The sequence below is a fragment of the Trifolium pratense genome, linkage group LG2 (genome assembly GCF_020283565.1).
Source record: "Trifolium pratense cultivar HEN17-A07 linkage group LG2, ARS_RC_1.1, whole genome shotgun sequence".
Lineage (NCBI taxonomy): Eukaryota > Viridiplantae > Streptophyta > Magnoliopsida > Fabales > Fabaceae > Trifolium > Trifolium pratense.
Window position 1 is genome coordinate 40,336,321 of NC_060060.1, and position 71,769 is coordinate 40,408,089.

The 71,769-nt window shown below is 33.4% G+C and overlaps 8 protein-coding genes across 13 annotated transcripts; 3 read left to right on the plus strand and 5 right to left on the minus strand.

Moving 5' to 3' along the window:
- Positions 1-387: 387 nt before the first annotated feature.
- On the minus strand, positions 388-2,458 carry LOC123908375 (transcription factor MYB106-like). Its single transcript, XM_045958998.1, has 3 exons — positions 2,207-2,458; positions 1,929-2,058; positions 388-1,528 (listed from the first exon to the last, which is right to left on the minus strand). Exons 1-3 carry the CDS (start codon positions 2,337-2,339, stop codon positions 571-573), a joined length of 1,221 nt encoding a protein of 406 aa, XP_045814954.1. The 5' UTR covers positions 2,340-2,458; the 3' UTR covers positions 388-570.
- Positions 2,459-10,184: 7,726 nt separating this feature from the next.
- Positions 10,185-10,835, minus strand: LOC123904698. The gene has a single exon (XM_045954327.1). It carries the CDS (start codon positions 10,833-10,835, stop codon positions 10,185-10,187), a length of 651 nt encoding a protein of 216 aa, XP_045810283.1.
- A 2,886-nt stretch (positions 10,836-13,721) lies between these two features.
- LOC123907816 (anaphase-promoting complex subunit 2-like) lies at positions 13,722-21,438 on the plus strand. 6 transcript variants are annotated; one of them, XR_006809494.1, is made up of 17 exons: positions 13,722-14,190; positions 14,262-14,354; positions 14,454-14,685; positions 15,068-15,360; positions 15,504-15,575; positions 15,697-15,941; positions 16,320-16,736; positions 16,847-17,048; positions 17,186-17,300; positions 17,408-17,490; positions 18,001-18,120; positions 18,262-18,350; positions 18,424-18,505; positions 18,811-19,002; positions 19,274-19,342; positions 19,471-19,649; positions 20,824-21,438. XR_006809494.1 is itself a non-coding variant. In XM_045958196.1 (16 exons), the coding sequence occupies exons 1-16, from the start codon at positions 13,960-13,962 to the stop codon at positions 19,591-19,593; spliced, it is 2,634 nt and encodes an 877-aa protein (XP_045814152.1). In that variant the 5' UTR covers positions 13,751-13,959; the 3' UTR covers positions 19,594-19,791. The 6 variants fall into 6 exon arrangements, 2 of the variants coding, with proteins under 2 accessions (XP_045814152.1, XP_045814151.1); XR_006809495.1 differs by having other exon boundaries at positions 13,751-14,190; positions 16,320-16,712; XR_006809496.1 differs by having other exon boundaries at positions 13,751-14,190; positions 16,320-16,712; positions 20,828-21,438.
- Positions 21,439-23,425: 1,987 nt separating this feature from the next.
- Positions 23,426-25,430, plus strand: LOC123908608 (methyltransferase FGSG_00040). Its single transcript, XM_045959294.1, has one exon. It carries the CDS (start codon positions 23,470-23,472, stop codon positions 25,078-25,080), a length of 1,611 nt encoding a protein of 536 aa, XP_045815250.1. The 5' UTR covers positions 23,426-23,469; the 3' UTR covers positions 25,081-25,430.
- Positions 25,431-28,379: 2,949 nt separating this feature from the next.
- Positions 28,380-30,373, plus strand: LOC123910130 (NAC transcription factor 29-like). The gene is made up of 3 exons (XM_045961182.1): positions 28,380-28,662; positions 29,263-29,543; positions 29,869-30,373. The coding sequence occupies exons 1-3, from the start codon at positions 28,440-28,442 to the stop codon at positions 30,238-30,240; spliced, it is 876 nt and encodes a 291-aa protein (XP_045817138.1). The 5' UTR covers positions 28,380-28,439; the 3' UTR covers positions 30,241-30,373.
- A 711-nt stretch (positions 30,374-31,084) lies between these two features.
- Positions 31,085-32,196, minus strand: LOC123909168 (casparian strip membrane protein 2). Its single transcript, XM_045959944.1, has 3 exons — positions 31,916-32,196; positions 31,703-31,826; positions 31,085-31,512 (listed from the first exon to the last, which is right to left on the minus strand). Exons 1-3 carry the CDS (start codon positions 32,143-32,145, stop codon positions 31,297-31,299), a joined length of 570 nt encoding a protein of 189 aa, XP_045815900.1. The 5' UTR covers positions 32,146-32,196; the 3' UTR covers positions 31,085-31,296.
- A 3,422-nt stretch (positions 32,197-35,618) lies between these two features.
- Positions 35,619-37,060, minus strand: LOC123904699. The gene is made up of 2 exons (XM_045954329.1): positions 36,029-37,060; positions 35,619-35,654 (listed from the first exon to the last, which is right to left on the minus strand). Exons 1-2 carry the CDS (start codon positions 37,058-37,060, stop codon positions 35,619-35,621), a joined length of 1,068 nt encoding a protein of 355 aa, XP_045810285.1.
- Positions 37,061-48,627: 11,567 nt separating this feature from the next.
- LOC123904700 lies at positions 48,628-51,107 on the minus strand. Its single transcript, XM_045954330.1, has 2 exons — positions 50,602-51,107; positions 48,628-50,526 (listed from the first exon to the last, which is right to left on the minus strand). Exon 2 carries the CDS (start codon positions 49,870-49,872, stop codon positions 48,628-48,630), a length of 1,245 nt encoding a protein of 414 aa, XP_045810286.1. The 5' UTR covers positions 49,873-50,526; positions 50,602-51,107.
- Between the last annotated feature and the right edge of the window lie 20,662 nt (positions 51,108-71,769).

Consider the following 71,769-nt stretch of genomic DNA (forward strand, 5'->3'; position numbering starts at 1 on the left):
TTCTTCTAACACAAAACACGTCATAGATATGTAACAAACAAAATTGAGGAGGCACCACATGTTATCTCATAAAGTCAAAGTTTAATATTAATTTGTGAGAAAAAATGATTATAGCACCCCATCTCAATATTGACGGAACTCTAATAGATTCAAAATATTTAAGGGATATCAGAGTTTTAATAATTCTTTGATAAAGTCTATTCTTAGCAAGAAATTTGAATGGAATGATTGATATGTAACAATGTTATAATTAGTAGGGATGCAATTAATGTTTAAAATTTGTGATAGGATACATTATCTATATAGTATTGAAATTGATAAATACTACTAGTAATTAAATAACATTTATTTTGTTTCCTAAAACAAGAACTACAAAGAAGAGGCTAAGGTAACATAACAGTAAGACAACTAACAGGGAATGATTTTTGGTCTCAATAATGAAGCAGACATTATCAACTCATCGAAGTAGCCTAATTAAGTCATATAGCCAAACAGCTAATATTAGCTAGCTAGCTAGCTACCTAGTTACTCCCTACTACTCTATAATCTATAATAATAATGATAACTTTATCATTGGACATTAATGTTTATGTCATCAGATTCATTAACCAAACCAAGTATACTATTCCAATAATGCTTATTCTCTTCAAGATTCACGTTACACATCATGCTTCCATCCAAATTTTCATGAAGAACATTTGTTGAAATTGGAGGGGTGTTAATATTATTGTCAAATCCACCACATGATCTAAATGCTTCCACAGCCGCCATTATATCATCATCTTGCTGAAAGTTCAACATGTTGTTGTTATTGACATTGTCATGATCATCATGAGTTTCTGTTGTGTTCTGTTTGGTTAAATTGAATTGTTTCCATATCTCATCATCATTATTGGTGCTTTGATCAGTTAAAGGAAGTAAATTTTGATTGAATGCTACAACATTAATGTTGTTGGTCATAGGAACAGAAACAGGAAGAGACAGAGGAAGAGGCAGAGGAAGTAGAGTTGTTCCAGGGAAGTTTAAAGTGGATGTTGGAGATTCAAGATTTTCATCATTAGATAACATCATAGCATACATGCTATGCACTTTGTTGTTTGTTTCATCTTTTGTTGTTGTTGTTGTTGTTGGTTTGGACCATGAACTCTGCCATGCTTTAAGGATATCAAGACAAGGTGGAAGTGAAGGTTGTTGAAGTGGTGTGATTTTGTTGAGAAATAGTCTTGCTTGTGGTCTGGAGGATTCGAATTCGAGTTGTTTTTGAACTTTCAATTTGTTGGTTTCTCTAACAAGTCTTGCTTCAGCTTCTAAACGAGCACTTTCCCATTGAGCCATGTGGCTGAGGTTAGCTGAGTCTTTGGAGTACTGATTGCAAGTGGAACTTCCAGCTGATGTGTGATCTGTTTTTGGTTTGTGAGTTGTAGGGTCTATTCCCATTCTTGTTAACCTCTTTTTGAGGTGTGTGTTCCAATAGTTCTTGATCTCGTTGTCTGTTCTTCTTGGAAGTTGAGCTGCTATTGCAGACCATCTGTGTGTGTACACCAATCATAACAAACTTAAACATATGTACTCATCTATATACACATACTCTGGAGATACAAAATATCCATCGTTCTGTTATGTATACACAGAACGATAGATATTTTGACCATCTGAGAGACCTGTGTTTCTTTTCTTAACAACCATGTTATAGATACAAAGTATCCATCGATCCGTCATTTTTTCGAGTCCCTTACCGGTTAGACCAATAAGATATTAGTTAAGGGTAGTATGTTTGTGAAAAGATATGGGATTTTGATTGAACTATTTTAAACTTTTGGGTCAACTTTCCAAGTTTAGCTGATTAATAATCATTCATTCATATGAGAAAGTGTTTGTTATTTTTGCTTTATATGTGGTATGCTGGTAGAAAAAGTAAAAACAATTACCTGTTTCCAAGAAGGGCATGAAGTTGAATAATGGTTTGCTCTTCCTGCAAACTAAACTTTCCTCTTTTTATGTCAGGTCGGAGGTAGTTAGTCCATCTTAGTCTACAGCTCTTTCCACATCTTTGTAGCCCTTTTTCAATTAATATATCAAAAATGTTAACAAGAAATATATTATCGATCATATAGAAAATATATAAACCAAATACATTAGATTGTCGATGAATCTAAAAAGTGGATTTTCTGTTATATTTAGGACAGGAGGGAGTAGTAGTACTAACCAGCTTTGGCAGGTAATGCACGCCAGCTTCCATGACCAAATTCTTCAATGTAAGCAATGAGTTTTTGGTCTTCCTCAGGAGTCCATGGTCCTTTCTTCAATCCAACTTTCTCACAACAAGGTGACCTACCCATTTTTCAGACTCTATAGAATGGAAATGGAAAGTTTGTTTGGGAGATTTGTTTTGCACAAAATCTAACTAGCTAGCAGTGGTAAAATAAAAGACAGTATAGGACACAAAACAAAGTAAGCAATAAATTGTTCAATGATAGTGAAGTATAGGGGAGCGACGTTATATAGAGGATTAACATTGAATATGATTGTACAAGTAATTATTATGCTCTTTACCTTACTTTTGAAGCGAGGTTCTGTATCTTTATTTTCCACACCGGTACCTGCATAACTGATAGTTATAACGATCATATTATTCGCTATACACATTAATTAATATATTTTTTTTTAGTAATACATTAATTTAATTTTTTATTTTATAACTTTAAAACGTCTTAAATATAATTCATCCGTCCCAATTTGATTGACACAGTTGACTGTTGTGCACTATTCACACATATTGCTTTGACCTTATTTTTCTACTAATAAACAAAAATAAATATTAGCATATAAGATTTTGTTTGATTTGTCTCGATGAGTATTGTCAAAAAAAATCAAATTTTTATAATTTTTACTATAATACAATTAAAAATATTAATCGTCAAAGTTATATATCGGCATGCGTGAAATAGTCAATTATGTCAATCAAATTGGGACAGAGGGATTACCAGTACTATTATATATTAGATTTAATTGCACTTTTAGTCCTATATTTTCACCATTTTGCAGAATTGGTCATCCTATTTTAAAATTTGACAGTTTCAGTTCTTCAATCAATGTTGCTATTTTCTTACAATATTATGGATGTTGCTATTTTCTCATCATCAGGTTATATACTATACTACGTCGTTTAATGGCAACATGAAGTGGTCACGGATCACATACTTGACACTTTAATGGCGTCCCCTCCTCATCCATAGGAGGAACTTGCATTTTTTCTGCCATTATACCTCAATTTGAAGAGGAGATGAAGAGAAGAAGGAAATAAATTGGAAAACGTAAAGTTTCATAAATCAACACTCCCACCTATTTTTGGAAGAGGTTCAACACATTGGATTGAAAAGAAAATCCAATGTAAAATTAGATTACATTCATCTCACCGAAGGAGCCATCTAATTGACTAATTATGTTATATCAAATCAATTTTTCACTTCCGCTCCCATTTTTCCTTCTTCACATTTCTTTTGGGTATTATTTGTAGAGTTTAATTGATATGCACCGACAATGTAAAATAGTTTTACACGATCGTCCAATAAACAACCATCATTTTGCCATGTCATATTAAGGAAGTGGGGTGAAGTGGGGTGATGTGGCGAAAAACATGGTTGGTATTGGTTGACAGTGTAAAATTATTTTACACCGTCGGTGCATATCAATTAAATCCTTATTTGTATCAAAAGGTATAATTGTAAATCTGAAAAATTAAAGAAATTATATAGTGTCAAATTTATGCGATTTTCACAAATATTGAAGCTTTAGTTCCAATCTATGTTGCATGGGTACTCCATTTTAGACCGAGTACTGGTACCGGGTACGTACCGGGTACCGGTACGCGTATGGTACTCCCCCGGTACGCACCGACGCCGTATCTTTTTTTTTTTTTTTTTTTTGCAACGGGTACACACGTGGTACACCTGTGGTACTCGCGTGGTACACCAATCCAAAAAAACACGATTTTTTTTCTCCTTTTTCTTTTATTATTAGTTTTTTTTATAGGAAGATTTACGTTTTTTATTTGTTTATAATATAAAGTAGCAATTATTGCCTAAAAACAATAACAAAATAGCCGCCGGAATTATTCACTCATTCATTGAAAAAGAATAGACTAAATTCAAAGAGAGATGAAGATCTAGTTTTTATTCATACCAATTTTCGTCTTCTCTCAGGAAAGAGAAATATTAATACTTATAATGAAAGTGCAACAAAAACGTGGGATATTCGTAGAGATGAATGAGATTTATTTAATATATAGTTGATATTCTTGAAATTGCTAGTCTTTCTCGCGGTGAACCTAACTAGAGGTCACTCTTTTTAGTGATGATGAAGAGGGAAATAATTGACTCTTTTTGAGCTAATTGATTTTTAATTTCATATTTTGATGTTTCGAACAATTTAAATTACATTTAAAGTGTGTTGTGATATTTTTTATGTTTAATTATTTGTATTAACAATATAACTATATTATTTGATATATATAATTATATTTTTTAAAAAAATTATAGGGACGTACCCGTACCTTAGTTTTTCTAAAAATGACGTACCCCGTACCGATACCGGTATCGGATACCAGTACCGTACCCGCACCCGGGCAACATAGGTTCCAATTTTTTAAAGCGGCGGTGGTTGTATAATGTGCATTTGTGTTTTTCTTTTCCCAAATTTTCTATTTATGATTTTTCGAATACTTTGTCTAGTGAGTTTTTTTATTGGTAACTAGCAGCACACCCGTACGGGAGTCGCGGCGTTGCCGCTCCTCATTTGGTAAGATGAAATTTATTGAAAAGTAGATTAAAAGATAAAAAATAGAAATGATATAATATTTGGTAAAAAAAAATAGAAAAGGAACAACGGTAAAATCATCACCAAAAAATCTTAGGTCACCGTATTAATATATAAATTATGAAAAAAAATAGGTTACCTTATTAATATATTAGTAAAAATATAGGTCTTGTAAAAATCGCCAAAAAACTTATGTCCGTGTATTAATATATGAGTATAAATATAGTCCCGTAAAAATTATTAAAAAATAGACAATCGTATTAATATGTTATTGAAAATATAGGTCTCACATTAATAATATATGATTAAAAATATAAATCTCGTAGAAATCAGAAAAAAAATAGGTTCTCCCATTAATATATGAGTATAAATTTAGGTCCTGCATAAATTATTAAAGATCGGGAAACCACCTCAAGAAAATATTAAAATATTAAAATATTGAAATTAATTATTAAAATATCTTACCAATGTATTGATGACACAAAATATTAAAATATTAAAATGAAAGTGACCACATAAAGAAAAATATTAAAATATTGAAATTAGTTATTAACTTTCGAATATGACACAAAATATCCTTGAAAATAATGATGTGTCAAAAAATGAAAAATGGGCAAATTAGTGATTTCATATATATCTTCTTTTCATATATTGTAGATTATTTGGACAAAAAACACATGTTAAGAAAACAAAAATAGAAAGTATTAAATGTTGAAGCATTAAATTTTAACTTTTCAAGTATTAAATTATGGTGAACACTCCGGTACACATATTATGTGGATGTGTACCGGTACACCGTTAAGGTGTATACTTTTAATTGGTCCACATATAATGATAATTTAACATGTAATTTCAACACTTATTTAAATATAAGTTTTCTAAATTACTCTTTTAATTTATAAAATTTTCAAAATAACACCCACAGAGATTATTGTAATTTTAAAATCATAAAACATGTTTCAGTAATTTTTTCAAAAGCTCTATTCTCTGTGAAACAATTTATTTCTCTCTCTTGTGTCTCTTTCTCTGTTCTTCAATTTTGGTCTCACTCCGGCGCGGCGCCTCTCTCCACGGAAGAACAACCGCCGAAATAATGCTTTTAGGGTTTTCTTGTCTCTCTGTTCTTTAATATTCTATTTTGAGGATTTTTCAACCTTTGGGGAAATTGATCCTCTTCTCTGTTTTCTATATTTTGTTGTGTGAATGTGTGAGAGTGATACCATGATTATATATAGAAGGAGATTATTTTTGTAAAAGATCAATGAAAGATATTGTTGAGTTTTTAATAGAAAATTAAGAAAATTAAAGTTGAAGGATCTTGCTGAATTTTGTTCACTGTGCGGTGGAAGGGGTCAGGGATGTTGTTTCAGGGTTTAAGCTTTGTGATATGATGTATTCTCTCTGTCAATCCATGGTCGTGCGTGGGTTCAAACCCCTCATGGACCAATTCTTATTTTACTTTTTTTTTTTTTTGAATAATCTATCCTTTTTCTTTTCTTTTTTATTTGATTTAACTTGTTACTTATACCTCAAAAAAAAAAAAAAACTTGTTACTTAAGAATCCCTATGGACCAAATCATATTTTGCTTTGATTTTTTAGCTTATAAAAAAATATTTAAAATAACTCTTATAAAAAAAATTAAAATATTTTATACAAATAAATTAAATTTTATATTAATTTATAAGTTTTACCTAGCGAATTTTATATTTTCATAAATTGTTTTTTCATAAATAGTTATTCTCTACGTCAAAAAAATAAATAGTTATTCTCAACTAATTTTACCGGCCGTGATTTGTCAAAAAAAAAATTCACCACCAATATCAACTAAGAAAATAATTTACCGAACGAAGTGACTAAGAAAATCAAATTTTCTCTCAAACAATTCAACACCACCTAATTGGAATGACACACACATGATTCAAACTTTTGGCAGTATAACAGCTCAATATCAACTAGTTTGATCAAATTATTTCAAAAAACCTAATTACTAAGAACAAACTATTAAGCATCTACCAATTCTATTGATAAGAACCAAGGAAATAAATTGACCAAACCGGAATAGAAAACTTAAGAATTTAAGGGCCCGTTTGGTGCGCAGGATAGGATAGTGACAGGATAGGATATACAACAAGATAGTGATAGGATAGGATATCAGCAGGATAACAGTTATCCTCAATTATCCTATCCTGTGTTTGGTACACACAGGATAACAAACATGATAACTATTATATCATATTTTTAATACATACTTGTTCATACCAATATGATAAGATCCATAACATATTTAAATGACAAAATCACCCTTGTAAAACAATTGTTATTTTTTAAAAATTATATTGTAATACTTTGAATTTTATAAATAAAAATATAAATAAGTAATCAAATAACTTTAAATTTTAAATACAAATCATGAGAAAATAAACAAATTAAGTTTTTTATATGAATCATGATCAAATAAATAACTCAATTATACATGTTAGATAAGCTAAATAAATATATGATATATCTCATATGTAAATAATAAAACTACCATTGCAAAAGAATTATATTTAAGTTGTTATTAAATTTAAATTAATATTCCTATTTTGCAATTTTTTGAATAATTATTTTACTTTAAAATATTGTAATTTTAGGAGAATTTTGATTTTTTTAAATTATATAAATTACAAAATTACCCTTGTGAGAAAAACACACACACATATATATATTTAAAAATTAATTATTTTATTATTAATTTACTATCAAATTATTTTATTAATTTTTAGTTTTTTATTTTAAAATATATTTTATAGAATAAATCAACGATTTTTTTCTTATCCTATGCTGCTGGTAACCCAGCTCAAATTTAGGATAAGGATTTTAACTAGAGAAATAGGATAGGATAAGCTTCAGGATTAACTTATCATATCCTGCTGTGTCACCAAACACTGGATTGAGACAGGATATGATACAGTTATCCTATCCTGTCTCTTATCTTGTACACCAAACGGGCCCTAAATGTGGACAATCTTATAGTTCTACATTAACTAGTTATATTAACTATGACTCAAGAAACCTAGTTCATATGAAATGACTGTTAAGTCTCAAATAATTTTCTCAATTGTGACTAAGGGAATCAATTCATTTCAGTCAATTTGTTCAACTTGACATAATTAGAATAATAAACACTTAAGAAGTTGAATTTCAACAATCTAACAATTCAATCTCATATATTGTTGGACTAATTATTACTCAAAAAACCTAGTTATTACGAAATGATTGTTAAGTTACATCAAACTAGACTAAAAGAGACTAAGGAGATCAAATATTGTCAATCTGACTATTCAATTTGACTTTAATTTGACCAAATTGGAATGAGAAACACTTAAGAATTCAAATTTCGACAATCAAACCTCAACTAGCTAGATTTCGACAATCAAGTATGTCTAGAATAGAACAATATAAAAAAGTTCATTTACAAAACTTTTGTATTTTTCAAAATGAGATGAATTAAATATGAATTTTCTAAATCAAAATATATTAGGATAAAAGTAACAAATATTTTAACCAACAAATTAAATTTTAAGCTCCTTATGTTTGGACAAACTTTTAATAATGCTTTATACATATTTGCAAAATAATCATAAATATACATCAACTTAAATAACATAACTAAAATTGCATACATAAAAATTTAGTAGGGATGAAAACATAACATTATTTTATGAAGATAAAAAATTAAATTTAGTAATTTTGCACAAAAAACTTATTTAACCCTAAAAAATATTGTGAATCATTAAAAATTAACAGTATTACAATAAAAATATATACACATATTGAAAATTACTATCAGTTTTTTTTTTTCAAAAAAAATAAATGTATTTTAAAAATTATATGTATTAATGGTTAAAAAATAAATCAACATTAAACTTTATAAACTAATAATATTAATAAAAAATTGAAGGATACATAAGGATACACATTTAATTTATGCATTGAAATATTCGAAGGATACATATTGATACACATTTTAATCAAATGATAAAAAATTGAAGGACACACATTTTAATAACTTATAAGTAAAAAAAAAAGAAACTTATGAATTAAAATATTTAATTCTCGTTAAAAAAAGTGAAAATATAGGTTAAAGATTTGATGCATTTTTTAATTTATTGTATACCATAATTGATGATTATATAAGGATACATTTGCAAATATTAAAAAATAACATTTAAAATAGAAAACTTAATAAAGAAACAAAATCTGCATTAAATGCTCGCCATTTGTTAACCACCCCAGCAATGTATCGGTACACGTCCACATAATACGTGTACCGAAGAATTCACCTTAAATTATTGTATCATTAAAAGTTAAATTTCTATATTAAGATACCTTAACATGTGCCCTATATGCACATGTTAACAACACCCTATTCTTAAATATGTCTATGACAACACTTTGAAAAAATTACAGAGATCAAGAAAACACATTGTAAATAGTTATTTTCATTTAATACTCTTAAAAATTTAAATTTATTCCCTATATACCCTTATTTAATTACTCTTAATTCAATTAATTTACTTATTTTTAATATTCTCTTTCATAATCAATAAAAGAACATAAATGAAATCAAACATTTAGAACATTTGAAAATTAGTCAAAGTTTCTTATAAAAAGGACCAAATTTTTTCCCCAAAGAGTTCCTTATAAAAAAGACCGGAGGGAGTATTAGTAATTATTTGGACAATGCATATTTGAAGATCAAACTAACAAATGAAAGATACATTTGAAAATCAAAATAACTAATAATTTTTTTATGCAACAAAAAAATATATCAAAATAATTTTTTTGACGCGAATTAAAGATCAAAATAATTATTCTTATAGTAGCATACAAACATATTATAAATAAGAGTTTAAGGGGGGTGTATTGGATTGAGATTTTAAAAGACTTTTTTGGCAAAACAAAATCCTGAAGATTTTAAAGATTTCGTGAGATTTTATTGATTTTGTGGGATTGTAAATGACTTTTTTTAAATGACTTTTTACAATCAAGATTCTTAAACAGGATTTTGATGGATTTACAATACAGACTTTTCAGATTTCAAACTACTTTATAGATTTTTATGATTTCGAATAACTAATTGAATTTTTTAAAATTTTGAAGAATTCATTGAATTTTAAGCAAAAGAAAATTACAAAAGTGAATAAAAAGGATGATAACTTTTTTTTTGGTGCATATAATTCTAACTTTTTATTTATTACATAAATAAATTCTAAAGTTTGAATAAAGCAAATAAAAACGAAATTTTTTATAGAAATATTCATTATTGCCTAAAAAAATAGTAACAAAGTGATTATAAATCCATGATTTTCTAAGTAGCATTTCTCTACATATCTGAACTTATACTAGTCCTCCATAAATTTGCATCTTCTCGTTCCTGCTCTTGTGTTTGAACAATGGGTTCATAATTATTGTCTTCATGATTTGGTAACACTGAAGATGAGGATGAAGACTCATCCGTAGGTTCGACTGGAAATTCATCTGAACGACATTCTTTACGAAGAAAATTATGAAGTGCTGCGCATGCCAACACAAGCTCCGCTTGTGCCTTAAATGGAAATGGAGGCGCAGACTTGAAAATTGTGAACCGCGATTTAAAAACACCAAATATTCTCTCAATCACATTCCTTAAGGACGCATATCGAAGATTGAATAATTCATTTTCAGGGTCATTACCATGACCTGCAAAACCAGAGTTGTGACGCATAAGTGTTGACATCATGTTATATTGGTTCTTAAACCACTTCATCCGACTCAAATAGTGACTATAAGTTTTAGGGAACCTAGTCTTAGCATTTAGTTCAGGAAGTATTAACCGTTCTACAGTTTGTTTGCTAAGTGATCCATTAGCATCACGCATCCCCCTATTCATAGCATCCACCAAGAGATGTAACAACTCATTGGTTTCCTCCATTGTCCAAGTTACATCATCTTTGTCTTTACTTTTTCCTCTATTATTTTCTTGTGAGTCTCCCATTTGATCGCTAATATATATACATATAATAAACTAATTATTTGATAGCTGATTTTCTAATTATCGAAAGTGTAATAACAACTATACACCGATATAATATATAATTCAATAGAAAAATCAAACCTAATAAATAACATTGTAATTAAAGGACAAGTAATAATAGTGATTTTTTGAATCAAAATAATAACAATAATATATAAAATAAAAACAATGAACAGTAAAGATTGTGTTTTTTTTGAATCAAAATAATAACAATAATATATATAAAATAAAAGAACCGTAACATAAAAAAGTGTAAAAACATAATACTTCATATAGTGTTTTTTTCCAATCCCTTAGTATAATAATAAACACAATCAATCATCATATGAATTTTTTTTGGAAAAAGTATTATTTAAAATATGATTACATCCAAACGATACCAAAAAAACAACAGAAAAAATCAATCAAAATATCAATCAAAATATTAATCAAAGTTTTTTTTGTTATTTTAACATATGAACCTGTATGAAAAAATCAATCAAAGTTCTAGCATCATATGAAAAAATCATCCTATCAAATTGATCAAATAAACACAATCAATCATCATATGAAAAAAATTCTAGCATGAACAAATTTCAGACAGATCTGTATGAAAAAATTGATCAAAGTTGTAAGAAAGAACCTGATGATGGTAGTCCTGACGGCTGGAGAAAAGTCTTGGAAAATTCTGAAAAGTCTCAAGGGTTTGAGTGGGATTGTTGGAAAAGTATTTTACGTGTATTTTGAACAAAAAAGTCTCTCAAAATCCATTCCATAAAAAAGTCATCAAAATCTATAGACTTTTGAATACCAATAGACATTTTAAAAAGTATGAAAAATCTCAATTGAATACCAACAGATTTTGTTGCCTTAAAAAAAAATCATGGTTGTCTTAATTGAATACCACAAGATTTATTTAACTTTTATAAAAGTCTTGATTGAATACCACAAGACTTTTTAATCATAAAAAAGTCTTTTAAAATCCATTGAAATCTCAATTGAATACACCTCCCTAATTGTTGTACAATGTCGGTGTAAAGATTTTTTACACATACATCTAACGATACTTCGTCACATTATTTAATGAATGTGACACATTATGTGTTTTTAATTACCATACATGATGTGTCGGTATATTATTGAATGCATATATAAAATAATTTTACACTAATAATACATATAAATTAAATTTCTTTAAATAATTAATTTTATTATATTTTTATTTTCGACCCGTCATATAATAAGTTGTTAATCCCTGACAACCACAACCGTAAATCATGGGCACATCCAAATTCAAAGATCGACAACACAACCATTTGCTTCTCACTGAACCTGATTGTTGAATTTTATTACATGATGATTATCCTAAACCTCATTTTTGTGGGTACATGTTAGTATGTTACTGGAGTATGTATCTACACTATATAACTAGTGGTCTATTGCAGCAGAATTTCAACAACCCTGTTAGAAAAGATAATACCAGTACCGTAATATATATATATGTCGCTTCGACACTTTTACTTATATTAACAAAGGTAATTAATGTTGTGTGGAAAAGAGAGATTATAAGTTGATTTATAAAATTGTCCTTTATTTATGATATGAAAAAAAATAAATTAAAGAATTGAAAGAAGAGAGAGTAATAAATAGTTAAGGGTATAATAGAAAAAATAATTTTAAATATTTCATTGATAATATAAAGCGACATATATTATGGTATAAATTTTTCTCTCAAAGGGACATATATCCGTACGGAGGGAGTAAAATACTAGTGGTCTAGTGCAACAGAATTTTATTGGATCACTATTCAAGACCTATCAATGAACAAACAAAGCATGCATATCTACTATTAGCTAACTAGACGCGTTCAAATTTAATTGGGTGGGGGGTTCCATATCTGCACACCACTTACGATATTAAAATGTTTCACACATGCGCTTTATTTTTACAATAGATATCTATGGAATAGTATGATATTTGTGTATATTCTGTTGGATAAATATGATATATAAATCCGCTCTACATACGTATGGGTATCCATGAATGATAGTAATAATTTCGAAAAGAATTTTTTTTTTACTAATTACCTGAAATTTATTAAAAGAAGTAAAAAAAATATTAACATATATTCCACTTTCAATTTAACAACAAAAAGTCACCACATTCATTTTCCTTTTTTTTTATTTATTTATTGAAACTTAATATAATATTCATATATTTCTCTTTTAAAAAATAATATACATATAACAATAATACACATTCATTTGCACCATAAATTCTTAGTTTTTTGCACACATTTTTTCTTTATAATAAATTTAATATTTTATCTACAAAACAAAAAAAAAAATTAATATGTTATGTAAAAATAAAAATTATTTTTTTCAAACATATAACAATAATTAGTTTTATTAAAAAAGATAAGATTAATTGACAATGTGTATAATTGACAAATCATACCTTTAAAATATAAAAACGACAATTAAATAGAAACGATAAATCCGACGAAAAACGAAAATAAAAAAACGGAGGGAGTAATTAAAAAGAATAGTAATAGTAATTAACCGTCTTCCTTGCTATACATTGATGGCTTAAATGCAGTTTTGACCCCAAAAGTTTCATAATTGTGCGATTTTGGTCCTCCAGGTTTCAATTGTGCGATTTTAACCCTCTAAGTTTCACAATTGTGCGATTTTGACCCCCCGAGTTTCAACCGTGCGATTTTGACCCCCCAAGTTTACCCTTTTTGCATTTGCTAGCCCCCGTTGATTTTTTAACTAAAAATTGTTTATGTGGCATTTTAAAATTTAAAAAGTATAAGGAAATAAAATACTTTTAAGGAAATACTAGTTAAAAGATCAGTGAATTCACATTATTTAATTTATTTAATTGAAAAAAAAGATCCACTAGATGTTTCTTTCTTCCCCATTTTGGGTCTTGAACCAAACCTTGAAAAAAACAGCAAGTTTCCCTTGTTTGTTTTCCCTCTTCTCCCATTTTATTTTGCACCAAAACCCCCAACATCGTAAGAATGGGGAAGAAAGAATTGTTGAATTGTTGAAGACTTCAATTTCAACTTCAACTTCACTAATTCACGATTATTGCAACAATGGAGGATTCTCACTCTTCACTGTTCAACCTAAGAATTTTAGACACACTCACCGATGACCAACTGCACGAAATCCTCGACAGCTACGACGCCTTCTGCAACACCACACAATCTCTTCTCGGCGGTGCCGGCGACCTCTCATACGGTGCTCAATTTGTTTCTCACGTTCACACTCTCTGCAAACATGGCCTTCAATCACTCGTTCTCGACCACTTTCTTAAAGTCTTGGAGGTAGATACCCAATAAACATTTCACTACTTACATTACAAACTTTGAATTTTTATCGATCCCTTTTGTCGCAGGAAACTTTTGAACGAAATGGGGCATCCAGGTTTTGGCGGCATTTTGATCCTTACGCTGATTTTGTTGGTTTGAACAAAAATGATGATATCAATGTGAGTGTTTATGAGTCTAACTTGTCATTGTTTTTGTTGTGTCTTGTACTTGTTTGTTGCAATGCTTCATTTTTATTTTATTTTTATGAAATGAAACAGATTGATGAGGATGAGATTGAGAGTGTTTTGTATAATGCTTTGGAAGAAATCTCTATAGAAAAACAGTATCAGGAGAAGTGTTTGTTAATTTTGGTCCATGCTTTACAATCTTTCAAGGATCAAATGTCAGAGGAAAGACATAATTTTGAAGCAGAAAGGAATTATCTTACCTCTAAGTATCAATGGATTGTCTCTTCTGTGCTTATGACTACACTTCCTCGGGTTTTCCCTGGTTTGTAACAAGTTTATTGTTCTTTTATGTTAATGTTATTGTTATTTAGGGCTTGGCATTTCATTCATACTATACTATAAATAAATATATTGCTTTAAATGTTGTTGATTATAGAATCTTGTCAACAATGCTCTTGGTTTTCAGCATATTTCCTAGTGTAATATACGTGTGATATAGGTCAGTTCTTAGTGTAATGGTTTCCTTGATCTTCAAAACACTCTAGTTTCTTGAAAGTTTTGCTTATTAGGAATAAAGTTACTGTGTCCTGTCATTACCAATTGTCTTCTTTCATATTTTTTGTTTGTCTTGTATTTTAAAAGAACTTCATTAGTTATATTGCATTTCTAATCGGCCTTGTATTTCTTTTGTTTGCTATCATTAGTTATATTACATTGGTATTTCAAAAGAAGGCTGGAGGAGTTAAGTACAATGGTAGATGTAGAGTTCACCGATGATGTATCTCCAAATAAGGATGGCATGGATTTAGATGAAAAAGGAAAAGTATGCAACAAAGATGGTGAGATGGATGTTGATGAGTGCTATAGTGACCGCCGGTTTTCAGAAAACAGTAGACTGGTGAAGAACATTGGAAAAGTTGTTCTTGATCTCAGAAGTCTTGGATTTACTTCTATGGCTGATGATGCTTATGCTTCTGCTATATTTTTACTACTAAAGGTGAGCATGTTTATGCAATTCAAAATCTGGATCCTCCGGTTTTCCTCAGTTTTTTCCCAATTTTGGTTTCTCCTCTATGTAGCACGTATTTTGCATCTCTGTTTGAGTATAATCTTTGCGTGGGTCATTTGTCTGAATTACAGGCAAAAGTTTATAATGTAGCTGGTGATGATTTTAGGAGTTCTGTCTTACAATCTATTCAAAGCTGGATACAGGTTTGTAGTGCATAGATGTTGTGTGTGTGTATACATCGTGTGTGCGCCTATGCTAGCCTATTTAGATAAACAAACGTTTTCACGGTTCTAACATACGATACTTATAAATGGAATCATTCAGGCTGTTCCTCTCCAGTTTCTCCATGCCCTTCTTGTCTATCTTGGTGACTCTGTTAGTTATGAAAGCACTTCATCAGGTTTCAAATCACCTTTAGCGCCACAACCATCATCATTTTGTCCTGGAATTGATACTCCCTCTGAAGGTCTTGTCAGATGGAAGTTGCGGCTGGAATATTTTGCTTATGAAACACTACAAGATTTAAGAATAGCCAAATTATTTGAGATAATTGTTGATTATCCTGAGAGGTAGTTTTGTTAATTGTAATTCCCTACTTTTCTTCTGGGTTTTCTGTTAGAAAATTAATTAACTACCTTCTTGAATGGCATGGTCAACCACATTGGTGGAAACATGTTTAATGGGTATAGCTTCCTGCAGTAATAGGAGGAGAATGGTGATTGTTCTAGGCTTTGACACGTTCTTCTGAAAATCATTGTTTTGGTTGTATGACTGGACAATGAAAATTGAATTGCATCTAGCTACATGCTTTAACCTTGGTTTGATTAAACTTTGAACTCCAACAATAAGCACTAACATACCTAATTCTTTTCTAAATCATATCTCATTTGTTTATGCATTGCTTTCTGAGCATTTATTTTCCTTTTTCTCTTTGATGATACTTGAAGCTCTCCTGCAATTGAAGACTTAAAACTTTGTCTTGAATACACCGGACAACATTCAAAGCTGGTGGAGTCATTTATTTCTGCATTGCGTTATCGCCTCCTTACTGCAGGCGCATCAACCAATGATATATTACACCAATATGTTTCGACTATTAAAGCCCTAAGGACAATAGATCCTGCAGGCGTTTTCCTTGAGGCAGTTGGTGAACCAATAAGAGATTATTTAAAAGGAAGAAGAGATACAATAAAATGCATAGTGACCATGCTGACAGATGGGACGGGTGGAAATTCAAGTGCATCTGGAAATCCTGGAGATAGCCTTCTTGAAGAGTTGAACAGAGATGAAGAAATTCAAGAAAATATTGGTATTGATGATGATTTTAACACTGATGATAGGCAAGCATGGCTCAATGCCACACGGTATATTTATATTATGGATTTTGATTGGCAGTTTTCACTGTTCTTTCTGATGTGGTCCGCCATCCAGGACATGAAATTGATGTTTCTTCTCAATTGGCATTTTAAAACAGGTGGCAACCTGACCCTGTTGAAGCAGATCCTTTGAAGGGTAGTAGAAATCAAACGAAGGTTGACATACTTGGCATGATTGTTGGGATAATCGGTTCAAAAGATCAGTTAGTTCATGAATATCGAACTATGCTTGCCGAGAAACTTCTAAATAAATCTGATTATGATATTGACTCAGAGATACGTACTCTAGAACTCCTGAAGGTACTTATTAATATAAAAGTCGCGTCGCCTTTTTATTTGACGGGATATATGTTAACATTTTATCATTTTTGTACGTGTAGTCATTCTTGATTTTGATGTTCCTATGTAAGCATCTGCTTAATGCTTTGTGTCTGCAGATACACTTCGGAGAGAGCAGCCTACAAAAATGTGAGATTATGCTCAATGATCTAATTGGCTCAAAGAGAGTCAACACTAACATTAAAGCTACCATAAGTCAGCCATCCCAGACAAGTAATTTTCAAGTTCAAATATCCCTTATTTGTGATTGTTGCCAAATGTTGTTTTAACCATTATTTGTTTCAATTCCTTTTCACCAAAATTTGGCTATGCACTCTTAGGTGTTGAGGTCGAAGACAATGCAATATCCATGGATAAAATAGCCGCCACTATCATATCTTCTAATTTCTGGCCTCCAATACAGGTCTACAGATAAAATTATTTTATTGTTCATTTTTGAATTTCGGCTATTGTGAAAAAATTGATTCAAGTATGATATGATTCAAATTATAGTTCTCAGTTCTCACTACTCAGCATGTATATTATACTTTCAGAAAAGTTTCAGAAAAGGAAAGTAAAAACACATCAAACTGGGCATAAAATTTTGATTGTTTCTTTTTCAAGAAACTTAAACGGATCCAAAATTTCTTGATATTCTGTTTTGTTGTTATTCCATGTAAACTAACAGAGAGTTTCTTCAAACTAACAAGAATTTGCTTTAGCATTTTATAATGTCAGTTGTCTTTTCGTGAAGATTAATTAGCTCTGCTTTTATCATCTCTTGTTTTTTATTGAATCATTCTCAACTTGAAGCATATCATTAAGTACAATGATAATACAGTCTAGTTTTTCAGTAAAATGAATTGTTCAATTGCATTGTTGTCTTGTAAAGCTGTCTAGTCTGTCCTGCAATTGACTTTGAAGAGAATTACAGGATGAGCCCCTCAACCTGCCTGAACCTGTTAACCAGCTTCTCTCTGATTATTCAAAGAGATTTGGTGAAATCAAAACACCTCGTAAGCTTCAGTGGAAAAAAAGTCTTGGGACTGTCAAGGTTAGTTGCTTTTCAGATCTCATTGTCTTGAGATATTTTGCAAAATAATTTTGAATTTGATTAGTAGTGTTGTCCCGTACCCACCTTTTACAGTTTTATCGCTATATTTTTCTCCTAATATTATCATATCCAATGGTATAGCTGGAGTTGCAGTTTGAAGATAGGGTAGTACAGTTCACAGTTGCCCCTGTTCTTGCATCTATCATTATGAAGTTTCAAGACCAAACAAGGTGTCCTAACATTCTGTCAACAATTTTTGTCTGATGTGTTGACTATACAGTAATATTATATTTCTGTTTTCAGTTGGAGCTCTAAAAACCTTGCGGCTGCTATTGGGATACCCGTGGATGTATTAAACAGGAGAATCCATTTTTGGATAAGCAAGGTAGGTCTGATGCTTTTAGGTATTAGTATAAACACTTATACAGCATGGTTGGTTATATTTAGTTTGTAAGATTGGGCAAATTGGGATACTTCTGTTGATTTTTCCAAAACAAGAATTCGAGTTATTTTACAATTTACTATTATTGATGGTAATTTTAATCTTTATGTGTATTCATTCTTATCTTTCAATGGCATGACTTGCTGTTCAATACTTCAATTGGTCCGGATTCAATGTTTAAAATCGCATGTCCTAAATTTAGCAGTGAAAATGTAATTTCACTTGCGGCCATCTTTTTTTGTACACAGGGGATCATTACAGAGTCGCCAGGGGGAGATTCCTCTGACCATGTATACACCATTATGGAAAACATGGCCGAGACAAGTAAAAATGGGGGAGGCAGTGGCAATACTCAGGAACTTCTTGGAGGCGATGAGGAGGAAGACAGATCTGTGGCCTCGGTAGAAAATCAACTTCGAAAGGAGATGACTGTGTATGAGGTACATGAAATAAAGTTCTTTATTAAGTTTGAATTTTGATTGATATTTGTGACTTTTGAATTTTGATTGATATTTGTGACTTGTTTTCATATTTTTGGAAGCAGTCCCTTTTTACTATCTGCATGTCACTCTTTGTTTCTGATATGTAATAAATATTTTCCCTTATGATGATGGATTGGGTTGGACAAGTTTCTCGGTTATGTTTATTAAAGTATTCAAACACGAGGGAATACAAATAAAGAAATCTAACATGTGTATTGTTTTATGGAAGAAATTTATCTTGGGGATGCTCACAAACTTTGGTAGCATGGCATTAGATCGCATGCACAATATGCTCAAGGTAAGAATGGTTTTTTATCCATAAACCCTTGAACAAAAATATTGTTTTACACCTTTATAAATATTTGAAGACAGATAACATGAGCAACAAGATTAATTCCATGATACGCATTCTTTCTATAAACGCAGATGTTTTGTATTGCTGATCCGCCGTATGACAAATCACTCCAACAACTACAGAGCTTTTTATCTGGTCTAGTGTCCGAGGAGAAGTTAGAACTTCGGGATGGTGTGTATTTTCTAAAGAAGTAGCGAGCTTATGGAACTGAAATCATACTTTTTTGGCCACAAGTTTTAAGCAAAAAAAGGTGAAATATGTTTTTCAGAACCTGAATTTCTTAAAATTGTCATTTTTGTTTTTTGGCGTAGTCCTTAACTCATTACACAAACTTCTATAGAGTAATTAAGCATTTTAATCCTTGGAATTGAAAGGGTCGGTCAATTTAGTCATCAAATTTAGCAATTTAGTCTCTTAAATTAAATAACATCAATTAATTTAGTCCCTCTATCAAAATATTTTTAGTAAATATCCAACAAAACCACTGAAATTCCTAAATATTGACTTGAGTGGTCTCTTGCTGCATCAAGACAAGCATAAAACCTTTTAAATTGTTGTGTTAAATTTGAAAATAGGACTAAATTCTCTGACATTGTTCAATTTCTAGAATATCAGAGCATGATGAATTGAGATGTAATTCTCATTTTATTATTATGTAAAAAGAGAGCTGCTATTGATTTATATACAAAGTATTAAAATATTGAAGTACTGTAATAGTAGATGTGAAACTAATAAGGGTTAAATATGGGAATTCTGGATCGATATGAATGGAGGATGCCTCTGGAACTTCTTTTTCTTGGTCAGGAGAGGTACGAAGTCACTCGACTTAAAGGAGAGGGAACAACCACAACGGAGCTTTCCCTTCTCTATGGCTAATTTCTCACTGGCCGATCGCCTTTCACCTTGTTCTTTCTATAAAGAAATAAATTTCCCGGTTTTAGTCACTACAAAATTACGTTCTTTTATTAATAAATAGGTAGTCCCTACAAAACTACGTTCTTTCAAGTTTAGTCCCTATTAAATTTTAATAGTAATTTTAACTTCCATAATATTGAAGTTTGTAAGAATAGTCCTTATTTTGAAAACTTTGTAAAAAAATGGATATTTTTAGTCTCTAAAATTATTCCCTATAAATTGCCAAGAGGGACTAAAAGTGTACATTTTTCTAAGGGACTAAAATTAAAAGCTCGTGATTTTGGAGGACCGTCTATTTATAAACCCAACCAATAAGTAGGAAAATACTAATCGACTTCCTAACTATAAATGACATAAATAAACTTCATAAATTTGAGAAACTAAAACTCCTATTTACTCAAATTCTATCATTGAATCAAGGATTACTATCCATGTTATCAATGATTGTTGTTATCATCCCTATAGACTTCAAAGAACAGGTCCTGACAATTTGCTGATAAACTTTGAAGGTAGACAACAACTTGAGCTGCCTATATTTGTTGCCATATACATCATGTGTTGTTGATATGAGGAAACTGACACATGGCATGTGAAAGTAAAAATGTGAAGCTTTTATTGAACTGGTTGAGATTTTGAGATGCTTCCTCCACATGTTCCAATCTAAAGTTGACACAAACTATAGAGCAGTCCAACGTTCTTCTTTTGCTTTGTTGGATATACTTGGTGAATCTGAAGACATTATTGGGTTTCTGTTGTCATGTGTTTTCTAGTTTGCCAACTGTTATCAAAGCTGGCTCTTTTATGATGTTTTTAATACATTTTGAATGTGCCACCTTTCTGAATATGTAGGACTTGTTTAGCCTGATAGGAAAAGTTATCCTATACTACCTCTTATGTGACATGTTCAGATACATTAATTATGCAATGAATTTAGGAAGCTGAAATTCATGTTAGAAGGGAGTATTTATACAGTTCCTCTTCCTCTATTCCACCTTAGACCATTAGAGAGATGATCATGAGACTGGATTTATGTAAAATTTCATTGTTGAACATTTGAACTACCCCACATTGTTGTTGGTTGTTACTCTCTGTAACTATTAACTAGTTCCAATCACTTATTTTTTTTCATTACTAATGTTTGCTACAAAATATTTGGCATATAAGACTTTCATAAGAATGAAGAAAATCATTAAGTAGCTTAAATAATTATATTAAAATCATTAAGTAAGTTACTATAAAGTATAAACAACCAACAACCTGAGAGAGTTGATAGGCGGGACTTGTGCAGATTTGGTGAAGTTTTTCATGTTAGCCAAAACCATTTTATTATAAGTTGGTAGGATATTGCATTATATGTAGGGAGTCGAGGTTCGAACTTTAGCCATCCCACTATGCTACTTGACAAAAAAAAAAGAAATAATAATTTTTTATTTCTATTCATTTAATTAAAGGTATTTTTCTGAATTAAAGGTATTCTTATAAAATAGGACAATAAAATTTTGGAAAAATGTGTTTTATATATTGGGAGGGACGTAGTTAATCTCCATCATGGAATCACACTAATAAGTAAAATGTTATTTAGTAAGGTTTTTTACAAGAAAGATAAGAATCATATATGACAATATTTTGTTGGAACAAAATTGGTTATAAATCTCATGGGATTACTGTTTCAATTCCAATAAAGAATTTCAACAAAGCACCACTTCGAGATGTGTTTGAGTTCCTGGTTGTGTTGTGTTGTTTGTAACAGCCCAGGCCCCACCACCTTAGGTGGTCCCAGCACTGCCACCTCACGATCTTCTCCACCCCCCTCATTAGTGAAGTTTTTGTCTTTCGTGGGAATCGAACCACGTACCCTGGGCTGTTACATTGCTGCAAGGACCGATTTGGTGTATTGGGTTTGGTTAGTGCATGGTTGTTCTAGCTTTGCGATTATGTAGGTGAGAGGTTGCGTTTATGTCTTGGGTTTATGTTTAGGTCTTCAGTTTGTGTTGATTTGGTGCTCCTTTTTAGAGAAAATGAGGTCTTGTTTAAGGAGTGGATTTGGGTTTCAAGAGTGTTTTTAGATTTGAAATTTGGGGTTTGTGGTTTTAGATCTGAGATTTTGTTTAAATTTGATGATGATTCCATGATGGTGATCAACTAATAAACTTTTTTTTTTAAAATAATAATAATAATAATAAAAATAAAAATAAATCATAAATAAATAACATAATGACATCCTCCATTAGAGAGGGATGATTTAGGGTCAATTTTGATCCGGAATTACCCCTCTTGATTGTTTTTTTATTCTAATAAGTGATTTTTACATCTTAGGTTTTATTTGGATTTTTTTGTGTTTTCTTGTTATTTGTTTTGAAGTCACGTCTTTGTGCGATGTTTATTTTGTTCAAATTTACAGTTTTGCTTCGATCAAATTCAGTGCATATTCAATGACTTTAACGTCTTCAATGTTGCAAATTCGGAGGCATGACTATTTCGGACATTTGAATCTTCTCATATCAATTGTAGGCCGTGTAATTATGTTGTTCTATGCTATTAACTCGGATGCTGTGAGCTTGTTCGCAAATTCATTCTTTTTAGTTTTTGTTGAACTTGAATATGTAATGATTTCGATTGATGTACTTTACAAATTTGAATGAATATCGTTATCTTTTAGTAAAAAAAAAAATAAATAATAACATGTACATTTTTTTTTCCTATTCATTATTGCAACATCAACAAATGCATGCCATGTCATTAAAATTGGAGAGGATCGTAAAAAAAAATGTTAATTTTTAAAATAGGAAGACAAAAAAATTAAGTTTTAAAATAGGAAGATTAAAAATTCAAAAATATTAAAATAAAATACCAAAAGTGCATTTAAGCTTAATTTTTATTTGCTACATAGTGTAGATATTTTGTTTTTTAAGGAAGAGCGGTAGATATTTGACATTAATGATTCGACCGGAACCAGTATCAGTGTTTGCTGACGTGTATCAAGTCAAACTAAAGAGGAGTGTAACAAAAAATAAAAACAGAAAACTTTATGATTTAATTAACTTAAATTACAAAAATAAAATTGAATGAATGACCGTTACAATTAGGAAAGTTTTGAATTCTAAACCCAAACTTGAAAACAGTTTCAATTTGCAACCCATAGCTACAAACTAGAAATGGCAACAACAACAGAAGAAGAACAAGAAGAGTACATGCAACAACTCAGATCCAAAGCAACAGAACTTTTCATCAGAGAAGAATGGAACGATTCAATTCAAGCATATTCCCAATTCATCACTCTCTGCACCCACAATCTCTCTCTTCCTCACTCTGACCCACAAAAACTTCACAAATCTCTCTGCATAGCCCTCTGCAACCGCGCCGAAGCTAAATCCAGATTACGTGATTTCAACTCCGCATTGCAAGATTGTGATCATGCTTTGCAACTTGATGCTACCCATTTCAAAACCCTAGTTTGCAAAGGTAAGATTTTGCTTTTTCTTAATAGATACTCAATGGCTCTTCATTGCTTTAAAACAGCTCTTCTTGATCCTCAAGCTAGTGGGAACTCTGAATTTCTTGTTGGGTATTTTGAAAAATGTAAAAAGTTTGAATTTTTATCAAGGACTGGGAATTTGGATCTTTCTGATTGGGTTTTGAATGGGTTTCCTGGTAAGGCTCCTGAACTTGCTGAGTATATTGGTTCTGTTGAGATTAGAAAATCGGAAATTAGTGGGCGTGGGGTTTTCGCAACAAAGAATATTGATGCAGGGTCTTTGATTTTGGTTACTAAGGCAATTGCAATTGAGAGGAGTATATTGGCAGGTAAAGATTTGAGTGAGGATACACAATTAGTTATGTGGAAGAATTTTATTGATAAAGTTGTTGATTTTGTTAGAAAATGTCATAAGACTAGGGATTTGATTGGTAAATTGTCAATTGGGGAAAATGAGGATGAACTTGAGGTGCCTGATGTAGAACTCTTTAGGCCTGAGAGCATTGGTGAAATGCATTCAAGTGAGGATATTGATATTGATATGGTGAAGTTATTGGCTATATTGGATGTTAATTCTCTAACTGAGGATGCAGTTTCGGCCAATGTTTTGAGGAAGAACAATGATTGTTATGGTGTTGGGTTATGGTTGCTTCCTTCATTCATCAATCACTCCTGTTGTCCTAATGGGAGGCGATTGCATGTTGGGGATTATTTGATAGTTCATGCTTCAAGAGATTTGAAAGCCGGTGAAGAGATAACTTTGGCCTATCTTGATCCACTTACTTCCTTGAACAAGAGAAAAGATATGTCAGTGACATGGGGGATTCATTGTAAGTGCAAGAGGTGCAAGTTTGAAGGGGAAATCTTGTTCTCCAAGCAAGAGATGAAGGAGATTGAGATTGGTATTGAAAGAGGGATGGATGTTGGTGGTTTGGTGTATAAACTTGAGGAACAAATGAAGAGATGGAAGGTTAGAGGGAAAGAAAAGGGATACTTGAGGGCTTCATTTTGGTCTTTATACTCGGAGGCTTACGGTTCGGAGAGGTGTATGAAAAGATGGGGAAGGAGGATTCCAGCATTGGATGCAGTGGTTGATAGTATCACAGATGTAGTGGGAGGTGATCACAGGGTGCTTAAGATTTTGATGGAGGAATTGAAGAAAAAAGGCGGTGGTAGTGGTGGTGGAAATTTGGAGATGGAGAAAGTTTTCAAGTTAGCAAGAGAAGTGTATGGAAAGGTAGTGAAAAAGCAAGCAATGAAGACACTGCTTGAGCTTTGCATTGCTGATTGATTATCAGTTCTTTTTCCATTTCCTTTTCATTTGATGTCTTCTGTACTTATTTGTAAGCATGAGTCTGTTTCATGCCACGATCAACTCAAGTTGTCATGGCAATGACAACCGACAATGCTGTGAAATTCAATTTTATCGATAATTTCAGTTAACATAAATTGTATTCAGCTTCTATTTATGCTCAATATTCATTTTTCATATGTTATTCCAAATTAAGTCTGCTGAAAATTTCATAATTCATAGTGCTCTGTAACTATTAACTAAACAGGGTTTGTGTGTGAAATTGTTTATGTTAGTAGCCTTACCAACTGCTGCTAACCAGCATGTATATTCTAATAATATCATGATAGTAGAAACTATATCTGTAGAACCTCAATAGACAATTTCACTATAGCCTCACAACCAGTATCACTAATTCACTCTCACTGCTGTCCATTTACAATTTTAACTTTAAGCTATTCTAGCCGAGTTCAGTATTTTTTTTTTTATCCAGTTCGGGTGTCAGTTCTGGCATCAAGTGGTTCCACCCCCTCCCGATCGCAGCTGCGGGGGATCGAAGTGTGGTCCTCCTTACTAAGTTCAGCGCCAACTAACGATTGGTAGCCGAGTACAGTATTGGAAACAAGTTTATGTTTTAATTAGTAGTGGTGTCAAAATCACAGTGACTCATTATAGTTTTAATTGATAAAAATTATATTTTAGAGCCTTAACAAATTTGTTGTGATTTTTGTACATGGAATTCAAACAAACACTAACCAGAATCAAATGCAATGTAGGGTATACCAAGTTGAATTTTGAAGTGGATCAATTCAAGTTCAACTTCAAACTTAACTTTATCTTGTCGAAAATTGGAGGCTTAACAAAAGAAGTGACAGGCTATCCTTTTGAGGTTGGACACACGTCAGGCATAACCGTGGCTGCAGTGATGATAACTATCATGAAACGGATTGATTGATTCTCCCGCACTTTCACTTATCTTGACTTATCTACTATCTTCTGAAGGTTCTTTTATGTTTTAGTAATAAAAATCTACTATCTAAAGCTGAAGTACAATAATACTTTTTTTTGAGCAATGAAGTATAATAATAATAATAATAATAATATAAAAATAAAAAAAAAACTTTGGAATTCAAAATGACGTGGATATGCTGCAGTTGAGTTTTAACTGCAGGGATATGCTGTAGAGCCTTTTAGCCATATTTTTATAATTTATTTAAATTATTTAAATAATAGTGAGACAATTTACTCCACTGTGTGGCCCTGCAGTTGATGAGTTCAACTGCAGGTGATCTTGATCCATATACTAACTGAAGGTGGTCAATTGACTCATTCAATCCATGGCTGATGCCTGATGGCATGGAACTCAAGAAGAGCAGACACATCCAAGTTTATCCACTCAGTATAAAAAATTCCCTCCAACTTATTGTGAGGGTGATATAAAATATAGAAAACAAAATAGGGAGGAATGTAATAAATAATACAATCAACTTATTGTGCCTTTTTATTTTGGTAATTCACGTAATATGGTTTTAAAAAAGCTCAGCAGGCTATACTATACCACTTTTTATCAAAAAAAAAAAAAAACTCAGCAAACTCACTTGGGGTTGGTCGAGTGGTGTTGGCTTGGGCCCTTGGAGTATGCTCATCTCAATGTCTCAGGTTCGATTCCCAATTTTGGTGGGCTAAGTAACCATTCTCGTATTTTTTGCAGATATCCATTGAATATAAATCAAATTGTCATTTGCGCGAAGACCGCTTCATTGGTGCTGCCAAACAAGGCTTAAGAACTTGAGGTGAACGTGTAGAAGACACCTGTTATAACTCCTCCATCATTATTTTGAAACTGTAAAAGAAATTACATCACTGCTGAAATCATCTATCATCACAGATACGACATATTTATTAGTAGTAGCATCCAAGTTGTGTGGTCGATTAGGAGCATCACAGAATGAATACAACTTTTAATGCCGTTTTTCATTTCAAGTATTGTAAACAAAAATGATTTCGTAATGCAAGAATGGACAATTATTTATTTGAAAAACAAACATTTGATAGACATTATTTTATTCGAACCTAGGCTCTGCACATATAGTGTTATGTCTGTATCAACTGAGTTAAACTCACGAGGATGATAGACATTCATTTTTTTATATACACGTGATATTTTTTATTTTTTTTTGACGAAATACACGTGATATGGTTAATCACCTGTAAAAATATAATTAATTAAGTTGAGTAGATAATTAATTCAATTCATATTGAAGATTCGGTTTTTTTTTTCTTTTCACCACGAGTTTAATCTAGTTCGAGGGTCAGTTTTAGTATCGAGTGGTTTCAGCCTCTCTCATCCCAGTTGCGGAAGATCGAACCGTGATTAGAAACAACTTTGACCAATAATTGAATTTATCATTTATGGAATTGAGCTAACCACGTTTTCTGACATATTAATCAGATATTGCGCGAGTGTACAAAATATGAGCGTCCGCATATCATTACCATTATTAAAATATTTTATTTTTTATTTAATAGTCTAGTGACTAGAAATTCCACAAGTAAATAAGTGAAGTGTTCGGTTCAAACCTCAGCTCCTCCATAATATATGCGATGTCTCTACCAACTGAGTTAAGCTCACAGGGTCACCATTACTAAAATAAGAAAGAGCAAAAAAAAAAAAAAGTAAGTTTTTCTTTTTTTTTTTTTTTTTTTTTTTTGGTCAGGTAGCCTAGTGGCTTGAAATTCCACCTTTAAAGATGGATAAGTGGAGTGTCCAGGGTTCGAACCCTGGCTCCTGCATATAAAATGCTGATGTCCCAACCAATTGAGCTAAGCTCATGGGGACAAAGTAAGTTTTTCTATTCTTCTTTTTTTGGTCAAAACATTCTAATTCTAATATGTAATTTACACAAAAGAAAAACAAAATAAAAGGATCCAACCTTTAAAAATTGGCTGCTGACTAAAACTATTATATATGTGAAACTAAATATTTTCCAATAAGCCAATAATATTCCTATCAAATTTCCATCAAATTAAATGCTAATTAACCAATGTGGATATAGACATCTAAGTATTTGATTCAAAGAATCATATGGACAAAAAGTCTGTGTAACAGATATATATGTAAAATAATAGTGGTCCCATATTGGAGCATAGTAATGTAATGACGCATGTAATATGATATGATACTACTAGGAAAATAGGAATACAGAAATATTATCCTATCAATATCATCCAATCAAGGCCATGCAACTCTACATAAACGACAAAAACTTTTCAACCATAAAAGAGGCATCAATCTCCTTTCAAACATTTCAAACACCTTGGTTTCTCTCGAACCCTCTTCAATTTCCTATCCTTTTTTCATGTGTCACATTATCAGAAGAAGAAACCATAACCAAACTCTCTTCTGTAATCAATTAATGGAGACTAATACAAGCTCTGAACTCCCTCCTGGCTTTAGATTTCACCCAACAGATGAAGAACTAATTGTGCATTACCTTTGTAATCAAGCCACTTCAAAGCCTTGCCCTGCATCTATCATTCCAGAAGTTGATATCTATAAATTTGATCCATGGGAATTGCCTGGTATATATACATATTTTGTAGCATCATTTCATAAAGGTTTATTATTATGCTTAAATTTTTATATGTATATCGAACTTCATAATGTGATTATGTCTCTCTACATCTATGAAATTGTTAAGAAGTCTCACATCGGTTGTGAGATGATCTGAATGTGTGTTTATATGTGAGGGAAACCCTCACCTTACAAGCTGGTTTTGTAGGGTTGAGTTAAACCCAATACCCAATTCTAAGATGATATCAGAGCCTCATCCACGATCCATTGGGCCACATATTATCAGGTTTCCGCTATCGGGCCACCCACCATTTATATCTACGTACCAAACCCAATAGTTCTGGGCGTGAGGGAGTGTGTTAAAAAATCTCATATTAGTTGCGAGATGGCCTGGATGTCTTTATAAGTGAGGGAAATCCTCACCTTACAAGCCGTCCAACTTTCAATTCTAAGAGAAACACATGACACACACAAAAAATGAATGTAATTGAATGTAACTATATGTGTCGGTATCGTATACTGGTCATGTCTTTAATTTGAAGTGTCGTGCTACACATATCTAGATGCTTCATTCATTGTTAGATATACTAACCAATTATAGAATGCAGATAAATCTGAGTTTGGAGAGAATGAATGGTATTTCTTTAGCCCAAGAGAAAGAAAGTACCCAAATGGGGTGAGGCCTAACAGAGCAACTTTATCTGGATATTGGAAAGCTACTGGCACAGACAAGGCAATCAATAGTGGATCAAAGCAAATTGGGGTGAAGAAATCTTTAGTCTTTTACAAGGGTAGGCCACCAAAGGGTATCAAAACTAATTGGATTATGCACGAGTACAGATTGATTGGATCTCAAAAACAAACTAGCAAGCATATTGGATCCATGAGAGTAAATCTCTTTAAGCCTTGGCTTATTTGTTATATATACATTTGTTGGTTAATTTATGAATTTCTGAAAATAATTTTATACTCACATCTAATAAGAGACCAACATTTTTTTATGTTATGTTATATCACCAATTTCAAAATATCCTTACAAAAAAGTGGTGTGATGTTGCAAAACCGTGGATTTTTATCGGATGTCAGTGCAAAACTATTTAAAGTGGCAAGCAGTGGCTGTGTGTAACATTTAAACCCTGAATTTTGAAGTTTATCATATGTTTAATGTCTTACTTTATGATTAACCTTTCCCTTTTACTTGTATTTGTCATCAGCTAGATGACTGGGTTTTGTGCAGAATCTATAAGAAGAAACAAATGGGAAAAACATTGCAGCAAAAGGAGGAGTATTCAACACTTCAGTTTAATGATTCTACAATTACAAATAATGATGGTGAACAAGAAATGATGAACATGAACCTTCCAAGGACTTGTTCTCTTACCTATCTATTGGATATGAATCACTTTGGTCCAATCTTATGTGATGGCTCAACCTTTGATTTTCAAATACACAATTCCAATACTGGAATAGACTCTTTTTTAAAACCTCAGCCAGTTGAAATCAATAACTATTATGAAGCAGATTCACAGAGTACCATCACCAATCAGCCAATATTTGTGAAACAAATGCATAATTATTTAGGATAACAATTTAGATTCTCTAGATATGTCAATAATGTTCATTCATTAGATCATCGCACCAACAACTCGTGCTAGACCCGGGTGGTACTATGTCAAATATTTGTTTTGTTATACAATAAAATGAATTTTCATTTTCAAATGCCTTGTTGTAATTGTTAATATAAATTGTACAAAAGAACAATGAAATTTCACTCTTAAGGTGGATAAGTGGGATGACCGGAGTTCGAACGTCGGCCCCTGCATATATAATGCAATGTGCTGGCAACTGAGCTAAGCTCACGGAACGTACAAAAGAACGATTTTATTGGCTCTTAATAAAAGTTCAAACCAGATGCATAGAGATTATGCTAATGAAGCATTTGAAGATAGATTGGACCACTTGTTGTACACATTACAATGATAATGTATTTTGACCAAGAATATATTTGGCAAATTCTCAGTCAAAAACTTTATCCAAAGAGGTTTTCAAAGTTGATATGTTTCTTAATTTGTACCTTACCTTATCAAAATGATAACGGCAGTGTTGATTCAAAGTTAATTTAGAATTCTTAAGAATGTTAGGCCTAGGACACGAAGCAGATCAGATTAAGCACTTTGCTTAGACTAATCAATTCATAACAACATAATGATTGTGATGTGAGAAATAAAATATCTATTAATACTATTATATACTATATATCAGATTAACATCAGGAGCCTCGTGTCCCATAATTAATAATATAAACTGTGATTAGTACTAAAATGGGGTTATCTTATTCCACATTACATGTAAAACACAAACTCTAAATATCTTATCATTTAGTTCCAAGTGGATTACTTTAAATTTTTTTTTTCTTCCAACATTTTAATGTAAAAGTAAAATGTAATATACAAATTATTTCCTTTACACATTCATGAGTAAACTGGTATTCTCTGCGCGCAACAAGCACGCTCGGATTTTGTATAGTCTTTGGAATGCTTACATTGAAATCTTAAAGCTACCAACAAAGCCTGCAGAAAAGGCTAGACAAACACATTTCAGATTCAGGACTACACAAACCACACCACAATGTCTGCACTATTTCAGTGCTTGCTTATTGATATTTCTGACATGAGAATAAGTATAATGAACACAACAACTGCAATGAAAGAGCCAATGAGTGAACCCGAAATGCGTCCGCAGAAGTAGTTGTATTGTTGGCAGAAAGGAAACCAATTGGCACTTGAGTTTCCATAGTGAGCTATATTAACAATTGCTGCTGCTGCCGAGGCTCCAGATGTAAGAAGACCAAACATAACCTTCACAATTTCAATTTTAATCTTCATTAGAAAGCTTTTTGGCAGTAACATTACATGCCAAATTTTTGTATGCAATTTCCCTTAATTCCACCTCTCAGAATAGCTTTGGTCTAGTTTAAACTTGGTTACAAATAGAGTTTAACGACTATGTACTAACAACGGGTCAAGAAAGAAGAAACAGTGTGCTTACCGTGTCAAGAAAGACCAAGAGAATCCTACTTTTGACTGAAATAGTCCTTACAATGTGGAAGAATGACAGGGCAAGTGAAAGAACTAAGTAGCCACATACGATAGAATTGGCGGTCACAAAAAACCTGAAATCATTCAGATATGAATCACATCGATCCTTTTGTTCACAAATATCATATGTTAATAATTAAAGGAGTAAGGAATGATGACTTACACAAATGTGGGAAGGTCATGATATACAACTTTGAATCTAACAAAACGTGTGGCAAAAGGCATAGTTTGCTTTGCTGTTCCCATACTCACTGCACTTCCAAGTGTGCTTGTAGCTGCAAATATTCTCAAAATGAAGTCCATTATTGCGAGCCCTCTCTTCATCCGTTTACTTGGAGATGATGATGATGATCCTTTTGAAATTTCTCCACTCTCAACTTCACTAACCTTCATTTTTGTTCCAACTTAGATGATTCTCTTTACTTAGTTGTGATGTGAGTGAACAAGTATTACAATGGTACTCATTTATATACCAATAAAAAAACAATTAACAGTACTGATTTATCACACTAACTATATTCAAGAGAGGAAATTGTAGTGGATTAGGTTTTGCTTAGCTTAAAGTGGCTTGACATAAGCATGAGAAATTAATTATCACTTTATAATTGGGAGTGCATAGTGCTGATTACATACTATAGTATGAAACTTTTTCATTTTAAATATCTAATACTCATCTTAATTAGTTACTCTTTTTGGTCATGCATTCTATAATAACATAAACTATGAAATATGAAATTTAGGATGATAAATATTTTTTAATAAGCAAAAGTTATTTGTGAGAGAACTATATTTTCTTACAAAATACAAATTGACGCAAAGGGAAAGTAAAAATAGGTTATTAAAAGAGATGCTGTGACACCATGTAGTACGTTTAATGTTAGCAAATTGAGCCTTAGTGGTTTAGGTATATACTTTATTATATATATATTGCTAATGTTATTATCTTGTGGCATGCAGACAAAACCCTGAATTGTTGGGTCACGAACAAGGGACAATCAGGGGAATCATTCACATTGGACACTACACATTAACCTAAAATCTTAAGGTGTTAGGTTTATGTGTCATTTCAGTTATAAATTAGTGTTCAACCTCCACTTTTCTAAACAATGTGAGACTTAACTCACACTTGCCACAACATGAATTATGTTATTCATAGTTTGATCCAGCAAGAAAATCGAACCGTTAATGGTTCGTTATGAACCAAACTGTTACAGAGGTTTCGTGCACGGGTTCTGAACCAGCAAAAATTACCTTGACAACAAATTGAAATGTATTTTTTAGAACTGAATAGATTTCTTTTGAGCCGGATTGTACCAAATTGCTGTTATTAACCGATAATTAGGATTTTTTTTTTTTTGACATAAAAAGCTTATAGCATTTCATTAATAATCAAATCCTGGATACATGTAGGGATATCAGTATGAATACGAAAACTAGCTAGAGATGGGGTCACTCTTGCCAAATTGTGAGCAACCTCATTGGTTTGTCTCCTAATAAACTCAACACGAGAGTTTGTAAGATAATTAGAATTATTGGACGAAAATAAAAACGAACCAAATCGGATATTAAGACTATTTCTGAAAAACCACAAACCGAATCATCGACCCCTCGCACAATCCAGTGGTACAGTACGTGACTGGAACATTTTGTGGAAAATGAAGGTTCCTCGTAAAGTTAGAGGATCCCAACTCTCAAGCTACATGTGTAAATATGCAAAATAAAGGTGAAAATTGCAGCCCTTCCCATTCAATTCTTATTTTCCATTAGAGAAATCAGCTCACTTTCATTAAGTTATTATTATGAAATTATGGTACTTCTTACAAAATTTAAGGTGTTAGACTGTTAGCTATCAATTAATACATCAAAATATTTTTACGCATGAGTTTTTCTTTCCTTAAATTGTCACATATGATCAAACCATCCCAACCATTAATTATATTTGAATCCAAATACAGCCCCAAAATATATTTGAATCCAAATAATATATCCATTTATGACTTTACCCAATTCACATCAAATAACCAAATAATAATAATAATAACTATTAGAATAAAAGGTGGTGATCCAATCCAATACATTATATTTAAGTATAAGAAACTGAATTTAAGTGTACAAATTTTACACTATATATCCACATAGATCTCAAATTTTGATACATATTAATCTACATATTTTGAACATATTCATTTAGCATTATTTATTCCCTATCAAGGCATAATAGTTGTGATTCCTTTGGTAATTGTTTTTCCATGAATTAAGCTTTTATTAAGAAGACTCACACGATCATGTGCTCGAAGGTTAGGATAAAATTCCGTCCTAATTAAGCCTAAAAAAAAAAACATATACCTCATCCGCCAAACAGAGGGAAAACAACACCTCCACCAAACATCAAAAATTACACCAGCATGAACCGTATACACAAGCAACACCAAAGTACTTTGCTCCTTTATTTTTTTTTTCTTTTTTCTTTTCATTTAAGTCTTTTATTTTTTATAACATTCACATATAAACCATGCATTTTTCTCATTTTTATTAAAAAATGCTGAATTTTATTTTTAAAATACTTTTTTTATAAAAATTAAATAAAACTCGCAATTTTGATGAATATGTTCATCATCTTCATCAAAATGATGAACATATACAAAATGGATAAAGATGACGAACATATTGATTAAAATTATGAGTTTTATTTAATTTTAATAAAAAATGGGAAAAAGTGTTTATATGTAAATGTTTATAAATGATAAAGAACCTAAATGGAACAATAAAAAGATAAAGTCCAAATTAAAGGGTTACAAATAAATAAGACAAATGATCTATAGTGCTTCTGCCAATTGATTATTTTTCTTCCTTTGTTCGAAATATTGCTTCTTTGATACATATTCCCTTCAATTGATAAATTGGATCATCTCAACTATTCTCTCTTTCCTTTCCTTTCTCTCTCTATCTCTTGATTATATTTTTATTTTTTTGACAAATTTTTTATTTTCAACTCTTAAAATTGTGTATTGGGCCTAACTCATCCTTACAAAACCGGCTTGTAAGGTGAGGATTGCCTCTAGTATATAAACTGAATAAGTGTTTATATACTAGAGGCAATCATCACCTTACAAACCGGTTTTGTAAGAATGATTTAGGCACAATACCCACTTCTAAGATGGTATCAGAGCCTCACGATCCGTTGGGCCACCTGTTATCAGGTTTCCGGAATCGGGCCACCCACCGTTTATATCCACGCACCAAGCCTAATAGTGTTGGGTGTGAGGGTGTGTTAAGAAGTCCCACATCGATTACGTGATGGCCTAAATAAGTGTTTATATACTAGAGACAATCCCCACCTTACAAACCAATTTTATAAGAATGAGTTAGACCCAATATTCATTTCTAATATCAACTTTTCTTACAAACATGCCAAACTAGGTGTGTCACTATAAATAAGATAATTTGTGTACCATCATGCATGAAGTGGCCTTAAAGAACATAATGCAAATATACTTATTTCTCTCTTTCTCTCGTTTATCTCTTTTTTTTTTACATCAATATTTACTATTTTTTTTCTTAGATGAAGTGATAAATCTACCGAAATTAAACTCACATAATTATCAAATCTCGAATTCGAACCCGGGCCACGATATTCGGCCTAACAATTTCAGCATATTTTTGCCAGTTTAGCTAGGACATATGGACATCGCATACACCGAGAATACACTAAATATTACACTGAGAAATAACTTAACATAGCATATTGAGAAAAGTCGGTTTTTGCAAGAGAAAAGTCAAATTTTCAAAGGATAGATCATAAACATTTTTGGATATTGATTTTTATAAAATATTTTAAACATGTATATATCCAGTCATTTCAATGTTTAAGCCATTTTTTTGTAACGGTAAGTAAGAGTGTTCTAATATTTAAAGTATAAAAATATAATATGGTAGAGAAAAAGAAAAAAAAAAGAGGCACTCAATATAAGTTCTAAGAAAAAAACATGATATACCTAGAATTAGGAAATTTGGCCTAGCGGCCTTCATTGTATCAAAATAAAAAAGCAAATAAATGATCCATAAGAAAAAAAGCTCTCACTGAAGCTAAACCCATACAATCAATTTTTTCTTTTCCAAAATATGGCATTCAACCAACAAGTTCAGTATCATCATAACCCACTTGGGTTGGTGCATTGGTATTGACTTGGGACCTGGTAGTGTGCTCCTCTTAAGGTCTGAGGTTCGATTCTCTCTGGCGGCAATTTGGGTGGACTAATTTAGCTTCTTCAAAAACATCATCATCATCATCATCATTAAACCTCCTAGTTTGAGCTTCCAAGTATTGTAGATTTCCCATTGCTAAACAATCTGCAATTGGACGGTACACAAGTGTGTATATGCACAACCCAGAACAACATACATGTGCAAGAAAAGCCAAGAAAACAAAGGCTTCAAACATAAAATGGCCAGGTTTAAATAAAATAGATAAACCAAGAAAAAGAACCCTTAATGGAAGGAAACACAAAACAGAGAATAGTAGAGCGGAAACCCTTTTTTTTAAACCTTTGTTGATGACTAATTTCAATATTCGGATACCAATCAAAAGAATGTAGGAAGTCAAGATAACGGTAAAAAAGCCGAGGATAACAATACTACGCAAAGGGTAAGTACAAACGACGATATCATCATTTTCCACGGGCGCCACTAAAGAGGGATCATCAATTATTATTATACTTGTAAAATAATGAGGTACCTTCTTCCAGAAATGAGATTCCGCTAAAATAACAAAAACTTGAAGAAGAAACATTGGAAGACAATAAAGAATAATATAACCAAAAGTTCTTGCATTCCATTTTTTGCTCATAATTCCAGTATCCAACTTCTGCATGGGTGCACGTAGGAGAAACACAAGTGTGAGGATGAGGCAAGGTTCTGCAAATCCGATGTTCGACACAATGTAACATTTGCAAACAGTTTCCTTCCATTTTAAGTTATGAAGGGTGCGTCTTAACAAAGTTAATCGAACAATCTCACCTAAACTCCACCAAATCACAAATAGGATGAATGTAATTCTAATAATCCATGGGCCACTAAAATATTTGAGATTAATACAAAAGCGGGAGTAGAATGAGTAAGCAATGCAAATCAACCCAAACAGAATCAAGATGGATGCTAAACAAATTGCCACCGCATCCAATGTTTCAGCTGCAAATCTAGATAAGGGAATTACCTCAAGTAAAAATTGGATGCATTCTCCCTCACAGAATGCATGCCAAAAATCCTCTAGGGCTTGTGCCTTTTTTTCCATAGCTAATGTATCACTCATTCAGTTCCCAATACTAGTGAAATGTGAATAATTGATCTAGGATTGATTGCCCAATTCAAGTATAATGCAAAGAATATATAGATCCAATAAGTGAAAAGGAAGAAGTGGTGAGGAGATGAGAGGGACAAAAAAAAACCCTAATTGGGAGAATGAGATAGATAGGGAAAGGTGAAGTAGTGGGACTTATGCCTATGTAGTGAGGGTGTACATATATATATATATATATATATATATATATATATATATATATATATATATATATATATATATATATATATATATATATATATATATTCTTGACAAAAAAAAAGTGATATAAATAAATTTAAAAAAAAAGTGATGCATCTTTTTGACCAAAAAAGCGATACGTTTTTATTTAGGTGAGACATACTCTCCCCTTTCATAATTTGAGGGTATGTGCCCATCAATCAATAAGAACAAGCCACATGAGTGGATTTATATGTAGTACCCACAAGAAACTTGTAACAAACTTGTGAATTTGCACATGTGGACTTGCAATAGTTTGTTCTCATTGGTTGATGGGTAAATATACCCTCAATTTATGAAATGGTAGATTAGAAAAACCTTTTATTTATTATCTTGGATCAGGATCGCTCCCACACATGTAGCGTTCGTGATCGGCCGTGAGAATTGATTCATTGTCAAGTCACTTTGGGGGATGTGGACACACTTGCACACGAGCTTAATAAAATACGTGTAAGTTGTTTTTTTCTTTACCTGAATAAAATAAATGTAATTTAACATTAAACATACAAGAAGTGTCAACTTAGTTAGAATCTCTTATGTTTTCTTTGATTTCGTTATGCTTTTAGTTAAAAAAATAATGTAATTTAATGTTTCGTAGTCATAGTTAATAATATCTTTAAATTTTTTTTGTCAAGTTTTTTTGGTCAACAAAAATCACTGACCATTACTTTAAGAAAAAAGGATAGTCATACCATATTCAATTTCAGATTACTTTAACGGCTTTTTTTGGTCAATTTTTTTTTGGTCCACAAGAATCACTGATCATTACTTAATTTTATTTTTTATATAAAAAGCATTACTTTAAAATTTTTTTATATAGAAAAAACATTACTTTAATTGTTTCAACGTGTACGTATATATTGTGTAAACAAAGTTAATACAAAAAGAATTTAATTTACATGCACTATTTGTCTAAAGTTATTTTACACATGCGTTCAATAATATATCAATATATTATGTATGGTGTTTAAAAATATATGATGTGACACATTCATTAAATGATGCGGCAACATATCATTGGATGTATTTGTAAAAAAAACTTTACATCGACGGTGCATACAAATTAAACTCATATAAAAATGTATAAAAATAAAGTTACACAATTGAAATTATTTTCGGAAAAGAAAATATAAGTATAGTATTAATAATAAGTCATAGTTTGACTTGAAAAAAGGTCATAATTTGACTAAATATAATATTAACAAATCTACTTTAATCTGAATAACCAATAGACTCGGGTCCGGTTAAGGTGCATAAGCCCAAGCTTATGCACCGTGCATAATTGCTATGCGCGCTCCCCATATTGCTATGCGCGCCCCCCAACTGCTACACGCCCCCCCCCCCATTTTCTAGCCCCCAATTTCTAGCGCGCCCCCCATATTGCTACGCGCGCCCCCCAACTGCTACGCCCTCCCCCCAATTGCTACGCGCCCCCCCCCATTTTCTAGCCCCCCAATTTCTAGCGCACCCCCCAGGTTTTTTTTTTTTTTAGATTTCTAGCGCACCCCTTAGATTTTTTTTATCACGCTTTTTATTTTGATTGATTGAATTTTATTTTATTTTATTGATTAGGGATAAATTTCAGAGTATTATGTATGGTTAATTATTTTAGTAGTTAGTTTTAAACTAAAATCATGTCAAACCATCATCGTTGTAACCGCTGCAAGCTCTTCAATCTTCTTCGCTCTCGCTATCTTCGTTTTCCAATCGGAATCTTACAAATTGATTCTCTTGAATCGAACGAAAACGAGACCGAATTGCAATTTCTGAGATGAATCGGAATCGGAATCGGAGTTTTGCAATTTCTGAGATGAATTGGAATCGGAGTTCGTGAGAGAAGGTGTGAGTTCGTGAGAGAAGGTGAAGAAGATGAACAGTGATCGCGGATGAACAGTGATCACGTTTTCACTGTTTCGCGTAAGAGAAGATGAATAGTGAATTTTCGTTACAATTATTCTGGAAACCATTGTGCTGGTTAAATGGTTTCAGAGAGTTAAAAAGTGAAACCATTTGTATTATAAATTGGTTTTATGTGTTTATTGAAATCAATATTGTGTTTTTATGGTTTTAAAAATCCTGGAAACCATTATGCTGATTAAATGGTTTCAGAGAGTTAAAAAGTGAAACCATTTGTATTATAAAATGGTTTTATGTGTTTATTGAAATCAATATTGTGTTTTTATGGTTTTAAAAATCCTGGAAACCATTATGCTGATTTAATGGTTTCAGAGAGTTAAAAAGTGAAACTATTTGTATTATTGTTGGACATAAATTTGGTATTTATCAATTAAATATAATTGGTGGGTCCAATATTTATTTTGGGGGTTATATTATCAAAACAAAACTTTCAAAGTTGATGTCGAGAACTCCCTATGTCGAAGCAGAAAAGCGTTTCGAGAGCTGTAGAAGATGCGTATAGTTTTGGTTTTACCAGGAGGCTATCGAAGGCGCAAAATCGAATCGGGAGATAGTTGGGCCAAGCCCAAAAAAGAAACAACGAATGGCCCAAAAGATCTTGGCGCGCGCTGAAGGAATGAAAGATGAAAGTGGAGAACGTGGTCGACGTGGCAAATGAAGGAGCGTCCAGATGATCGAGAAACAGTTACCACTTAGTAGTAGTATTTATAGTAGTTTTTCATTCGGAACAAGGGTCACAAAATTTATACAAACATTCTCTCTAAAAATTCTAAGTACTCAGCGATCGAACGAACGGAATTCGAAGGAGAAATGTATGTTTTGTGAACCATCTTTATTTGTAATTGTTTTTCATTCAATGCAATGCAATTTGTTTTCCAGTAATTTTTTTCTAAGTCTGAATCCAGATACTTGCTTGAGAAACTGCTACTTCGAGGCGATTCGAATTAGTTTCTCTTGTATGCTTTAAAATATTTTAATTCCTAAGTGTTTGTTTCCTTAGTCAAACGAACATTCAAACAGTTTTCTTGAAACGAATAAACACAAAATTGTCCTGAGATTTACTAGTTGATCTCGCGAGTTTAAATACTTAAACTAGCGGTTGTTTACCAAATACCAACGTAAACAAATTGGCACGCCCAGTGGGACGGGTTTTGTGTTTGTTAAAGTTGTGTTTATTGTTATATTGTGAAAAAAAAAAAAACTTGTTACTTGCATATAACTCATGATAAGTTAGGTTATGGTTAAAACTACTCAGAGATCTAATCCTAGTAAAACTCCAAGTTCTAGTGCGATGAGTAGTGAAGCAAGTTCGAGTGGTGGAGTCGATCCGCCTCCACAAAGTTTGGTAACATCTGAGTTGGTGAATGTTCCAATATTCTCCAGTCCAACCATTTCGACTGTGCATGATGTTATTCCAACTTTGCCAGTACCAACTATGGCAATTCCGTCCGTAACTGCTGGTTTTGGACGTTCGAAACCACCATCAGGTCAGGGCTTTATGTATGGGCCTCCCCCCACACTTGGCTTAGGAATGCCAAGTTTCGAACCTGATAGGTATACTTCGTCAAGGGTAACTCCCACACCCTTAACGACTGCATCTGTGCTGTCTTTGAGACAGCAAATGGATGAGAGCAACCACGAAATGGTTAATCTCTTAACACAACAAATAGGTACTGTGTTTAATCCATTAATTCAGAATACCAATGAGAGTTATCAAATGTTGGCATTTCAAATGAGTCGAATTGCAGATTTTTTTGGGACACCTCCACCACCTCCTAGAGTAAATCCCATTACTCCACAAGTAATATTACCTGCAATGTCTTCGACCCCAGTGCAGCAGAGGCCAACCTATGTGGCTGCTGAAACAGTTCCTAACCCAACACCTACGCCAGTTGTACAAGAGGAAACCTATTATCCTCACGAGGTTAATCAAATGCCTCAAGTAGTAAATCAAAACCCTCCTGTTATGAACCCAAATCCACAAATGGTACATCAGAACCCCCCAGTGGTAATGGTTAGGAGGAACCAGGATCCTGACGAGGTAGTGCGAGAGGTGCAAAACAATAATTTGCTTGGCCAACACAATTTGGCTAACATGGTCGAAACGATTTTGGCCCAAAACGGCCTAAACACGGGTTGTCGAAGGCCAAACTTTGTCTCTGCTTTCACTGAATATGTGCTGCAAACCGAGTTACCAAGAGGTTGGAAAGTCCCAAAATACACTAAGTTTGCTGGGGACACTAATGAGTCAACCGTAGAACATATTGCCAGGTATCTAGCTGAGTCGGGGAATTTGGCGAATAATGAAAACTTGCGAATGAAGTATTTTCCTAATTCGCTTACCAAGAATGCATTTACTTGGTTTACAACTTTGCCTCCCAATTCGATCAATAGTTGGGCCCAATTGGAAAGGATTTTCCATGAGCAATTTTATATGGGCCAAACTAAGATAAGTCTGAAAGAGTTAGCCAGTGTAAAAAGAAAAAACCAAGAGTCAATTGATGACTATCTAAATAGGTTTCGTTTGCTGAAATCCAGGTGCTTTACTCAAGTGCCTGAACACGAGCTAGTGGAAATGGCTGCTGGTGGGTTAGATTATTCAATTCGAAAGAAATTGGATACCCAATACCTTCGAGACATGTCACAGTTGGCTGACAGAGTGAGACAAATCGAAAGGTTAAAAGCTGAAAAAGTTAGAAATTCTAAGTTTCAGAAAAAGAAAGAAATAGGTTTTGTTGACTCCTATGATAATGAAATTGATTATGAAACGAGTGATGAATACTTAGATTTCGACGATAGTGATATTAATGTGGCTGAATTAAAGCCTGGGCCTCCTTACACTTGCAAATTGTTGAGGCCGTCGAATGGAAAAAATCCTATCGAACCAAAAAATGATAAGTTTGTTACGAAGACTTATACTTTCGACATCACTAAATGTGATGAAATTTTTGACTTATTGGTGACTGACGGCCAAATTATTGTGCCAAAAGATATGAAAATACCACCAATAGAACAAAGAAAGAAAAGAGGTTATTGTAAGTTTCATAATTATTTGGGACATAAAACTTATCAATGTGTTGTTTTCAGGGATTTGGTGCAAAAAGCGCTGAATGAAGGAAGGCTGAAGTATGCTGATAAGGCTAAGCCTCCAATGAAGGTAGATTCAGATCCTTTGCCACCTGCAGACGCTACCTATGTCGAAGTCTATGACTGCAACATGGTCGAAGTGATAGATGCTACTGCTCCAATCAAGGCTGTGCCTGAAGAGGAGTATGAAAAGAGGGTACGTGAGGTGTATCCCAATGCTGAGGAAGAATTGGTGGACTTCCTAAATAGGTGCAAGCTGAAGAATGCTGAAGTGATGCTTTGCCCTAGATGCAGTGCTGTGTGCGACAAAGAGGCTACTGCAGGCCTCCAAAGTGTTGTACCTTATGCTGAAAACAAGAGGAAATGGCCAAAATCTAGGCCAAATCAAAAAGCTTGGCCTTACAGAGGAGCCAATTGGGGAAAGCCTATTACCAAAGGCCTTTCGATCCAGCAAAGGCTAGGCCCCCAGAACACTTTCAAACCATCTGGGAGAGCACCTGTTAACCAATGGGTGAGTGGACAGTATGTCACTTTCAATCGAAGGATGATGGAAAATGGAAGCTCTAGCAATGTTAACGTGAACATTGTAGCTGAACCCAAGGGTTCAAAAGTGGTAGCTGGGAAAGAAACAGTGAATGCTGCCACTGAAGTCAACAAATACTCTTATAGGAATAACTATAAGGGAAAAAATCCTATGACCCGCACTCAGTGGCGAAGGTTCCAGAGGAAACAAAAGTTGCCAGCAAAAGAGGCTGGGGGCAAGGCTGTTGCAACCCAAAAGGTTGAAAAGGTCGAAATGGCCAAGAGGCCAGTAAAGGAGAGGCTTTCCATAATATTGGAAGAGCCAATAGCTGAAAATGCCCAAGGAGGGGCAGAAGATGAAGATGACATGGAGGATGATGATCTCCTGGATGAGGGGTCTGATTTTGATGTCATGGTCAATGTGGTGTCGATTCTGCCATTGGAATATGATATACCTACTGAAGTCAATGAGCTGGAAGAGGACTTCGAAGCCCTCAATTTGGCTGATCATAAGCCAATGTGTTATTATGTTATGCAAAATGGTTGTGTCGAAGAGCAAAAAGCTGTCTTCGAAAAGCCAGATCTGGGAATGCAGAACCACTTGAAGGCTTTGTTTATTAGGGCAAAAGTCAATGGTGTGGGAATCAATAAAGTCTTAGTAGATGGAGGAGCCGTGGTGAATATCATGCCTCACTTCATGTTGAAGAAATTAGGTCTCTATGACACAGACCTTCATTCCCACAATGTGGTGTTGGCCAACTATGAAGGAAAAACTGGTCATTCCCTGGGGGCAGTGCAGTTGGAAGTTTGTGTTGGTAGTACAGTTCGAAAGACCTTATTTATGGTCATAGCTGCCAAACCTAATTACAATCTGTTATTAGGTAGAGAATGGATACATGGTGTTGGAGCTGTTCCCTCAACCATGCACCAAAGATTAATCATCTGGAGAGAAGATGGTTTAGTCGAGAACGTAGAAGCAGATCAGAGTGCATATGTTTCAGAGACAGGCACTGTGACTTTACAGAATTTCGACAAAAACCTGGCCTCGATTGCTCCTTGTGGTGAGCAAGATGCTGCCTTCGATCCAAATGAAGTGGTATCAAAAAATGTATACCACTCAGTTAAGTTGCATCCAACCCATGGCTTTTGTTGGGAAAGGGAAGACATAGAGAAACCCTTGTGTGAGGATGCATACCCACCAGTGTCTGGATGGGTCAACCATGATGAGTTTGATGATTGAGTCCCCAGCATGGGATCGAATTACGGCTTACGCAGCCGAGAATAGAATCAAAATGGCTCTTGAAGCCATTAATGTTCAAGAAAATATGGCTGTCGAAGCCAACGATGACTTAAGGGATGAACTGGCCTTGGAGGCTAGTGAAGTAAATGATGGGAAAGAGCAAAGGTTAGATTGCATCTATGATGATGAGCCTTTGGGTTTTGAGAAAGATCCACATAGTTCGATTCAGAGAATGCAAGCCCAAGACCCTTTGCAGGAGGTTGATATTGGAGATGGCTCTGTTAAAAGGCCAACTTACATTAGTGCCAATATAGACCCAACCTTGAGAGAAAAAATGGTCGAGTTGCTTAAGACATACAGAGACTGCTTTGCATGGGACTATAACGAGATGCCTGGGTTAAGCAGAAATCTTGTCGAGCATAGGCTACCCCTTCGACCAGATAAGAAACCTGTAAAGCAGCTTCCAAGGAGGTTTGCACCGGAAATCATGACAAAGATCAAAGCAGAAATCGAAAGGTTGCTCAAATGCAAGTTCATTCGAACAACCAGGTATGTGGAATGGTTAGCTAACATTGTTCCTGTTATTAAGAAAAACGGATCACTTAGGGTTTGCATAGACTTTAGAGATTTGAATAATGCTACACCTAAGGATGAATATTCCATGCCTGTAGCCGAAATGTTAGTTGACTCAGCAGCAGGGCATGAATATTTGAGTATGTTAGATGGCTATTCAGGTTATAATCAAATCTTTATTGATGAAGATGATGTGCCAAAAACCGCATTTCGTTGCCCTGGCGCTTTAGGCACCTATGAGTGGATAGTGATGCCTTTTGGATTAAAAAATGCTGGAGCAACATACCAAAGAGCCATGAACTTAATTTTTCATGATTTTATCGAAATATTTATGCAGGTTTACATTGATGATATTGTTGTGAAATCCTCTTCCCAGGATGAACATATCGAACATCTTAAAAAATCGTTCGAAAGAATGAGAAAATGTGGATTAAAAATGAATCCACTGAAATGTGCTTTTTGTGTACATGCAGGAGATTTCCTTGGCTTTGTCGTGCATAAGAAGGGCATAGAAATTAATCAAAATAAGACAAAAGCTATCATGGAGACAGAACCTCCAGGAACAAAGAAACAGCTTCAATCTTTGCTAGGAAAGGTCAATTTCTTGAGAAGGTTTATATCAAACCTAAGTGGCAGAGCTCACCCTTTTTCTCCACTGCTGAGGCTCAAGAAAGGTGATGTATTTGAATGGGGAACGGAACAACAAAAGGCATTTGATGATATCAAGGCATACTTGTCAAAGCCTCCAACTTTAATGCCTCCTATTCGAAACAAAGCAATGAAGTTGTACATTGCAGCGTCAGATTCGACTATTGGAAGCATGCTCGCACAAGAGGATGAAAATGGCGTAGAAAAGGCTATTTACTATCTAAGTAGAATCTTGAATGATGCTGAGACTAGATATAGTCCAATTGAAAAGCTTTGTCTATGTTTGTATTTCTCTTGTACCAAACTTAAGCAATATATCAAACCAGTTCATGTTTATGTTTATTCTCATTTTGACATCATTAAACATATGTTATTAAAACCAATTTTGCATAGTCGAATTGGGAAATGGGCGTTAGCTTTAACTGAATATTCATTGACGTACCAACCCCTGAGGGCTGTAAAAGGTCAAGTAGTGGCTGACTTTCTTGTTGACCACTCGGTGGTTGAGACCCCAATAACATACGTAGAACATGAACCTTGGGTATTATACTTTGATGGCTCGAAGCACAAACATGGTACAGGAATTGGAATCTTAATCATTTCTCCTTCAAAGATTCCAACAAAGTTTAAGTACAAGATTAATGGAACTTGCTCCAATAATGAAGCCGAATACGAGGCTTTAATTGTAGGTCTAAAGATTATTTTGGACTTGGGGGCAAAACATGTTAAAATCAGAGGAGATTCTGAGTTAGTAATAAGACAATGGACAAAGGAATATAAATGCATTCAAGAACACTTGATGAAATATTTTGTCATTGCCTTCTCGCTACTAAAACGATTTGATTCATGTGACATTCAACACGTGCCTCGGATCGAAAACCAAGAAGCAAATGACTTAGCCCAAATTGCTTCTGGTTATAAGGTAACGGGGAAAAAATTAGATGAGATAGTTGAAATTAAAGAAAAACTAATCTCAGGTGAGGTAATACCCCATCAGCTGGGGGCAAATGAGCTAAATGTCGAAAGGGAGTCCGAAAGGGCTGATGCACACTTTGATGAAGCAATGACTGAAGTCTTCGTGATCGACAATTTGGCTGACACGGACTGGAGACAACCCATTGTTAAATACATAGAAAATCCAACAGGTACAGCCGATAGGAAAGTTAAGTATAGAGCCTTGAACTACACAATCATGGGAAATGAACTATTTAAGAAGACTCCTGAAGGGGTTTTGTTGAAATGCCTAAATGAAAACGAAGCGTATGTAGCAATTTCAAATGCCCATAGTGGAGCCTGTGGTGCCCATCAAGCAGGCCATAAAATGAAATGGCTTTTGTTTCGACAAGGTTTGTATTGGCCTTCCATGCTTAAGGACTGCATAGAATATGCGAAAGGCTGTCAAGAGTGTCAAAAACACGCAGGGATACAACGCGTTCCTGCCAGTGAGTTGCATTCGATTATCAAACCTTGGCCTTTCAGAGGGTGGGCTTTAGATTTAATTGGTGAGATAAAGCCCGCGTCATCCAAGAACCAACGTTATATACTAGTTGGGATTGATTATTTTACCAAATGGATAGAGGCTGTTGCCCTAACAAACGTGGATCAGGAAACAGTGATCAATTTTATCCAAGATCATATTATTTATAGGTTTGGGCTTCCTGAGACGATCACTACAGACCAAGGAACGGTGTTTGTTGGTCGAAAGATGCAAGATTTTGCTGAACAATTGGGTTTTAAGCTAATGACTTCGACGCCTTACTATGCTCAAGCAAATGGCCAAGTTGAAGCAGCCAACAAGGTTATAATTAGTTTAATTAAAAAGCACGTTGCCCAAAAGCCAAAGAATTGGCATAAGACCTTGGATCAAGTCCTATGGGCGTGTAGGAATTCTCCTAAAGAGTCAACAGGTTCGACACCTTTTCGACTAACATATGGTCACGATGCCGTGTTACCTGTTGAAATAATGATGCAGTCGATTCGAGTACAAAGGCAATGGGAACTACCCCCTGACCACTATGAGAACATAATGTTAGATGAGTTAACAGACGTGGACGAGGAAAGGTTGCAGGCGTTAGATGCTTTGATTCGACAAAAAGAGCGAATTGCTAGAGCATATAACAAAAGGGTTAAATCCAAACTCTTTGACGTAGGAGACTTAGTTTGGAAAGTCATCCTCCCCATGGACAGACGAGATCGAGTCTTTGGAAAATGGTCACCCAATTGGGAAGGACCATTTAAGATTTCTCAAGTTTTGTCAAATGGAGCTTATGAGATTGAAGAGTTAACCCCTGAGAAACGTTCAGTCAATATGAATGGCAAATATTTAAAGAAGTACAAGCCAATGTTGCAAGAAATAACCATAAAAAATGAATAACGCAAGAGTAAAATTTGCGAAATGGTAAAAGGAAATGCCAATAATCAAGTTTTATTCCGTATAAAATCAACAATACAACCAATCATTCAAGAATGTTCAAGAAAATACAAGAAATGGTTGAATTGTTGAAAGATAACCACTTAAGGTTTACCCTGAACCCGAGTTCCCTCATCCTTCGAATCAGAATTGGAAGGTTCTGAGATCTGAGAGTCTTCATCCTCAGAAGAAGGAGTTGGAGTTCCTGGGTATTCTTCATCAGGCTCTAGGGTACTGAGGAACTCAAGGTAATCCTCATCTTCATCATCTGAACTAGAGCTTGAAGAATCAGAAGAGAGAATGATGGTTTCTACTACCTTAGCTGGTGCCGGCCTAGGGCGAAGGATTCTAGTGCGTGGAGGTTTGGAAGCTGGAATCTTGGTTCGTCCCCTTCCAAGAGGACGTGGTGTACTTGAGCCCGGGGTAGAGGAAGGAAGATTTTTCTTGCTATCCATTCTTTGTGGAGAGGTGTTGATGCGTTAATTGGTGCAAAGTGCTGAACAAAAGAGTTGCAAGGCGTGGGTATTTATAGAAGGGTTAATACGCGTTAATAGCTAGGCAGTTACAACTAACCACGGTCAGTTTGCATGGGAAATGCCATTGCATTAATGCTTGAAGCTATGTAGTCAATTATGTTGATTGCTTTGGGAACATGTTCGCTTCATTCCTTACAAAGTGCCGTTAATAAGGCTTGGGAGAGTGGCCCAAAAGAAGGAAAGCAAACAACAACAAAGGAATAAAAGACTCAGCCAATATATAAACATGCAGCATTAAAAAGTCAAAACGGGCATATATTCAAAAAGCATGTGCGAAATTGTTCGACAGTTGCTAGTGTTAGAAGATTCACAATTACAACATCCAAAAGAGAACAAAAAACTTAAGACAAAAAGAAAATTTATAAAGTCAAGGTTGTTGTTGAGATGGTGAAGGAGGCTTTCGATTGGCTGCTTGGAATTGGTAATACTGAGTTCGAATAGACACCAGTTTACGCTGTAGCATGTTTTTATCACTAGCAAGGTGCTCAACTCGTTTCTGGACAGCTAGGCCATCACTGTAATGTTGGATGCCTTCACGTGCTAGTTCATCAAGCTTGACCTTTTGTGCTTCGATAGCTACTGCAGCTAGCTTTTCCATCTTAGCCTCTTCCTGTCGAACCTTTTCCTTCAGCGCTTCGATTTCAGATTGCCATTGAGCAATATTATTCTCACAAGCCACAAGCTGCTCAAGAGCTTCATCAGAGGCAGCTTTGATAGTTGTGACTTCTGCATTGCAATTATTAGCTTGCTCGAAATGGTGCTGCTGGGTTGCAAGCAGAGATGTCAAAAGGCTGCTAGTCCTGGTTAGGAGCTGAGACTGACTAACGAATTGTTCTAAAAAGGTTTCAGCCTGAGTCACTAAAAGGAACATGGCTTCGTCAGTCCTTGGGTTCTGCAGCTTGCGAAACAGGGCTTTGATATTGTAGTATATAGAAGAATCATGTTCAAGCAGGCCCAGCATATCCCCATTAAGGATCTCTCGCCTAAATCTGATTTCGTGCTCAAACTGTTCTTGCGCAAGTGCATCTTCCTTGTCTTCCGTGTTCCCAACAGCAGAGCTAGAGGCGCCATGACTTGATAAAAGCTTGTTGAGTGCATCTGCCGGGGTTAAATCTCTTAGCTCTTTGGCAAGTTCAGCCGGTAAGACAACAGTAGGAGGAGGTTTCGACACAGAGGTTCCCTCTTCACCAAGTGAATCACCAATGCAGGAGTTCCCATCATCAGAGTCGAAAAGGTCAGCACTGGGTGAACTGGACTCATGGTTTGACCCACTTGGTTGTGGTTGATTGGTAGTGGAATGTTCGCCATCAACAGTTGGCCTTTGTTCATTGGAAAGGTTGGCAGCAGGGTCAACTTGAAAATTGGTTGGAGGATCATTTTCAGCTAATACTTGGGCAGGGTCCGTCAAAGGACTTTGTTGCGGTAGGCCTTGATCAAGTTGGTCTTCTTCATTGCTAGGCTTAAGGGTATCATCTTCGAAAGCGTGGTGAGGCGAGCCAAGAGCTTTGGGTGGTGATGAGGTTTCAGTAAAGACGGCCGTTTCGACAGGCTGAGGAGATGAAGGTTTTTCTGCCACACTTGCAGGATGCGTACCACTTGGTCCTTCGACCATCCCTTCAGCCGCTTTGCTAGGAGCAGGCTCATCTTGAGGAATAACCTGGGCAGAACTTTTTGACTGAAATAAATGAAACCATGAAAGAATGAGTAACACAGTCAAGGGCTGAAGAAGTAATAAGAAGTAAGAATGGCCTACTTGGGCTTGAGGGGTAGCAGAAGCTTCAGGCTGTGAAGTTGTTTCTTTTGCAGTAGCAGAAGCCTCGACAACAGTGGCTGCAGCAGGAGACTTTCTGTGCTTCTTTTTCTTCTTTTTCTTCCTCTCCGATTGCTCTAAAGGAGGGCCCTCAGGTGATGCCAGAGTATCAGGTTGTGCCTCAATCTCAGAGGACTTGTGTTCAGGAGTACCTTCTTGGTTGGGTTGGTGTTCTTTTTTCTTCTTCTTCTTTTTCTTCTTCTCATCAGTAATGGGTTCAGCGTTATGAGGGAGATCTTGAATAATGGCAGCGTCAGTCTGCTCAGGGATGGTCGAAAGAACAGGAATATCCTACAGGCCACAGTTTAGTAAGTTCACATTCAAGACAAAAGAAAAAGAAATCTTAAGCTAAATGGATACCTTATCTGGAGCACTCGAACAAGTGGCTGGAATAGGTCTTTGTTTCTTCGAAACAGAAGGAGTTTCAGTTGAATGAGACCTTTTGCGCGAAGCAATCTGGAAAGGGCATATCAAAGTTAATATGGACACCCTACAAAAGTATGAGAAGCCACAAAAAAGGCAAAGGCCTACCTTTAGTTCAACCTTAGGTGGTGGAGGAAGAGGTTTGCTAGAATTGCTAGAACCTGCCTTCGACTTACTCCCTGCATTGGAGAAGTGCGCATAAGAGAAAAGCACGCAAGGTGAAAAAATTATGCAAGTAAAAGTAGAACCAAAAGAATACCTCTGGCGTTCAATTTCGACTTAATCTTGTTCAGAATAGATGAGTCGAACCCATTAGTGATAGCAGTGAGTAAGGCAGTCTTGTCAACCAGGCGTCCTTCATAGTGTCGAGACCACCAGGTAAAAAATTCCCTAGTGCAGGCATGTGAGGGAGCGAAGTCGAATGGGGTAAGCTCATAAGAAGGTTGATTGAAGTGGTTCAAGAATGAATGGAACTGTGGTTCTGTCATGCCATGCTTGCCTAAACAAACCTCCCTCTCTTCCAAGTATATGCTCTTAGGGAGTATTTGAGTTAAGCCAAATTGGCGAGACACCAGGTTTGGGAAGTAGCCAACTAACCCAAAATCTCCAGAGGTCAAGCCAATTCGACAAGACAAGACTGTAGGCATCAAGTAAGCATTCCAAATGTTGTTGGTTATCATCTCAAATTCTGGTGGAGAAGGAAATCTGTGAGTAAACCAAGGAGGACCAAGTGGCCTATCCACAAAAGGAGCAAAGCTAGGCTTGAACTTCTTCAGGCTGAGAAAAGCATTAAAATACTGTTGGAAAGCTACATCATAACCAAGGCCTCTTTCCCTAGGAACCATCCTCGCCAACCTTGTGCCTTCGATTTGGCGCATTCTCGATTCCTCATAGTATGGCTCAGGCAAGAAAAGGTCGAGCTCAGCATGAAAGGTAGCAGTTAGCCATAATTGCAGCAACCAAAAAGGGCCAGCACCCAAAAAGGTAGATCCATCGCCTGTTCTCTTAAGGTGTTCGCAGGCATCCCTCATGGATTCATAAAGACATCCAAGCACAAGTCGAGCAAAATTGAATTGCTGACATTCATGTAGTTGAATAGCCATAGGGATGAATTTCTTGGCTACTTGGAGAGATTGAGTGCAGAAGACATACTGCGATAGCCACAAGGTTAGGAAAGCAACGTGTTCTTCGTCACTCACTTCGTCACTAGTCTTTCGATTTTCCACAATGTATTTGGAGTAAGACTTGTTTCGAAAATCAAATTTGATGGTGTCGGAAGCCTTGCAAGGATCATAAGTGTCGCCAAGAGGCGATAAGCCAGTAATGGCCGCAACATCCAACAGTGTAGGAGTCATCATGCCACATTCGAAGTGGAAGGTGTTGGTAGAAGACTCAAAGAAGTGTAAAGCAGCAATAATCATCTCTTGCTGGTATTTAAGGCCTGTCCGAGAGAGCTGAATAAGGTCATAAATACCACAGGCTTGCCAAATATCAGCCTTATCACGTTGTACCCTGTCTAACCAGCCAAGGTATTGGTCATTCAAAGAAGGAGCCGATCGAAACACTCTGTTAGGCGCCTTGATATAGCTAAAATTATAGGGTTCACTAATGAAAACCCTAGGAGCACAAGGTTTATAAACAGGAAAGATAGACAGAACCTTGGAATTACGGCTTTTATCACTTGGTTTAGGTCCCCCAAACGCATGCACCAAGTTATCAACAGAATAAGGAAAGATTAATTGACTTTCCCAAAACTTTTGCAAGTCCAGACGCAACGATGGTTCTGGAACCACATCCTCATCGTAAGAAGAAAGAGTGGAGGCGGTCCACTTACCGGCGTAAGGAAGGAATTTTCTGACACCTGAATCTGACGCCATTGATGAAGGTGTAAAGATGGTGTAAAAGAATGGATTAGGGTTAAATTTGGGAATCACAGGTTGTTTGAGATAGTTGAGGAGAATTCAAGTGAAAAGGAAAGTAATAACTTGGTGATAAACAAAAAGGTGAGAACAAGAAGTCTTTTGAAAGCAAGAATTCAAGAAAGAATCGCAGAAGATGAAGAAGAAGATGAACAGTTGACAGAGCGAAAATTGGAGAAAAACGCAATAAAGGAAGAATCTGGCTATTTATAGAGGCACACGGATTGAGGAAAATAGCAAAGTTTTTTCAACTTCCTAGGTTGACAAGTGTCCAAACCCCTTGACAGGGGGAAAGAAAAAACAAGTTGTGGAGCCAATCCAAAGTTTTGAATGGCAGCCTAAACGATAGGAGAGATAAATGGAAAAGAAAGTTATCCATTAATACTTTCAAAAATGCCACTTCCTCTTTCGATAGACACCGTCGAAAATGGCATTTTTGGGGGGCAATTTGTTGGACATAAATTTGGTATTTATCAATTAAATATAATTGGTGGGTCCAATATTTATTTTGGGGGTTATATTATCAAAACAAAACTTTCAAAGTTGATGTCGAGAACTCCCTATGTCGAAGCAGAAAAGCGTTTCGAGAGCTGTAGAAGATGCGTATAGTTTTGGTTTTACCAGGAGGCTATCGAAGGCGCAAAATCGAATCGGGAGATAGTTGGGCCAAGCCCAAAAAAGAAACAACGAATGGCCCAAAAGATCTTGGCGCGCGCTGAAGGAATGAAAGATGAAAGTGGAGAACGTGGTCGACGTGGCAAATGAAGGAGCGTCCAGATGATCGAGAAACAGTTACCACTTAGTAGTAGTATTTATAGTAGTTTTTCATTCGGAACAAGGGTCACAAAATTTATACAAACATTCTCTCTAAAAATTCTAAGTACTCAGCGATCGAACGAACGGAATTCGAAGGAGAAATGTATGTTTTGTGAACCATCTTTATTTGTAATTGTTTTTCATTCAATGCAATGCAATTTGTTTTCCAGTAATTTTTTTCTAAGTCTGAATCCAGATACTTGCTTGAGAAACTGCTACTTCGAGGCGATTCGAATTAGTTTCTCTTGTATGCTTTAAAATATTTTAATTCCTAAGTGTTTGTTTCCTTAGTCAAACGAACATTCAAACAGTTTTCTTGAAACGAATAAACACAAAATTGTCCTGAGATTTACTAGTTGATCTCGCGAGTTTAAATACTTAAACTAGCGGTTGTTTACCAAATACCAACGTAAACAATTATAAAATGGTTTTATGTGTTTATTGAAATCAATATTGTGTTTTTATGGTTTTAAAAATCCTGGAAACCATTATGCTGGTTAAATGGTTTCAGAGAGTTAAAAAGTGAAACCATTTGTATTATAAAATGGTTTTATGTTTTTATTGAAATCAATATTGTGTTTTTAATATTGAATTTATTGTATTATTGAAATAATATTCCTTCATTATTATTACTATTACTTAACCAAATTAACATCTCAAGATTCTCTAACCAATAATCACTCAACAATTATAAAAAAAAAAAAAAAATTAATCACTCTACTTTGTCTCCATTCAGCAAAAACACAAATATTTTATCACTAAAAAAAACCTCATCACAAAAAGAAAAACCAAGCTACCCAATTCGATTCTAATTCATACGTTCTTCATTGCCGTTCAAATTCGATTCTGAGGGGTGCGCTAGAAATCTAAAAAAAAAAAAAAAACCTGGGGGGGTGCGCTAGAAATTGGGGGCTAGAAAATGGGGGGGCGCGTAGCAGTTGGGGGGCGCGCGTAGCAATATGGGCTTTCAGGCCTAGTAGGCTAAAAATAAAAAACAAAACGTGTGCATCAGCAGAAAGGGGGTGGGGATAGCGAGCCTTTGGGGGGGCTGGGGGGCGCGCGCGAGAAACTTCTGGGGGGCGCGCGAGTAATTCTGGGCTTATGCACCATGCATAAACATCCCCTTATGCATATTAACTTTTGCCAATAGACTCTAACGGTTAGATTTGAGGTGTTAACAATCCGGTATTTTAACAATAAATAACTTTAAAAAAAAAAATCTTTAAAATGTGAATCATACTCGGCATGAGAAAAATATAATTAATAAAATAATAACAAAAAACTTCACCAATCAAAAGATTTAAAAAATATATATAATTATTTATTTTCCAAAGAGAAAGTGGATAACTCATCAAAAGATAAACAATTAAGCACATCATCAAATACAATCAAGGAAACACACCGATGCAACAACTTGAAGACAACAACACACACAATTCAAACATTCGATATAATGCATGAGATGTAATCATATACTTTAAATGCATGTAATTATAACAATAATGCTATATACCTCTAATCTAACGATTCCCTGTGGATTCGATGAAAGAATTTACATGTAATAACCTTAGATCAATAGATACAAGTTATAGCATATTGTTATAAAAGAGAGTTCTATGGAACGGTGTACCTGGAATGGCAGCGGATCAATCCTTCATTAATTGAATCTGAGAGAGTAAGAGAGTTGAGACGGTGCTTCTACCTCTTACTGATGAGTCCTTATGCGTGTTATGTTTTCAGTGTATCTAGCTTAATGGGATGGCTAGAATATATACTCACCAGTGGAGGCAGGGACCTTCTCAATAGGCAGAATAAAGAACGACCCAACCCATCACGGCCCGTTCAACATAAAGCCCAATGATATATTTAAATAATTAAATATAATATGACAAGTAATTGTATTTGATATTATACACTTTTAATTATATTTTAAATATATAATTAAAGTAAATCCAAAATATCCAACAATCTCCCACTTGGATTACTTTAATTAGTCTTTAAAATATAACATAAGAATAGTGGTAGAAATTTATCAAATATAATAAAACATGTCATCTAAAGTATAAGAAACACAAGATATAAACAGTGCAGAAATTGAATCCGATAGGGCAAACAAAATCATACACCATACACCTTGAATTTCACATATGATAATCTAAAGTATAAGAAACATAAGATGTAAATAGTGCAGAATTTGAATCCGATAGGGCAAACAAAATCATACACCGTACACCTTAAAATTTCACATATGATAATATGGATTAACATTATAAAATTAAGAATTTGTAATCCAATAAAGGTCCATGCATCTAAAATGCTACAACAAACTCCCACTAACCCAAAATATAGAAGACTTAATCAAATATATATAAGTCTGTCGTTAGTGGTTCTGCCAATGAGTTTTTGATTTTATAAAAGTCATAGAATATCCACATAGGTCAAGTAATTACTAACTTATAGGGATAGCCTATTAAGAGAATAATTACTTTTAGTTGAAATCATTAAATGTTCTACAACGTTTGACATTCAATTAATCCAAATTTTAGCAAAAAAAATTGTGACTATGAAAATCCATAAAGAAATAGGAGACCGGAGAATCTCCAATTGGATTAACACAACCACTTAGTTTAAAGAAAATAAGACATGGATTAATGTGGCCACAAGAATGTCAATAATGAACAAATTATGATTATGCAATTCATAAGTACTTTAAGAACACAATATCATACTCGATAGGAGTATTGATATTATACGTAGTACTTACTATTTATGACCTTATAGAATGTGTAGTGTTGGTAAAGGAGAAGCACAATATATTTGCATGCTAAGAGATAATTGTGCATTTTCCAACAAATTGACTTAAGCATCTAATTATGATGCTTACCGAGATTAAAGAGTTGATATATATCTCAGTATAGTAGAATGAGACTGAAATTTAAAGTCTCTTAAGTTATGCCATATTTTATTTAGCGCGCAAAAGTATATGGCAAGAGTGAGATTATAACTTTAAGTTTTGTGTTTATATCATTGTGTACATATTTTCATTGATCTCACATATATGAACAAGAGTGAAATTTCTTATTTGAGCTCATAGTATATATAATATTATGTACACACTCCCACTGATCCCACATATATAAACAAGAATGAGTGGAATTTTCTTTAGTGTTTTCATTAGTGATCACTAATATACAAATATTATGATATGTAATATTTAACAGTGGGATACTTATTTGCTAGTGCAAAATTTTCTATATATATGTGGTTATATAATTTTATTTTATTTCAATACTAGAGTGTCACAAACTCAACCACATTTTTGCACATGAATATAGCAGAATTACTAACACAAGTGGTAACTCAATAATAATATAAAATCCAATATATACGAAACTTTTCAATGGCAGATTTTTATAAGTGTTGGATTTCATGGTTAACCACATATTCTGCATTTAGAATTAAGGAGATTGCTAATTTTTACTTAACAATTTATAATATAAATCTCCTTATAACAAATAAAATTCTCAAAAGAATTTTTATATATAAAGTAGCTATCATATAAAGAGTATGATGAACATATATAAAAGGTTTATCATCATATGAGTGAGATTAAGTCTCTAGTATTATAAAATAGGATATGAGACTGTATATATAAAAAGTTTTAATAAATCACTCATAAAACTCAAATGCTACAATTATAGACACACACATTTGAGAAATAGTTTGGTTACACGCAGCGGAAATACACGAGACTTACATTTTATTATTATTGAGGGTATATGAGAAAATAGTCATTAACTTCCATAAGTGTTGAAAAATAACAATAGTTTGAAATATGTCAAATATAGTGAAAATAGAAAAAATTGAATATCTCAAATGTACACTTTAAAACCATTTAAAATAAATAGAATTTTTGTTGGTAGAGTTGTTAAGTATTTGAGATTTTGACATATTGCTTTTACAAAATGAGTTTACAAAAATATAGAATGATATGAAAGTATATAATAATTTATGAGAAAGGACTATAATTAATATCCTCAATATAAGTCTCTACGGTAGTTTTATGTCTAGAATTATGAAACAAATATATATGTTTCTTAGCTATAGTTAATTTGCATGTAGAATTTTCCTCACTTGACAAAGAATGGTATTTAAAATGGTTAGATATTTTTCTTACACCAAAGAAGGGATGATCATGTTAAGCAATGTCATACCGATAGGGTATGTCCATTACGTCACACAATACATAGTGAGGATTCTCCCACTTGATAGAGAATGATAGTTGAATTAAAAGTTTGAAAATATTTTAAATAAATATTCAACTATTTCTCTATCACATGAAGATCGTGTTGAGTGACGTCACACCGATAGGGTTATGTCCGCCACTTAACAAAATCTAGGGATAGATGACAATCCAATTTTTTTTTTTTTTTTTAAATAAAGTTTAAATAATTCATTGATTAAAATTAGGATAATATTGGATTGCAAAATTAAGATAGTAGCTACATGCGCTATAATATATTAAGTGAAATTTCTTACTTGTTGTAATATCATTCAAGGGTATTAAGGGTAGTAAGTAACAACTATAGCAATTTCAATGTACGGTTCTTATGTCACAACATTTTAATAGTGACAGAGTATTTGAAATATAAGTATATAAAATTAAAGTACATTGAGTAATAACGAATATTATATTAACAACAACACACCGATAGGGTATAATTGTTGTCAGTATACTTTGCATAATTGTATCCACGATAGGTGAGATTACAATTATACAAATCATTAATGTTTATGCTTAAAAAGAATATGATAAAATAATATCATGCATAAACAATCTATTTAATTTACTCAATTTTAGTCATATTCAAAATAATAGAAAGACATGCTTAAAAGTATTTTAAATTAGCACATCATAAATATGACTTTAGAATTTATATACGAAAGAGTATGATAGCAAGAGTTATTATTTAAAATAAAAGTGTGTAAAATAGCTTTGTATTTTATCCAGAATAGAACTCTTAGAATAAAGTTTTAAATACTCCCACTATAACTTAAATATAAATTGAAAATGGAGTATTATAGTAAGAAAACAATATATATACAATCATTATAGAGTTCTATTTAGAATTTTCTGGAAAAGAATTCCACTTTTATATTTATATAATTGCACAACAAGAGAAGAAGAAATAAATTTCTTCATATATGCAATAACAAGTAATGGGTCACAAGAGGTTAAAGAATTTGATAAAACTGTGACTAACCTCATAAAGTGTGACATTCATCCTTGTCTTTAGAGTCATTGGCTTTTGATGATTTGACGAGAATACCATTTGATAACATCATCTCAGAATATCCATGCATAAAAAATAAGCCATTAAAACATATATGAGACTCTAATTATAAATCAATGTGATTTATATAAATATTTCGTTACAAGGATGATAATAGTTTTAAAATAGCCTCAATTTCAATAAACTTGTTTTGATGATATTTAAGTGATAAACAACAATGAGGCGTATAAATCTTAATTCATACTTAGAATTTTAGCATAAAAATGCAAGATTGCATCATTGAATAAAATAAAATATATAGTTTAATATTAACTTGATCCAAATATTTAATTGCGACAAGACACTTAATTAACATAATTAGAAAGTTTATAATATTTGTCAGAAAGTTAAGAACAAGTGTATAAATTTATATTTGTCGCAAAAGAATTGTTCAACTATAAATATTTGGATCGTTATGCTAAAATAATATGAATTGAAGAATTTAACTAATAGAGTAAATACACAATTGTCCATAATAGAATTCTCAAAATAATTTTATTTTAAATACTCCCAAAATAGTTTTCAATTTTAAATGGAGTTAATTGATGAGAAATAAAAGATTAGAGAGTTCTAAATTTTAAAATATTCTGGACAATAGTTACATTTTATATATATAATTGCACATTTAATATTTTCATAAAAGGAGTATATAATATATAAACAACTTTCTCCTTATATGCAATTATATAATTCAAGTCACATAATTAAATTACACTGACCTCAGAGAGTGTGACTTTTATCCTTGTAAGTAGAGTCATGACTTTAGCCAGATTCCATGAAGTCTTTTGCGACGTCATCTCAAGCGGTTCATAAAAGTAGTCAAAGAGAAAACCGTTATATCAAGTCATAAAACTCTATTTTAATAAATCAATATAAGGATGTTATAAATTAATTTGCCTTAAGAATTTACAAGTGGAAAATAATAAAGCAACATATAATTTAATAATAATGATAATTTTAAATTCAATAATATACATTTGGTGTCAATAATCTCCAAAATTTGAGCCTAAATAATTTACGATCATAACACTTCTATAGAAAATAAAATACATTAGTGTTACTACTATTTATAAAATTTTAGAAGACGGCTCAAATTAATCTTTGAGAATGTGTTATTCAATAGTATGCAATTCTCACATTTAAATAACACCAATATTATTATCATTATTTATTTATTTTGGAGATCATAAATCAAAATTACAATTTTGTTTCAAAATAACAGAGTATCAATTTGGATGATATGGAATAAATTAAAATAATTTAATGACACATTAATTTGATGCAGAATGAATAACTTCTTTAAGTGTCATAAAAGAGTAAAGAAATTACCATATTAGTTTTGGACCAAAATATTTTGAGAATACATATGAAAATTACAATTTATTCTCAAAATAGTCAATATAAAATATTTTTAAATGTCCAAAATTCATACCAAAATATTAAAGTATTTATTAAATAATTATTTTGGCAGAAAAATAAAATGATTGGAATTTTAAAAGAGTACACGCGCCGCACGCGCTACAGCCCGCGAGTGGGCGTCCATTGGGGCTGGCTGAACAGCTTTTTCTTTACCCGAAAAACAGGAAAACGGGTCACGAAAACCCGCGGTTTAACCCGGTTCGTTATCTCTCGATACTCAATGCGAGCCAACGATTTCTATCTCATGATAATCGTTGTTCAATTTTAGAAGGATTTCAGGTGTTAATTTTTGAGGTTCGCAAAGTAAAAGGCAGATTGAAAAATTAGGGTTCTTGCGAAATAGGCAACGATAAACAACGATTGAATATGAGTTCTGTTTGTTATGATACGATTTGGAGAAAACTCATATCAGTTTAGAATTTAATTGAGTGAGTCTCAGGATCGACACAATAATTGCATCAACGTGTTATTTGCAATCATGTTTTAATGTCTTTGCTTTTATACAATTAAAAAATTAAAATAACATGGAAGAAGAACATGGCAATCGTGAGAGTTCTATTATCGCAACATGGCAGAAGAACATGAGAGATATAACAGGTACAGTACGGTAATAGCATTACAATATGATCATAACAAAATCATTCACAAATTGTTTCGCAAATTTATATCAAGAATTGGAATAATGGTTTTATTATGAACAATAGCTATGATATGTACAGTACGGTAATAATGGATTCATTAGGATGTTGATTAAGTCAAATTAGGGTTCATGTGATTCAACAATAGCCATAATATGTATCTAATTGGCTCTGATACCAATTGAAAGAATTTACATGTAATAACCTTAGATCAATAGATACAAGTTATAGCATATTGTTATAAAAGAGAGTTCTATGGAACGGTGTACCTGGAATGGCAGCGGATCAATCCTTCATTAATTGAATCTGAGAGAGTAAGAGAGTTGAGACGGTGCTTCTACCTCTTACTGATGAGTCCTTATGCGTGTTATGTTTTCAGTGTATCTAGCTTAATGGGATGGCTAGAATATATACTCACCAGTGGAGGCAGGGACCTTCTCAATAGGCAGAATAAAGAACGACCCAACCCATCACGGCCCGTTCAACATAAAGCCCAATGATATATTTAAATAATTAAATATAATATGACAAGTAATTGTATTTGATATTATACACTTTTAATTATATTTTAAATATATAATTAAAGTAAATCCAAAATATCCAACATTCGATACTCTTCTTATTATGATGATATACTCGTGCATTTGTCAGCATGTCAATGTAGCCCATAAACCCACTGATACTGGGATTCTATTTGGTGGGAAGTACCCATTTAACCAAGTCTTCGATGGACTGTCAAACTATAAATGCAACATTATTCTTTCCTTTGTTTGGCCTTTGATTGAGCCATTTCCCTTTTTTGTTAGCAAAATGCAGGTAATTTTCGAGGCCCTCAATAGTATTTTGTGGAAAACTGCACTATAATTGGGGTACAACATCACCTCTTTGTTGTTCGGTTTGCATCTATTGAGAAAGTCAATAAGTTCCTCTTCAATACACCACTTTTCATCTTTTCAGCATATAGCTTTTCGGATATTGCTTCAACCTGAACCTTAGAAACCTCCATTGCTTTGACTATCATACAGTCTAATGGTCCAGCATACCGAAGGTGAGAAAAACACAAGAAGGGAGGTTGAATTGTGTTTTCTTTTTCTTCTTCTTGAAAGTGTAGGTGTTTGATGACAAATGACAATAGAGTATCCAGCGGATATATCAAACACAAGGTAGAGAGAGAAGAAAACACACAACAATTTTATATTGGTTCCACCCACTAACGAAAGTAGTCCAGTCTCTTTGTCACACAAACGAGTTCACTATAATCGCAAACGATTACACTTGCCTTAGTATTAGGAGACGGGCTTCCTTGTGGTGGAAGGACTTGTGTGATATTAGAAATGGGGTTGACTTGAGTATTGGGAAATGGTTTGATAATAACATTATAGTAGAAATGTGGAAAATGGGGAAGGGACTTTCAAAACCAAATTTTCCTCTCACGCAAATATATGTCTATGCCATCTCCACCCATTAATATTACCACCAACATCCCAACCTCTCATATACATATATCAGCCACCGTAATACTTTTATCGGTAGCCAACTCAAAAAGTCTATTAAAACGAATAGACAAAGTGTCACCCTCCAATCACCTATCTTTCCATAGCATAGTAGTGTTGTGCTATTTTGAAAAATTTGTTTTTGCAGGTTGATGGTTTGGATAAATGGGTGTGGCGTCCTAATCCTTCCGGTTGGTACTCAATCAGAAGGGCATATCATTTGTTAATAGATCTGGTTTCATTCATGATGACTGCAAACAAGGACGTTATTTGGAATAAAGTTGTTCCATTAAAGATATAATTTTTTCCATGGAGACTTCTTAATAACATATTACCTTCAAAAGACAATCTAATCTATCGTGGGGCGCATCTTGAGGATTCGGCGCTGTGTCTAGGAGGGTGTGGAGTCCGGAAACTATTGATCACTTAGCGTGTGTTTGGTTCTGCGGTGGAGAGAATTGATTTTGCAGAATTGATTCTGTAAAATTGATTCTGGCCAAAATTGATTTTAAGCTGAAGTGGTTTATGTTTGGATATATTCATGAAAAAGTGAGTTGAACAAAAAATTTGAGTGTAAAAATCAATTCTAGAATCAGAAGCTACGATTTCTAGCTTCAAGTAGAATCAATTCTGGAGGCAGAATCAATTCTACTTTTGAGAAACCAAACAAGTCAGAATCAATTCTACACGTTCAGAATCAATTCTGGATGCTCCAGAATTGAAATCAAACATACACTTAGTAGTTGGTTGTGATATGTCTTCGTCTCCTTGGATTAAAATTTTAAACTGATTTGGTATTTTAATTTTGGTCTTTTGCCGAATGTTGTGGCTTATCATGTATCACAATTTTGCAATATTTATCCCGTTGATAAAGAAAGAAAGTAACATGTAGTTTGCTCATAAAGCATTATCTCTCGTAGCAAGGTGACAATTGTTTCTTGGTGGTGGTTGAAGACTCGTAAGCATGACTTTAATTATGGTTTCAACTTGTGGTGGTCTAACCCTTTAGCTTATTTAGGGGTTAGAAGTTGACTTGGTTAAACCTTAAAACTTTTTTATTCTCTTTATCTTCATGTAAACTCTTTTTGTTAAACACACCTTGTAATTAACCGCATTTTTAATATATATTTTCTTTTGGCTTCTTAAAAAAATAGTCGTGTCATTTAAATAAAAAAATAGATGAATTGCTTTAAAATGATGTGGGGTAATGAGACCTAAAAACTAACCTCTAACTTGGTTCACCATTCAAGTTTCTCCAACACTTCGCGGAGAAACTAAAATAAACAAACTGCTTTTCTATTTTAAAATAGAAAATAAACTACTGTAAGTACCCAAAAAAGAAAAGAAAATAAAGTAATGAATTATTAATCTTAGTCAAAATTTTGCTGAATGATGTAAATAATTCATAAATGCATCTTACAATCTACTATGAATTCGTAGCAGCATTGTACGGACAAAAGAAAAATTAGTAGAGGGAGAGACAAATTGATCTATGAAGAGATAGATAGATAGTAAAGCATTGTCTTATCCATAAGAAAATCGGATAGGAAATCAACATGTCCTTTCTCTGTGCTCATAAATATACTATGAAGTTAATTAACTTCCCTTAAAAAAAAATCTGAATTGGTTCTTTAAAGATATATATGTTTGTTATATTGATCTTTTCCGTTAAATTTCAACTTTAAATATAACAAAAAGGTCCAATGGTTAAAATTTTAAAAATTAATAAGATTTTTGGTGGACCACTTAACTTAATGACATTCATAATTCAGTCAACTAAAACTAACGTTTTTTTTTTTAAATTGACGGAAAGGACCAATGTGAGAAACGAATGTCTTTAAGGGACCAATCCAGACCTTTTTTTCTTTAATGGACTATTTTGAAACTTAAAATATCTTTAAGGGGCCAATAGACTAATTAAGCCAATATATAACTATCAGTCAAATTCTAATATGACCACTTTTTTAAGTGGTTCATGGTAAAACAATGATGAATAATGTTATAACGAATACGAATTTCATAAAATTCGTTGTTGGATAATTGAAAGTTTATATCATATAGATCATCCATAAAAAAAAATTAGAAAAATTGAAAATTATTTAATATGTTATTGAAACTCATTAAGATTAACGGTTTATGAGTTTTTCTTAAATACCGTTAAGCTTAATACGTCTCAATAACATATCAAATGATTTTCAATTTTTCTAAAAAAATTATGGATGATCTATACGACATAAACTTTCGAACCAATGATAAATTTTATAAAATTCGTATTTATTATAATAATATTGATCAGTTGTGAAGATGATTCACGATAACATTTCCATAATTCTTATAAAACCCAGTAAATAATACTGTACAAAAACAATGGTTCAAAGTCCCCCAACCCCAAGCATAGTTGTTCTTGTCCTTCGTCTCATTACTTGGTAGTTGCAGAGTACAGTACTATTGAGTCCGATAATAGTCCAAATTATATTGAGAATCAAACCCTTTTTACTGTGCCTTAAAACAACCATTTGTTATGACTTGTTAGCATCAAGAAAATCATAGGAGAAAGGGTGTAAGCAAAACCAATCTACACTTACATAGTAGTAGCTAGCATTTAATTTTGAATGTGGTCATCTTTCTGTCACACTAATTATTCAGTTTGTTGTATTAGTAACTGTTATATATTCTTATTATCTATTTTTGGTATCATAATCACTTTTTAATATCCATTCTTTGTTTGGATAAATTTTCTGTTATTCACGCAAGTCAGTAACACACCATGTTATATTCCACAGACCCATTTTATGCAATATTCACTCTCACACACATGCACGCACTGAAACAAAATCTGAGCTGTAGAATTTCAAATTCTTGCTGTCAATTTGAATTGGACTTTTTTGTATTTTTAGATTGTCCTTTATATGTTTTGTTTCGTGTTCGCATATACATATATGACAATCTGCGTTTTATGTATCATATATAGAATCAAAATGCACGCGTGCAAACATCATTAGATTCATGAGATATATTGTTGTCAATTTATTACAGTAAATTAAATATAATCAATCAGTAGTAAACATTTCATTTCATGTTTTTTCTGTAAATTTAAATGAAATGTTTACTACTTTTTGCCGTCTGATCACCTTTGTCAAGAAGACTTTCGATACAAGGTGTCGGTCCAACTCTTCGTCGAACCATGGGTAGCAGGGAATCATCCACAAGTGAGTTGGACACCAGACTATGACCCAAAACGTTAGGTTTATGGGTACTCTCAAATGTTCAACTTCCACTTTTCTAAACAACATGTGCGCAGCATCGTAAGAAGTTAGATTGTTAATAAGTTCACAAAACAAGTGTAGTACTGGTATTTCTAAGTGCTGCTTTTTGTGGTTAATGCATTTGGTCCACGGCAACAAAAATCACTGAAGTGTGGATTTTCCTTTTCCTTGTGTTGTGGGGATGAGAAGATGCATGCATTTATACCCTTGCACGTATCCATCCTTCAACATTAAGACTAACTAGGCTTGTTAGCTTTGGACTAAACCTGAACTTTTTTGACTAAATATTTAACATTTTTTTTTGCTTTTACTTGTGAGGTTGGTTAGAGCAACTTTAATTATGTTTAATTATACTATCGCTGATTACAAAGCGGGTGCAATATGTATTATTGACCCATATGAAAATTACTGGAGGCAAAACAGACACATATGAATTATTGACCCAAATGAAAATGAAGAAATTTCAAAAACCACATGGTGTGGGACACATTTATGCTTGTTATTCTTATAGTTCTAAACAGGCCTAACTGACTTAACATATATCAAACAAGTCAATAAGAAATTCAAAGCCAAAGGCTGATCAGTGTTTTATTTCTTGGACCTACTCATCTCTTTTCTCTATCACTATAAATGTGTTTGTATACACAATTTAATAATTAATTTATGAAAAAACAACCTAATTGATTTTCAAGTACTTCCAAGGAAACAAGCCCAACAGAATCTTATGGTTCTGTCGTACTATTAATATTGTAGGACATTCATACCACTAATTTTTTTTAACTTTTTTCTATTCATGGCCATTTGGATTTGTGTACCAACTCACAATGTGTTGCGTCATTGCAAAGCATGTTTATCAATTGTGTTCACTATATTAGACTCAATTGCACATGACATGAGGTTGGAGTTTTCTTTGTTCATAGAGTGATATAATAGGAAACATTATTTTCAATAACTTTGATGTGTCCACAGTTATGTATTAATTGTATACCACACACACACAAGCTATATGTTCCCAATTCTCACCTATATATTGGCTTTTCAACGACAACAGTTTTTGGTTCATTTGTAACTATGGATCAAATGATGACAAGCTCTTGTAGTTTCTAATTAGGTACCGTTTGGTCCAGTTTTTTTTTAGGTTCAGAAGCTATTTTAATCATAAAGCTAGAAATAATAACTTTAAAACTAAAATTAAATGATAAATCTTACTTTTTTTTATAATTTATTTTAAAAGATATGTTTGATAATATATTATAATTTTTTTAAAAAAAAATATAGAAACTATTTTTTTTCTTGTTAATAGAGCTTTTAAAAGTTATTGTTTGAACGGTACCTTAGTAATCTCAGACATGACTGTGGTAACCCATGAAGTCCGGATAAGGCTAACTAACTAAATTCAAAGACTTTATTGTTAAGAAAATTAAATTCTGAAATGGTATCTATCTATTTGCACAACAAGTCAACAACATTATGTTTCTAAGGAGTTGTATGTTTTGAGCTTTAATTTGTGTAAGTTATCACACAATTTTTGTCTTTTATAAAACGAGTCTCGTTAAAATTGAATAGTTTTACAATTATTATAAACTATATAATTTTTTTGACAAAATTATTTATAAATTATATTTGATCTCAACTCTAAAATGATTTAGGCCTTTAAAATGAACCGGAATATGTTGATATCTCTAAAATATGCATAGTTTTAGTAGCCATTTCTCTTATAATAATTTTGCTTGTATGCAAAGTTTATAGTGTTTTCTTATAATACATTTTTGTTTGTTTTCTACTTTGTAAGCCCAAAGCATGGACAAATGCAATTTTGCACTCTTAGGCCCATTTTGATAACTTCATGATAGGCCCATTTTGATAACTCCATGACTAAGCAATGGAATAATACAAGAAAACACTTGATTATTGAGGGTCAAAACCCTCCAAGCAGAGTTAAAAATCGTCAATAATGTATGTATTATTGGCGGCCCAAGACCCACAGGAAAATGCACGCCGATAAGCGCTATCACTGCAACAAAAGTGGCTCGTAGCTGCAAAAATTTAGCGTCCGCCACGACACGGACGCTAGTAGCGTCCAATTTGTGTTCGCCCAGCAAACACTAACACTATGTTTGGTTCCACGGTTTGGAATACCCTTAAAAAGTGAAGGAATGAAAGTTTTGGTGGACCCCACCCAAAAAAAATTCCACACACATTTGTACGGAAAGTGGGGACATAAACATTCACACAAATTTTCAGGAAAAAGACAATATTACTCTTCTCTTTCATCAAATTCAATTTACAATTTATCTTCTCTATTACCCTTTCAAATCAAAATCCTTCAAAAAAATTGCTTGCTCGGTTTTCCTTCACCTCCACAATCAAACTTGTTCATGTCAATTTATATACTCTTTGAGAAGATTTGGCCCTAATATATAACAATTAGGGTTTCCATAAGACTTGTGGGATTGGAAATATGACATGTGCGCAAAGGTAAGGGCACACGTTAAGGAATCGAATGTAGAAATTATTTTTGGAAATTTGTGTATTTTAAAATTGCAAGCATTAAATTTCTTACATTATTCAATGCAAATTTTTTATATTAAGATAACTTAACATGTGCCCTTAAGGTACGTTCTAACTAGGGATGTCAATTTCCATCCCTTGGAGCGGATTCCCGCGGGGATTGCCCCGTTCGGATCTTCGAAAACAGAGATTTTTTTCCCGTAGAGACGGGGATGAAGGCAAAAACTCCCCCGCATGCACTTCGGGGCAGGGATCGGGGACGACACATCCATCCCCATGGATTCCCCGAATCCATCCATATATACTTACCAACAGTTTTGAGATATTTTGGTTATGAATTTTTTGTATGATTATGCATACTTTGCTATACATCATAGAATATTTTGGCTATTAGGTTTGTATGATTATTAGTAGTCAAATATTTTTGCAATGTTTTTTTGTTATGAATGCATTATGTATTGTTTTTATTTTTTTAAAAAGAAAGAAGCAAAATATTTGTTTTCTTAAATAAAACAGGAAAAAATAACGTCATACTACTGTCATAATTTTGACCTAAAAATATAAAAAATTTGTTAATATTCGATGTCCGTGGATCTCTGCGAGTATCGTGGGGATTTGCGGGGATGGGGATGAGAACAAATATTCCCCCGTGGGAACGAGGATGGAGGCAAAAACTCTCCCGCAAACACTTTGGGGCGGGGAACGAGGAAGCTTCGCATTCTCTGCCCCGTTGACATCCCTAGTTCTAACATGACACATTTTCATATTCTAAACTTCAAGTATAGCATGAGTTGTGATGTTTTAAAATTATTTGGTCTTCTAAAATGAATTAAATTTTATGCCCAAACAAAATAAATCGACAAAACATACTGTTTATATAAAACTCAATTTGGTAATTACACATTACGAAAGAAATTTATACTCTTTAGGAATTTGGTTGTGAGTTGTGACTTGTGAGAGGATGAAATGGATTAGGATTTAGGTGCAATCATCTTTTTCGTGCAATATCTAGTCACGATATTTCCAACCATCAAATTAATATTGAACAGTTTAAACAAATGCATATTTTATATTTATTTAATAATATTAAATATAATGTGCTTAAATTAGAATTGTCTGATCTTGATCATACGGTCTGCGACACCTGACAGCTTGATTGTAATGAATTTACGACTGCACTAAAATCCTAATCCCTCTGTTATACTCATAGTTTTATCCTTAATGCGTGGGTGAGGGAACAAAACATAATATGATTATATCAAGTTGCTCCTAAATTCTGTCAAAATTTACAAGACAAAGACGTACAACTTCCAATATATCACTATATCAATACAAATAATTTAAATTTCGTGGGCACCTAATGTCCCAAATAAATTAATAATTGTAGCAAGTTATATATAGCTGTACATGAATTTATTCCGTTCAACAATAGGTCTCAGTGTATATTACTATGCAAGCTTGCTGGGAATTGGAATGCACAGTTACAATATAACTAACTCTTTTCTAGTTTTTGCAAAAATAAATAAATTTAAATCTCACAGATGTAGACTCATCAATCAGGTTATATATTTTTTCATATTTATGGGTTGATATACAAAGTACTACTATTACTGTAATATTTTGTGGTCATGCTCCTCAGTTTTCAACATTTCAACTATGGGACCTGCCTTTAGTCTTTGGATACAAGGACAGGGAACCATAGGGCAATAGAAGGGATCCTAAGTAGGAAGGGAAGCAGTTTGTGACAATAATGGTTGTGTGTAGGGTCATCAAATGCAGAGTGTGGCATAACATTGCATGTGCGATGCAAACAAGGGTACACATATGGAAACAGTGGGATTATTATTATTATAGGAAGAAAAAGAAAACAGAAAAAACAGCAAGCAAAGAGGTGTTTTTGATTTAGGCATATTTAGAACAGAAAGATTTGCATGATGGGAGGAATATATACAAGTGGACCAGCTTTATTTTATGTAACATTTCATTATCCCACTGGTTCAAAAATATAAATTTTTTTAATGGAAAAAATATAAAATAAAATAATATTAGACTTATAAAAATAAGATCTATTTATTTAATTTGATTACTATTTTTATGACACATTTAATTTAATTACTGTACCATCTAACATGTGTCTTTTTTACCATAGATTATATTTGAAATATGAGACATTAACCTAAAAAATACTATTTCAAAAGTGTCTTTTACAATATATACGGTTTTTTCTCTTCGTGTACATAGAGCTGTCAAATGGTCCGGCCCAGTGGGGCAGATAATATATATGGACTAGTCTGGTCCGGCTCAGTTATTGTTGGGTTACATATTTATGAGACTGGCCCAGCCTGTATGGGCCATGTGGGCTAATGCGCTTGACCTGGCCCATTATATTTTTTTTTCTTTTCATTTATTCGATTTTTTTATATGACTTTGATGTATTAGTTCCTCATAATTATCAATTTTATTGAGATATAATTGTATGCAAGTGTAAATAATTTTTACATCAACACTAAATATCAATTAAACTCAAGTTTGATTTTTATAAAATAAATAAAATAAATTATAAACTTAAGTTTTTAAGGAGTTTTAGGTAAATGTGACCCTTTTTATTATGTTTATACATTTAACTATATTTTTTATAATAAATTTTCAATTAGATGACAATTTTTTATGTTTTAATTGATATTATTTTTACAAAAATGACATAAATTTTTTGTTAACAGGTCGGCCCGGAGCCCAATAGGCTAGCCCGGCCTAGCCCAAATTTTTTGGGCTGCATGGCTTGGGCCAAAAAGGCCCATTTCGTTTGGGCTAGTTTTTAAGGCCCGATCCGCCCAAGCCTGTGTGCTAATGGGCCGGCCCATTGGTCCGATCCATTTTTTATAGCTCTACATATACACAGTATTTTCACACGAGTCTTTTCTCATTTTCAAATACAATTTATTATGGCAATTAAAAAGAATGTTAGACACAATAACAAAGGTTGGACCAAGGTAGTTAGTTTAATGGTTATTAACGTTGCATTTGGTATGGAAGATTAAATTAAAGTGGCGGTAAAAGCAAAAAAAAAAAAAAAAATTGGTGCGATTAAAATTTCATTTAAATGTGCACTTAATATTTGACATTATCTTGAATAAAACTATTTCAAGGGGGAAAAAATACACATATCCTAATGTTTAAATGTGACACCTACCTACCCTTAATGATTTGAAGGTATTAGACCAACAACTAATGAGAACAAACTGTATAAATACATTTGCATGTGGTGCTCACAATTAATATATAATCAAATTTTATTTTATATGTATATAGGTTGTTCTTATTGGTTGATGAGTAAATACTCTCAAATTATTGGAGAGTAAATATGAAGGAAAAAAAAACCATGTTTAAAAGGTTTGAGTTTTTTCTTTTGGTCAAAGAAATTGAAAAATTTATTTAGAGGAAGAAAATCATTAAAAAAATTGTATTAAATTTATTTTATGTTGGGTCATCACGAGGGGGCAGCCGGGGGATCATCCACATTGGGCTTAAGAACAACTCTACAAGTGAGTTGGACACCACACTCTTACCCAAAACCTTAAGGTGTTAGGTTTATGGGTCATCTCACTTATAAAGTGTTCAACCTCCACTTTTCTAAGCAATGTGGGACTTAACCACTCACACTTGCCACAACAATCTCCCCCTCAAGTGTGAGTCCATCCACTCTTTGGATATGCTCCCCCTCAAGCGGAAGCTTTCTTCATCCTACACTTGTACCGCCGTAAGCCACACTGCTCCACGGGACTCGCCGCCTGACCACCTTTGTCAGGAAGACTTTCGATACAAGGAGCCAGTTCAACCCTTCGTCGAACCATCGGCTCTGATACCACTGTTGGGTCATCACG

Coding starts and splice junctions, on each gene's coding strand:
- LOC123908375 (XM_045958998.1), bottom strand. CDS start 2,339: ATGGGTAGGTCACCTTGTTGTGAGAAAGTTGGATTGAAGAAAGGACCA. Junction 2,059..2,206: donor TGCATTACCTGCCAAAGCTG/GTTAGTACTACT, acceptor TAATTGAAAAAG/GGCTACAAAGATGTGGAAAG. Junction 1,529..1,928: donor CATGCCCTTCTTGGAAACAG/GTAATTGTTTTT, acceptor GTACACACACAG/ATGGTCTGCAATAGCAGCTC.
- LOC123904698 (XM_045954327.1), bottom strand. CDS start 10,835: ATGGGAGACTCACAAGAAAATAATAGAGGAAAAAGTAAAGACAAAGAT.
- LOC123907816 (XM_045958195.1), top strand. CDS start 13,960: ATGGAGGATTCTCACTCTTCACTGTTCAACCTAAGAATTTTAGACACA. Junction 14,191..14,261: donor ACTTTCTTAAAGTCTTGGAG/GTAGATACCCAA, acceptor CTTTTGTCGCAG/GAAACTTTTGAACGAAATGG. Junction 17,301..17,407: donor AAGTCAGCCATCCCAGACAA/GTAATTTTCAAG, acceptor ATGCACTCTTAG/GTGTTGAGGTCGAAGACAAT.
- LOC123908608 (XM_045959294.1), top strand. CDS start 23,470: ATGGCAACAACAACAGAAGAAGAACAAGAAGAGTACATGCAACAACTC.
- LOC123910130 (XM_045961182.1), top strand. CDS start 28,440: ATGTGTCACATTATCAGAAGAAGAAACCATAACCAAACTCTCTTCTGT. Junction 28,663..29,262: donor TGATCCATGGGAATTGCCTG/GTATATATACAT, acceptor TATAGAATGCAG/ATAAATCTGAGTTTGGAGAG. Junction 29,544..29,868: donor AGCATATTGGATCCATGAGA/GTAAATCTCTTT, acceptor ATTTGTCATCAG/CTAGATGACTGGGTTTTGTG.
- LOC123909168 (XM_045959944.1), bottom strand. CDS start 32,145: ATGAAGGTTAGTGAAGTTGAGAGTGGAGAAATTTCAAAAGGATCATCA. Junction 31,827..31,915: donor CATGACCTTCCCACATTTGT/GTAAGTCATCAT, acceptor GAATGATTTCAG/GTTTTTTGTGACCGCCAATT. Junction 31,513..31,702: donor TCTTGGTCTTTCTTGACACG/GTAAGCACACTG, acceptor GAAATTGTGAAG/GTTATGTTTGGTCTTCTTAC.
- LOC123904699 (XM_045954329.1), bottom strand. CDS start 37,060: ATGAGTGATACATTAGCTATGGAAAAAAAGGCACAAGCCCTAGAGGAT. Junction 35,655..36,028: donor ATGATGATGATGATGATGAT/GTTTTTGAAGAA, acceptor TTTAAATATTAG/AACACTCTTACTTACCGTTA.
- LOC123904700 (XM_045954330.1), bottom strand. CDS start 49,872: ATGGTCGAAGGACCAAGTGGTACGCATCCTGCAAGTGTGGCAGAAAAA.